This window comes from Pezoporus occidentalis, unplaced genomic scaffold (genome assembly GCF_034315485.1).
Source record: "Pezoporus occidentalis ecotype Australia unplaced genomic scaffold, CSIRO_AGI_Poc_V1 ctg367, whole genome shotgun sequence".
Taxonomy (NCBI): Eukaryota; Metazoa; Chordata; class Aves; order Psittaciformes; family Psittacidae; genus Pezoporus; species Pezoporus occidentalis.
The window spans coordinates 1-71,827 of record NW_026915669.1 but is presented as its reverse complement, the minus strand read 5'-3'; the positions used below and the strand labels follow the sequence as shown (position 1 = coordinate 71,827).

Here is a 71,827-nt window from a genome sequence, read left to right as displayed (position 1 = left end):
ACATGGAATGACTTTCTTGATTCAGGTGCTCAGGCAGAGGTTCCACGTGCCAAGCACAGCCCCTCCATCCCTTCAAAAACACCCCGTGGGGTAGTGTCAGCTGCTGGAAAACCTTATATGAAGATACCTTAAAAATAAACCTTGTAAGAGAAAGCATCCAGGGGATTCTCTTCTCCCTCTGCTCTGCTGCCCCATTTTGATGCCAAATCGAGCTTTGACCGGATCAGAAATGGTAGCACTGGCTAAGAGATAGATCAGGACTAATTATGAAGTTTCAGCAACCAAACTGAGGCCAGCTGTGCTCAGACTGTGACACTGTTAGTTTTTTTCCCTTCCTACACCACTGGAAAAGGATTCTCTGCTGACAAAAGGTTTGACCCTGTGCTTTGACAGGAGGTAGAAGAAAGGCAGCAATGTGCTCAGCAAATTACGCTCCACTGCGTAACAGCCACCAGTTTGCCAAGATAAAGAATACCCATGGTATTTGGCCCAAACTTTGCAATTATCACAAGGCAGGGTGTGTTTTGGGTGCTTGGTAGATAAGGTAATCACCAGGTTAAAACTTGTTTCCATTAAAGAAGAGTTAATCAGAACTAAGACACTGGAAGTCTCCATTCTGCAAAGGAGAGCCAGTGCTGCTAGCTGTAGCACGCTCACCAGGAAGCTGCTATTTCTGGAGCAAAAGCCAAGGCTGCACCTTTGCTTTTCACTGGTTATACTTACAAATGAGTTGGACAACCCATTCGGGCTTGTTTTGCCACCAGACCCCGAAGAAGTAAACAGGGATCCCACTGAAGATGATCGCAAAGCCAATGGCGCATTCCTTCGGTGTCATCCAGAAGGAAACAGCAATGAGAAACAAGCAGGCCAGGATGAAGAAAATGGGCAGGCAGATATTCACCTGAACAGGGACCCAAAGAACAGATTAGAAGCTGTATCAGGGGAACAGTGTGTGCTTTCCAGTCAAGTTTATCTAACTGTACAGCCCAGGGAGGGAAGGAGCTCATGTTCTCCTATGGATGCCTACATGGACAGTGCTCCTGTCTGCCTCGGTGCTCTGAATAAGAGGACCATGGCCTTGAACTGCCACAGGGAAGGTATTGGTTTATGCAGTGTTCTTCCTCAGTCCTGGAGAAAACAGATGTAGGCTAACACCTACCACGTACATCTAAAACCAGCAAAACAAAGCATGCACATGTGGCTTGCCAAGAGCCTTTCTCAGCACCCTTTTTTTGACCCCAATTCCATATTTAGATGATTCCTTATAAAAAACACTTGTACCAACAGCATCAAATTCAGCAGCAACCACAGAACGAGCAGTGCTGCTTCTTCACAGCAGTTCTTAGGTTCTGAGCAGGGCACCCCCCGAGAGCAGCGTGGCTTTTAGAATCAAAGCCCAAACCCAAACGAAACACCCTGCAAGTTACTTTGGGAGGGCGCTGGTACAGGTCCGTGGGTTTTGCTTCTCTCTGGCTGCCTGTGGCCTGGCAGAGACCTGCTGGGGGATGAGTGAGAAACATGCCTTTAAGGAAGGCAGACATGCTTGTGGCTGACACAATCTTGGGCTCGTCCCAGATGGGATACGGCACTGCCAAGCTGGCCAAGGACAAAGAGAACAAAGTTCTCCTCTCTGCAGGCGTGGGTTTGCCTGCTTTATTAAAAAAGCTATTTTAATTGAATTCCACGATGTCGCAGAGCGTTTCACTGTGTGCCACAGCCTGGGATTTGCCCTGGGGAATACGTCAGTCACTGAGAGCTTCCCATTGGGCTGTGCCATCAGAGCACCCCGCATCTCTGACACCCAGAACCTCTTGCTCTCTGATGTCCCCCTGGTAGCTCCTTGTCCTCGTGCACTGATTTGCATCCAGCAGATTCCCATGCAGCAGGTTGCTTACAACACAACACTTCCTCCTCACACTCACAATCCCAGTTCGTCTTCCATAGAGGATAACCAACTTGTACTTGCTAACCTTCCGTGGTGCCCAGAAGGGACTCGGGAGGAACCACCACGCAGCTACCACACTGCTCTCACCTTGATGGGCCTTTCTAGCTCTGGTTTCTTGTAACGCAGCCACATCATGCCGATGATGGCCAGAGCCACGCAGAGCCAGTTGAAGAAGCTGAAGAAGTTGATGACTGAGAAAATGTTGTTGGAAAAGGCATACAGCAAGGTCATGATGCACTGCATCCAGAACATAAAAAGCCATTAGCAAAGGGAGTAGGCAAACCCAAGTGTGTTACAGCACTAAATACAGGTTTTTCAGAACTATCTGCTAGGGAAAGAATCATGTTGATTATTTTTTACTTCTTTTAGGTTATTTGCAATTGGTGCCTGCAGTGATTTCAAAACAGAAGTGGAGTATAAGGATACGATGAGAGGGAGGTCTATCCTCCCCTGTCGGTGCATCCAGGAATGGCTCTGTCTGGAGGTGGTGCCCGAGTAGCCCCATCCATCCACTCTGATGTGATCCTACCCTAACCCATTCCTCAGTACCACATTGATCCTCATCACCAGAGAGCCAGGTGCTTACCGTAAAGACGAGGGATGGCACAGGAGTGAGGAGCCTGGGGTGAATCATAGACAGGATTGAAGGCAAATGTCCTTCTCGGGATCCCACAAAGAACAGCCTGAGATGGGGGAGACGGAGCAGTTATCACCTCTGCAACCTTCAGTCCTGGGCTGGGGTTTGTCTTCATCACAGAACAAATGGGGACAGCTCAAGCTCAGCCTAGATTTGTGCTGAGGCAGCAAGACTGAAAGGCCCAGGCTACATGCAGGTTTTCTACCTTAGCAGTGCTTTGCATAGTGCAAGAGTAGCACCCTTTTGCTAATAAGGCAAAAGGAGTGAGGCCCTCCAGGATCAGACCCCAGCACGGGTGTTCTACACACACACAGAGTGGAAAGCCCCTCTCTTAGGGAAAGAAGGCTGGAGACAGCCAAGGAATGCAGGAAAGGATGTGTTTATAGCCTCCTTTCCAGAGGGAGCAATTAAGTGGCTTTCCTAAGACAACCTGGGAGATGTGTGTCAGAGCTGGAACCGTCTCAGTCCCTATCCTGCCCTGTTCTTTCTCGAGGTATTCTCAGCCCTTAAGTTTCATAAGTTTCTGCTTTTCATTAAAGCCACTTTCTCAGGCAACAGCACTGAGCCTCAAGCATGTGTTTGCTTATGTTCTAATAACTTCAATGGGATTTTGCCTGAGAAACAGAAGACCAAGATCACTCAAAAGTCTTCCTTTAAACTGGATATGGTTTTGAAGTCTTACTTGGTTTTCCCTTCATTCCCCACATGGCCTCCAGACCCTTCAGACTTTGTGCCTAAGCACAGCCACTCTTTGGAGGACAATGCCAAGCAAAGAGGGTTGAGCACAGCTTGTAAATAAACCCACAGAATTAAGCAAGAAACCTACCGGGAAGAAGTGAAGAGAGATCCATTAACGGATCCAAAGCAGGATAAGCCAACAAAGACGGGTATGATCCAGGACATGACACCAAGGTGATAGTTCCCAAAATCCTAAATGGGGGGCAACAATACAGATATTTCAAACCCAGAATGCCCAGAAGAAATCACAGCTGCCTACAAAGACTTAATATTTATAGAAATCTGAGCAAGTGGCATGGCTTGGTGCCAAAGCTGTTATGGGATTTTACATATTGCCATTTGTTGCTCCTCCTTCCCCACAAAGCACATTGTGGAACTGCAAAAAAACATCAGCAATAAGCCCTTCCTTCAGAGTCAGGACACAATATTTATCACAATAGTTATCCAAAGGTTCAAGACCAAAGGGAAGCTGCGAGGAGATTCAGACATGCAGCTATTGCCAGTTGCTGAGTAAGGACCTGGGATGCATCCCCTTGCAAAGGCAGTGACCTGGAGTTGTATTTTCATATCACAAACTGACCCCATGCTGCTTCCTTGCAGTTTTACACCAATGCTATTAACGCACTGATTTCAAGACTTGCAAAGGCAAGCAAGACAACCAGACAGACAGCTAGCAGAATAACTCAGTGCTGAATAGGTGCAGGCTGGAGCAGGGTCTTGCTACTAACCCAAAGGATGGAGCACATCATCAGAACGGCCCAGACCAGCTCATCCCTCATCCTGGGACTGGGAAATTCCCTTTAAAGCACTGAACAAACCTGGTCACACTCAGTTTGCAAGATCACACTGTGCTGCTTACTTCCAAAGCAGTCAGGATTTCTGACCTCCGTGGCATTTTAATTAATACAAGTATTGTTTTCCTTTCTTAATTAAAACAAAGAAGATACAGAAAGAGAACAACCTAGTTCAGTATTGAATGCATGACCTTTTCACACAAGTATCATGTGCTGGTAACTGATGGGAAGTCATGGGGCCAGCAGCAACCTTGCATATTGACCAAATCAAGAGCAGTGGTAAGTGACTGCCCACCCTTACTATTGTCTGTGATTAATCCCACTTGGTATCACACTGTTCTTCCCTGCTCCCGTCACAGTTGCTCTTTATCTCCTGTCAAACATCAGCTCTTTTGTATGCAGCCATGATCAGCCTGGAAGGAACTATGAGATGTATGGAGAGATTGTACATCTGATTTAACCAGCCCTAGAAGACAGATGAGTCACATCAGAAATGCACCTAGCTTACCACAGCCACAGCTTCGGATGTCAGCATCTGCTCTGTTGACAGGGTGGTGAAGTAAGCCAAGTTTGTCAGCACATAAACCAAAGTGACTACAGGTAGTGAGATGATGATAGCCAGAGGCAGGTTTCTAGGAAGAAAACATAGACTGCAATGGAGTGCTGCTGTTCAGAGAAGAGGGTTGTTGATGTCTTCATGCCACAGCCCTCCAGTGCGCGCTTGAAGTTTGCTTGAGCCATTCTGCCCTTTGGCTCTTTAGCATGTCCCGTTTCCCAGCCACACACTGCTCCCCTAGGAAACGAGACAATGCCCACATGGGAACAGGCTGGAGCCTGACATATGTAGAGTGAAGGATTATGGCAGAAGGAACTTTATGCATGGAGAGACTCTGACTGTCTGGGCAAGCAGTAGTCCAAGGTCACTGCAAAGGCCATTAGTTAAAAATAACCTCCAATGCCAGTGGCATTAGTACATTTATTCTCTTCTGGGCAGAGAACCATTCCTGCCAGTGGGTTTCTTGTGGGAGATGGAAAGATCAGCGATTTAGTGGGCAAATTTTAGGCTCTAACTGTGGAGCTCGCTGGACTGATGAAACTCAACGAAAACAAGTTCAGGCACAGTTGGAGTCGGTCTGTAATGATGAGGCTGTGTTGGTACAGATTTGCCTTTCCAAACAGTCTAACTTCATTTGCAAACGGAAACTGAAAAAGGAAACCCTGCTTGATACCATGTATAATTGGTCAAGTGGAGCTCAAAGCCACAGGAGGAAACAGTCAAATACTGTGACTGCATTCAGGAAGAGATTAAAATAATTGCAAAATGGCAAAAAAAACCACTTTCTATAACTGTGTTTGTGAAGGAAAGGTCGTATCAAACCTTATGCTTCCCAGCAGGCACTAATCACTGCCAGGGTCAGCCAGGAATGGGTTCTTGCACAAGCAACCCACGACAACAGTGCCTCATCGTTACCTCGTCTGTGAGCAACAGTGATTTATCAGTGACGTCCTGGCTTTGGTGTTGCCCACCCTTACCTCAGCCCTGAAAGGCATGAGCAGTGCAGAAAGTGGCTATGGCTCAAGAGAAGAGGAAGAGCACACGACAAGCGTATGTCCACACAAGTACTCTTGTGGGAGTTTATACAAGATGGCAATAGAGCCACGAGTGTTTCTTCCTCACGTGTAATTCAGAGAGGTGCTGTGCCAAGGAAGCAGGACTTCCCAACAGCACTGGTAATCTAAGCAGTACAGGAAAGCAGTGTAAGCAACAGCTCCTCTCAAAAGGAGATTATGATTCCCCCTTCCCCTACTTGAGGGAGGAACAACGCCATTAATTTAACTTGTTTTCTACTTCCCCTTCTGGGCTGATCAGCAACCCCTGTTACACAGACGAGGAAAAGGCTTCCTGAGAACAGGTTCTCCCCCCAGGGGAAGCCACCACAGGACACACACCTACCTGTAGGGATTTATCATCTCTTCTGTAACAAAATTCAAGTAATTCCTGTAATTTAAAAGGAACAGTGGTTATTTATGGTTAGCCCATGGAATAAATGAAGCCCTTCATCCTATACTCATCTGCAAGGGAATTTAAAGAGGGGTAGAGAGATTGGCACCTGCAGTAAAAGTTACGATGGCTAATGCCTAGTCCAGGAGCTGCAGCAAAGGACAAGCCCTGGATGGTGGTGGATATAATAGACCAGCTTTTGTGCAAGAGGAGGGGTGATTGCTGGTGAAGATCTGGACCCAGGACTGACAGGGCCACCCCTCCAGGCAATAAGGGTGGCTGCAACTAGCCTGTTTTTACAGCAAACTGAGCAGGCTCCTTGTGCTTGCAAGTGCTCAAAGGGATTGACGAAGAAGCCCTCCAGGAGCTTCAGTTTGGTGCTCAAAGCAATCTGCTGGCATTTAGCATATCTCTCTTCTAGCTAACCCCATCCTACTGCTGTCCCTTAACACACACAGAAGCTGTACCCAGCATCACGGTGCATCATCACCCATCATCTGCTGCCTCTTCTAAATGCCATGATCACCTCTACTTCTTTGTGCTCTGATGTCCTGGCTGGAAACAGGGTGTGAAGTATGACTACCAATGTCAATAGCCAAACCCAAACCAACTGGTTACAAGAAAGATGGGAAGTCTTCCATCATACTCTTCCTTCAAACATAATCTGAGGACAAAAGGAATGGACTACAGCATTTAGCACTGAAAGAAAGATAGAGGGCTGAATCTTACCATCCTCCATAGGCAAAGAGACCACTGTACAGAGCTAGCACGATGTTCCCCACATCTCCTTTCGTGCCTTCAAAGGAATGCTCAGGAGTCAGGTTTGTCACGTCACCTGCAGAAAACAAAACCAAGGCAGATGGATTGTGACCCTTTGTGGGGCTTGAAACAGAGAAACATGGAGGCAAAAGCTGCTCTTAGTATTCTTAATTATCATGATGATGCATTTTGGGTTATGCTACAGAGCATGTGCACGTATTGGGCTGATTCCTCCAGCTTTACAGTACTTAACTCATCTGGAATCGTGCACCAAGTAATCAGCACCAAATACACTTGTCTCAAGCAAATGGCCATTACTCAAAACTTTCTCACACTACAATGTGCCATCACTAAGGTAACCTCTCAGATACCTCCTCTCTGCAAAGAAAACACTCTGGGGACCTTCCTGCTGGAAGATGCTATGCAAACAGATATTGTCACATTGTCCTCCCAACTGAAAGCTGCTTTCGTTTGATAAAAACCCAGGATTTCCTTCACTTCCACCAGCCAGCCAATAAAGCAGAAACCCAGGATTTCCTCTAGTCCCACCAGCCACCTGATAAAGCAGAGGGTTAAGGCGATGCCTTTGATTGTGGGAAGTCAGGTTCTGTAGGGCTTGAATATCAAAAGTTTCTGTTATGTTATTTACTTTTAAAATAAAAAGCCATAAATAGAGTCGTTTGTACCTTTGGTAAGAACTCACCCACACCAAAGGGCTTATTTATTTTGCTTTAAAATGCTCTGCAGTTGTTTTGTTCCCTGCCTTTTGATGTGGAGCCTGGCTGTGGGATGGCAAAGCCATGCTCCCCTCCCTGCATCCAGCGCTCCTCTTGGGAGAGGACAGAAGCAAGGAACGAGGCAGGACTCAGCAGGGCAGGTTTGCATCCAGGGAGCCCTGTCGAAGCCCATGTGATTCCTCTTAGGGCACAGATCTTTACTAATCACCCCAGCAACTATATCACATGGCAGTCAGCAGGGCCTGGAGCTTAACCCTTCATCTCTTAGCACAAGGTACCTACGATGCGCTTCTGGGGATGGGAAAGGGATGCTGACAAGCCAAGCATTTCTGGATGTCCCCTCTTCTCATCTCACACTGTAAACTTGCACTCCCTTATGTCACCAAAGACCTCTTTTGCAGGGTCTGGGTAACAAATGCATTAACCTTTTAACACCTCACACTCATCTTTATGGTGGTGGAAAGGGGGGCTTTTCCTAACAGCACTGTTGTTCTGCTGCTGCATCCTTCACTCATGGGGCTTCACAAGGAACTGCTCCAAACCAGTGCCAGTGACACAGAACTGCCCTGGGTGCATGGAAGAGTTTTTCTTGTCTTTCCCCTTCTCTACCTGACCCTGCAGCTTTATCCCCACCCTCTCCATCCTGGACATTGCTCCTTTTACCTCCTTTCTCCCTCCTGCTCCAGCTGAATCTTAACCATGGCAAAAAGATATTCCTTAACGCAGCATGCAAAATGCTGTCTGCTCACAAAGTACCCAGGAAACCAGCATCCCTCTGCCTTCTTTTCTGGCTAGTTGCTATCCCATTTGAGAGGGGATGCTGCAGATATGAGCTGCAAAGAGCCAGGACCATAGCAGCAGCTCATGCACTGGGCAGTCATGTCCAGGGAGCCCCATGCACTTACGTCTAACAGGTCTGCAAGGCTCTACTTGTCCACATTCCACTGCAGATTACAGTTCTGTACTGGTGTTGCCTTGTTTCTATCTCCAAGCACCTCCTTGCACTAGGAAGCTCTCTTCTGAATGTATCCTGGTTGTATTTAATCCCCCTTCAGCCAGTGAATCTCCTTTGCAAGATGCACCAATCAGTTTTAAAGTGAGGGTAGAAAACATACATCAAAACGTAATAGGAAAGCCAGGCAATTCAAAGACACCGATACAATGCTGTGAGTTTAACCTTAATTCCTTGGCTTATCGGTTCAGTCATATAATCTTAATTTAGCATTAATGCCCTGGCCTGGCTGTGAATAAAAAGGCTGATCCGGAGGTGGGTGTGCACAGTATCACATTCTGCTGCATCCCTCGGGCTCAGCTTTCCTGAGTTAATTTTCTGCCCCTCCTAGATAATTACCAGTCTAGTGCTTTCCAGGTCTTTTGTTATGGGAATAAGATACAGTTTTTGTTAACAGTGACTGTAATTAGCTACTAGAACTGCACACCGATGGACAAGGAGAGCTCTCTCAGCATTGCAAACACCCCTCGGGAAGTCTCTTTAAGGTCTGCTCATCAGTAGCTCCCACCTGGACCACCTCTTTACCATGTCAAGAGGATGCACCCCCATTTCTTGTCCGCAGCTAGACACCATCTTCCACCAGCAGCCTCTTTCTGCCCATCACAGGCAAAAGCTCTCAGTCCCAACGTTCCTTTTTCTGAGGCATCTGCAGGTTTCACTCTGTGCCCTCTAAAAACCTCACACAGAAACCATGCTGAGGAAGGGCTGAGCTGCTGCCCTCACCCCGCTGGCCAGGATGAGAGACCACCAGTAGTCTCCAGCCCCAAACCACACGCCTGGATTCAGGATGTTCCATCCCCTTGGGGACCATGAGCATCTTTAGCCTCTGGGCAAGGATGGGTCCAAGCCCAATTTGGTGTCCTGCTGGGCTGTACAGACACTTTGGCTGTGTGTCAGGACTGCCTGCCCTCCAGGATACATGGACAAAGAGGGAAAGGCAGCAAAGGGAGTAGCACTGATGCAAAGAACAAAGCCTTGGCATTTCATTATGCTGCGGGTGAGGGTGATGGATGGGTGGAACGTAACTGATTACTCACACACCTTTTCCTTGCACCCGCTGCGGCATGCACCTAACTCATCCCTTTGAAGCATCAGCACCAAAATGCAGCTGCTGGCAAAGGAGTGGCAAGTTAGGTCAGTGTGGAGGCAGCCAGGAGAGACTATGAAGGAAGGAAAGGGCTTTTTGTTCCTCCTCAGCACCTGGGGAGCTAACACCTCACTGTGACACCTCATCTATTGAGCTGTACCTCTCAAACGCTTGCAGTGAGTTGCTAAACTTCACATCTCTGTGCAGCCTGCCAGAACGCAATGAAATAACCAGAGGAGCCAAGATCTATCTCTTCCTACTGCAAGGGGACAAGCTCATGTTGTTAGGTGTCCACACGATGCTCTTTAGCTTCTTTCATAGAGGGACTCTTCGCTGGGGACTGCAGTGACGGGACAAAGGGTCAAGGGTTCAGACTTAAACAGACTAGGTTAGATACAAGGCAGAAGCTCTTCCCTGTGAGGGTGCTGAGGCGCTGGCACAGGGTGCCCAGAGAAGCTGTGGCTGCCCCATCCCTGGCAGTGTTCAAGGCCAGGTTGGACACAGGGGCTTGGAGCAAGCTGCTCTAGTGGAAGGGGTCCCTGCCCATGGCAGGGGTTGGAGCTGGATGAGCTCTGAGGTCCCGTCCCACACAAACCAGTCTGGGATTCTATGATTTACAGCTACTTGTTTGCATGAGAGGAACCTGGGCTCCTTAACAAGCATGCCCCAAGTATCAAATCCCATCCTCTCCTGCCGTGGTCACCTAGCTCTGCCCCACACTGCCAGCCAGCAGATCAGCAGAAAGGCAACAATCTGTGCCCACCAGTAATGCCTGTAGACGTAACTGGCATCAAAGTGATGCCAGAAGTATCCCAGATGCAGCAGGTGAGCTCTGACTGTACCCAGCATGCCCTGATCTCGTTAGCAGCCCCACACACAAAGGAGGTCCTTAGATCCCTGGAACAGAAATGCATCACACAAAGATGCACAGAGGTGGTGCAGAAGTCCCACAGGTGCACTGGAGGATGTGAAAGTGTCCAGGAAGCACCACGTGCCCCTCTTGCTCTTACACTTATCCACAGACGCTTTACTGGTCCCAGTTGGAGACTGGGGATAGAAACATAGAATAGTCTGGGTTGGAAGGGAACTCCAAAGCTCATCTAATCCAACCCACCTGCAATGAGCAGGGACATCTTCAACTTGATGGGCACAGGTTGCCCAGAACCACATCCAGCCTGGCCTTGAATGTTTCCAGGGATGTTGCATCTGGGCAACCCATGCTGGTGTTTTACCACCCTCGTTGTAATGAATTTTTAACTCGTGTCCAGTCTGAATCTCTTTTAGTTTCAAACCATCATCTCTCACCCTATCGTAACAGGCGCTGCTACGAAGTCTCTCCCCATCTTTCTTATGCTGGGTAGATGGTCCAGCACGGTCATTCTCACCTCCCTCCTCTAACACAAATTCTCACTAGGACCTGCTGTTCAAACGAGGTGTGAACCTCAGCTCTGGACACTGCATCTGTTGAGCCTCAGCGTGCAATTCAAGCCTCCAGCCTTAAACTGCTGACTCTGGATCAAATCAAGGGTTACAAATGCGCAGTGAGGCTGCCAAGCACGGCCCAACTGCTCCCATTGAGAGAGGGGTCTGTATGTGAGAGCATCCCAAAACCATGCTATGCGCACCCTCCGGATCCTTCATCCTCCCCAGCCCATGCAGACACGGCCGCTCTCAAGGCAATGCCCTGCCCGTGCCCGGCACCCTGGAGATCTGGAACCTGGTTTGAACTGGCTGTTCAGCCGCACTCTGCTCTACAATTAACCAAATTAAGGTAACAAGCTCTGACATAAACCCCATTTGCTGATCTTGCCAGCTGCCAAGACTCGGGTAATTGCACCGGCAAGCGATGGGTCACCCGGGGCCTTTCGGCAGGAGGGACCTATTTCAGGTCTATGCACGCTGCATGTTCAGACCCCTTCTTTGAAAAACATCCATTTGCTCCCCGGTCATGTCCGTTCCGGTTCTAACAGCACAGCAATCTTCTCTTGCAGAAGGCGTTTAATGATAATTAAGTACTTCTAACTTGCCTAAACAGCGAGCAGAGGGAACAGAGCCATGCAGACAGCTCAGCAAGAGAAGGGGGGGCCTCCAGCACGTCTCGCTCATGGAGGAGACGGAGCCAGGGAGAAATGTGCTGTACACACAACCCCCCCCCGAGGAGGAGATGCACTCAGCTGTTGAGCCATTTCCCAAGCACAGCAGCAAGAGTTCAATCGACTGAGTCAGAAAAACAAGAGGGCAAGAAGCAAACAGGGGTCAGGGTTCGGGGAGCATCTCTTGGGCAGCTTGGAGCAACCCAGGAAACGCAGGCTCGGAAGCCACATAAGCGGTTTGCTCCTCTCTGCTCTGCTGCCACTGTGCAGACAGCTTTGCATTAAGCAGTTTTGAGCAGCAGCTGTTAAACCTGGGTCCCGTAGCAGATGGGTTTATGGGTTTGGGAGACCCCATGGGGGCATGCAAGGAGGAGGCAGAGCTCTTGGGTTACATCCTGATTCTCACCAGCTGCAGAGAGGCGATGACACTTCCCCTTATTTCAACTACTTCCTTCTGTTTTATACAGAAGTTCCTTTCCTCCCAGTACTGGGAAGCTCTGTCGATACTGTTTACAGAGAGCTAACATTTCTCTTTTAGGGTGAAACCAAGGATCTGGGCTCGTGAACTCGCTCCACCCCACACAAAGACTCAAGCGTTACAGCTCCCCCTTTTGCAATGGTCCACCAAGACACAATTTGGGACAGACAGCATTTTGCTGCCCTTTCCACCTCCTCTGCATCCTGCTGATACCACCAAAACACCTTTTCTCCTCCTCCTCCTAAGCAACCACCTCTTGATTTTCACAACCTCCGTGTCTGATGGCATAACATTTGCTGATAAGAAATAAAGAAGCAGACCTGGAAACATCATGTCTGGGAGCCAGAAAGCAGAGACCCTGGATGAAGAGGGTCCCTTTGATCCTTAGCACGGCACAGGAAGATGTTCCACCCAACAGATTTCCAGCCACTTCCATAGCTTCTTTCTTCTTTTCATAGCTGCACAACAAGTTCCATTCACATCCACAGAAGCTTGTGATTGAGAATGACAAACAAGCCAACTGACAAGGCTCTGGGGGGACTAACGGAGCCAACCAGCTTGACATGCAAAAGAACATCTGGGGAGGGCAGATCCTAATACCTGTCAGCCACACTCCCAAGGACATCAATTTCAGCCCTGCATTTGAAGGCTGTGGAAAAGGATAAGTTTATAAAGCAAGCAAAAGCACGTGTGAACACACGCACACACAGAGCTATGGACTGCACAGACACACATCAGGCATGAGCGACTGCAACCGAATACTTTAAAGACAGTGGACTTGGCAGTGCTGGGTTAACAGTTAGACTTGATGATCTTAAGGGTGTTTTCCAGTCTGAACAATTCTACGTCAGAGAGACAGGATCCAAACAGAGATGCAAAGCAGTAAATACCAAAGCCTTAGCTGCTCTCTAGTTAGGTATGTCTGCATTGCTGGGTTAGCCACGCTTGGAAAAATAAGAAGCCAACAGAGTTTCTCATGTCAGCTGCCTTAAAACCACAGAGCCCACAACAGTGGTGAGCAGTGTTCCCTATGGCATGCTCAAGGTGCATTCCACAGCCTCCAGTGCAACGCACCTACCTTGACCCAGCTTCGCATTTGGCAGTTCACTCACAATACTGAAAATGAGCAGCATGCTACAACCCACAACTCCTTGGATAAAGCTTTTCAGATGTCAAGGCACATTTCCACCCCAGCCACGAGCCTCCATCCTCGGTGTTAAACAAACAGCTCTCATCACCCTTAAAGGTCTGCGTACAGAGCCACTGCAACTCACAGTGACCATAACAAGAAGCACAGGGTCACCAACAGACCACTTCTGTACGTTGTTGTTATTAAATACACTTTATTTACTTCTGCACAGGCAACCCTGCACTTGCAAAATGCAAGAGGCTCAGGAGGCTGAACTCTATCCTGGAGTCTGTAATTGCCAAAAGCTTTCTGGGCAGAGAGGGCAAGAAAAGAGTTGTCTCAGCAGAAATGAACCACTGCTGACTCCAAACCAGAGCAGGCAAGCTGCATAGCACACTAATCTGCCATGCCCACCTGGCCTCAGCATCTGCATCCACCTTTGGCTGGAACAGAAATCAAAGATTAGAGAGTGAGAGGCCCATAAAACATGATTGTGTGGTATCAACCCTCCAGCATTAAGATGCCTGATTAATCTCCAGCATGTGGTTGATGTGATTTAGAGGTGCAGGATGCTGGCAGCTTTCCCAGCTTCTTTGTTCATGCTCTCCTTTGGTACAGTCTTCCACTCTCCATGTGCTCCCTGAAGAAGAGGGTGAGTAAGTGAAGCACAATAACTTTCCTTTGCAGTTTACTGCTGGAAAAACACTTTATAGTGGCATTTCTGAATGCCAGCGTAACAAGAAACAGCATGGGCAGCCGGAGGGCACGCTTTCCTTGCAATCCTTTGTGCACAAGCTTCAGCCCCAACTTGCAGGGACGCACTCAAAAGCTTGAGGGACATTTACTACCCATAGGCTTCGTCCCCTGTCTGCCAAAGGGGATTTACAGTGCGAGTTAGTCATGGGCTATGGCTGGGTGAACACCCTTCTGGTTTGGCTTTGGGCTCCAAACTGTTCTCAGACACCTACAATTCCACCTCCAGTTGATTCTTGTGCCCCATGTTGCATTCTAGAGCCAGTCCCCTGGGTGAGCTGGCTCCTCCAAGCACAGACACCATTGCAATGGCTACTCAGCTGCACAAACCCGCACAGGGTGTGCAATGGCATTGCTGTATCTACCTTAGCAAAGCAGCAGATCACTGACACGGCAGGAAATAAAAAACCCCCAAATCAACTGAAAGCAAACTGCTGAACATCGACCTGTTGATCAGGTTCCCTCCGGGGTGAGATTACACCAGGTCAAAGAAGAACTTGTGGCAGATTTCTTCAGCTATGCCAAATCCTCATTCATCTCAGGATGGCCAAGCAGGATTAAATGTAGGTAGGAGAGAATTCAGACAATGACCACTCCTGTTTTCTCTCAGTATCTGTGTGCCATTGTGCTTTCAGACCTGAGGGAGCCTGATACTTGTGAAATCAAGCTTTCCTGCCCGTCCAGGGCAGCCCTGCCCTCCCCACACTGACAGCTCTATCCTGCCTTTGCTGCTTGCAGAGCTCATCCGCTCAGCCCCTGGGTCTTGCTTCAGATCTGGCTCAAGGGGGGGTTTTGGGGCATCTAACTGGCAGCAGAGATGAGAATCTGGGAGGAAAGGAAGAGCGAGTGAACTCCCCCTCCCTCAGGTCTTTCTTAACCACAGGATTTTTCACCAAAAAAAGGCAGAAAAATGGCACAGGAAACAAGCAAAACAAACCAAAGCCTCACAGAGACAGAGTCCAAACGGGTGTTTTCTAGCAGAAAGCAGAGATGCAATAAACTGAAGCAGCACCCAGATGTGCACAGAGCCCCATGGCGGAGATGCTGCCTCCCACCTGGAGAACTTAAATGCTATTTGTAGGAGGGTTCACAGACATGCCAATGACTAAAGGTTTGAATCCTCATTTTGGTACTTTCAGAAACCCTCCTGTGTAGAGCTCCTAACTTCCCAGCCACAAGTACACCTCTAAATACCCTTTCACAAAGAGCAAACGATGCTGCGATGGGGGTGTCAGGGCTGGCTGAGATTGCACACATCTACTGAAGACAAATGAAACAAAACCATGACTAAACCAAAACCTCCTTGCCTTGCCTAAGCTCTCCACGGTAAATGTCTGGAGTTAAAACTGCCCAGTGTGTCCTTAGTTCACCCCATGCTCATTCAGCAGATGCTGGTCCCTGACAAGCCCAATGAAAGGAGTTAAGAGAGAATAATGCTGCTGCCACCAAACAGGCACCCGAGGTGCCACAGATGAGAAATGTAAGATCAGAAACTGGGCGTTAAGAGGGAAAAGGGACAATAAGTTCCATAAAAATAATTTGATAAAACAAGTGTTAAATTCTATTTCCCCAAGTCCCAAATGCCCAATTCTTATTATTTTTTTAAGCAGAACTGCTGGTGAGGAATCACAGCACTGCAGCACTCTCCAAACAGAGCAGCCAGGAACAGCACCTCGCTGCTTATGCTGCCCAAGGGCACATGAACGTTTAAGAAACCCTAGGACAGCAACCACAGAAGAGAATACAGCTGAAACACACCTGTGATATGGATTTTCTTAGGTTTTTTTTGACATCAAACCTTTCCTGAACTCCCTCACATGTAAAATGCATGAGCGTGTCCTTAAAGATTAGCATCTTTTTTAGCCACTTCACACCTAGGTTAGTTTTGAAGACATTAGGAGGTGCAGGGTGATGGGGTATGAAAAGCACAGATGCAGATCTAATCACAGTCCTCTTCTATCACACCCAGCACAGAAAACACCCCTTAAACCTGCACAGTCACTATCCAAGCCACTCTGATCCCAGTTATCCCACTCACCAGGTCAAGAATACGGCCAAAAAATACCCAGAGGTGACAGCAATTTGAACCAAATTAGAATTAGAACCAATTCAAATTAGAATTTGAACCAAGTAGAACTAAAAATAAGCTTAGTTTTTACAACACTGGAGCAAAGTAATCCTGATCCTGGCTATGCTGTAAGTTGTTTATTCTATTTAAGTGCTACAGCCTGTGAGCTGTCCAGTTGGGGGTCCACCTATAAGGTTTTACACACCAATAAACCAAGCCCAGACACAACTTTTAAAGCAAGCCCCACAACAGCTTTTAGAAGTGTTAACTTTTCATTGGTAAAATAACTGCATGAGCTCTACTGAGTCAACTTTCAAACAGTTGAAACGCTGTCTAAGTAAGAAACCAACTTCATCCCTCCTTTTGAAGTAGCACGAAAGGAGTGATGTGAAACAGCTGTCCACAGAAAGATCACAAGGACACCCTATTTTCTGTGTGGTCATGTTGCCACATATTTCTTTGTCTTGAGATGTTACTGCTTTTCTGAAAATAATGAAAATATTCAGTGAAAGCATAAAAAGGGGAAGAAAAAAAGCCAGAAGCTGAAGGCAGGAGGTCAGCACAGAGGAGGTCATACTTCTGTGAAGTCTCAAAAGCTTCCACATCTGAGCAAGAAACTTGGTGTTGCTCCTCTCTTTATGGAGACTGCAAACATAAACCAGCAATGGGACAGTAACCAGTAGAGCAAGTTAACCAGCGCTGCTCAGGCACTATTTGGAGCCTCACAGGAAAACACAACCCCATCACCACTGAAACTGCAGTCCCAGACAATAAACTTGGATGGTATTTCACACCAGTAATAGCTGCTGGCTTGCAATGAATGGTGGTAAGAGCCTTCAGTGGTATAACAGAAAACAAGGGCACAGAGAGGAGTGGCAAAGGCATGGCACTTTGTATGGACTCGGGCTCACCCATATCCTCAGAGGTTAAACAGGCTTTTAAAAGCAAGTTACCCATCTAAAAACCTCAGTACTTTTAACAGACTTACAGTATTTCACCTGGAGAAGATGCAGCAACTCTGTACTGTGCTACTAATGCACAGCACAGCCTCAGAGAGCATGGACAGAGTGGCATCCAGATGCTCCAGATTTATTCCCTGCTCCAGGGCAGGTTTGACTCACTTAAACACTTCCCGAGAGAAGTTATTAACCTGTTCTTGTGAATCTCCACTGAGACGGCCTCTCTGCACCATCCACCTGAGCCCTGCATTACAGTTAGAAGTGTTTTTTCTAATGACTAATCTAAATTTCCCTTGTCTCACAGCTTGCACCCATCATTTCTTGTCTCAACACAGATGGAGAACAGTGCAGCGCTTTCCCATTTTCAGTATGTTTTAATGAATGCTAGTGTGCTTTCCTTGAAGAAAAAAAGACAGTCTCTTGATGTATTCCTGCTGCATAAGCTATGAGTTACCTGGCATGATTTAAACAAAAATTGAGGAAGTTGCAAAATGTAGGTGGAAACTAAAGAAGGGTGTATGGAAGGAGCTTGCATGTTCTTAAGGACTTATGAGAGAGCTTGCAACTTCCATAAGGAGGTTAATAAAACCCATGTTGGACCACCAGCAGGTAGTGTGCTGTAAAACAGGAACTCAGACAAGCAGTAGCGTGCCACCTAGGACAAGGTGTAAACATGGGCTTTGAGAGGAGCATCCTCTGTAGATCCCAAGGTTCCCACTCTGATCCAGTTTGCTTTGTACTGTGTCTTGTGTGCATGGACAAGAAGTAGAGGTCTTTACCTTTAAATGTTACCATTTAACTATTGCTTTTGATCCTATTACCTTTCACTCTGTTTGAAGTGGCCGGGTAGTTTAACAGGAAACTAAATGTCACATGAAATTACAGATGGGCACATTTGTACCTCTCCACACCTACAAAAACCTGATGCTGTAACAGGCTTCATAGGAGGTAAAAAGCTTCTGAGATAAAGAGTGTAGGATGGGTATTTTTGAACACAAAGATAGAAATCTCTGACTGGTTACAGATATAAGTCAGTGGAAATACCTCGTATTTTACACCTGGGCAGAAAGTGATTCACCCTCCACAAAAGGGCAAAAGAACAGTACAGAGGGAGGGAAGGTGATTCTGAAGATGCAAATTAAGGTTATCATCTGCAAACAAAAAGTAATTGTAAAAACACTTACGAGAAGATGTTAAAGAACTAACAGAGATTTATATTTATTCTTTTCCTTCTAAGGGAGAAAGAAAAAGTTCAGCAAGCCAGCCTGGGGAGCTGCAAAGAGGAAGGAGGTATATTTTGTGATAAGGCTCAAACAATGTTCCTGTTGAGCACGGGCACTGAGCTGGAAGAAAATAAAACCTCTGATAAAGCAAGAAATTCTGCAAAGACAGCACTGGCTCCCATAGCTGACACAGGAATGAAAAAGACCCACATGCACACACAAACATACACACACACACTTGCCAGTACAGAGAGACAGGACTATCTGCAGGCTTTTATGCACGTTTAACAATTAGGGCCTGTAGTGCTCCCCCAGAAGAGTTTATTTTCACAAAAGTTGTACAAAAAAAAGCACAGTTAAATGCTTATTTGTGAGGATTAGTTAATCAGATGGGTTTGGAACAGATGGGAATCAGATGGGTTTGAGAGAATTTTAAGTGTGCACAAAGAAAACAAGCACCAAAAATTTGCTTTATCTCCCCACTTTTATCTTCTTTTTTAGATGCTACTTGACAGATACGTGCGCTGGTGGCAGCTGAGGGCCCTAACATCACTGTTCACCACGCAGTTTCTGCAGCCTTGCCTGATCCTTGTGTAACCCTATGGACTCAAACAAGTTATTCCATACATGAGCAAGAGAAACATGCAGGGATATTTTGTGAAACTAATTAAAACTACTGGGGGTTGGTTTGCACATGCAGATAATTTTCTACTTGGAAAATGCTCTACTGACCATGGCACCATGGCACTGGTTACAGGTAAGATTTCCCAGAGCAAGTGCCACCATTTTCATTCCCTGTAGACTTGGCAGCTCTGGCATCTCAAAGGGAGAGGCCACACAGTGACTGCAGTTAAGTGGAAAGGACCTTGGGTTGTATCTGTTGGGTGCCTGCAGCGTGAAACCAAGCATAACTTCAGTAAGGTAGATATGAAATTTCACAAATAAAGTGTATGAAAGCACTTAGCCATTTGCAAAGCACGAGCTGGAAATATCACCCCAGCATGAAAGAGGACAAAAGACATTTGTAAAGCACGTCTGCTAGCTCTGAAATGCTTGGGTTAGGACTCTGGGGCTTTATCCCTAATTCCCAGGTTCTTCTTTAACTGCATACCACCTTCAAGAGGAAAAGGGAACCACATACTTACCCTTTGCAAGCTGCACGAAGCCAAGAATGATGATGAGAGCCAGCGCCAGCAGCTTTGCCGCAGCAAAGGCATCCTGAACACGAGTGGCAGCTTTTACGCTGTAACAGTTCACTGCTGTGAGGAGCACTGAGGGAAGCAGGCAAGAAAAGACAGGTCAGTTTTCAGTGAAACACTTAAAACACAAAACAAATCATCACAGACTCACAGAAAACCAGGTTGGAAAGGACCTCAAGGACCAAACCTTTCTACACAAAACTAGATCTAGCCTAGACTACATCCAGTACCACGTCCGGCTGAATCTTTGAAGTGCCCAGAGTTGATGAATCCACCACTTCCCTGGGCATTTAAGTTTTGCTAAAGCTTAAGCAAACACAAAAAGTCTCTTCCTAAAATAGAAACTTTTAAAGGCAAGGTTCTGCAGCCACACACTTCCCTATTCTGTCTCCTGTTTTGACAGCAGCTGGTTTGAACAGTATCCTTGGGACAAGGAGCTGCCCTGCTGCACTGGGAAGAACACTTCTGAGGGCATGTAAATACAAGTGCCTGCTGCAACCATTATCACTGGCTGCAGTCCCTGTTAAATCGACCCAGTTTAATGCTGCTATTGTGTGGAAACACCATAGTGTCAGGACAAGCTTCCAGAACTGGTATATAGTTATTTGTGTAACAATAGCACCTAAAAGGCTATTGAAGGTGTAAACATAAAGGAGGAGATGTCCCTGTCCTGACCCATTCTGCAAGCTGCGGGACATGGGTCAGTGGCACAGACTGAAAGAGAAGCCGGACCTAAGGCAACCCTCATCCTTTGGTTGACTTGCTGGACCAGTGGGGCCCAGGATGGTTGCGCAGGATTTCAGGGATGCTCACCAGGGCTGCACACCACAGCGATGGAAGAGAGGGCTGCACAGAGCAGAACAGTGCCATGGTTCACGTCTGCTCCGACTGCTCTCCTACACGATCATGCTACCTTCCCACGCACTGCCAAGCAGCTCCTGCTACCTACACATTACTCTGTGGTTAATGCACTCAATGAAGCCTTATTTCCTACCTTTTTTGGCCTTGTTCCCCCATCACCCTCCTCTGTTATCACCCGCTCCTGCCACTATTCAGTGTGACAGTCCTACCAGGACAGGGCTTGTCTAAAGCCATGAAGCTGCTGACTGGCCAAGTTTCACCTGCTTCAGAGGAAATAGTGGCTAAACCCTTAATGCTCTTCCAAATCACTTACTATTTTCATGCCCTGCTCTCTCCCTGCTTCCCAGAGACTGTTGCTTGTTATAGAGACAAGCAAATGTCACAGCGAGAATGACAGTGCCCCACGTGCTGGATGCCTTCCCCTCCTCTCCGTCTCCCTTGCACCCCTCGCTGCCTCCACGCCAGCTTGCACAGCCCCTGGAGCTGCTCGGGGAGGAGCTGATCTCAACCCTTCTTCTGGAGCTGGAGGCTTTTCCCTGTGGGATCGTCTCCAAGCTGGCCTCTGCCCTTGTGCAAAGGCTGCTTCCCACATCCTGCAGCGTATTTTCACAGGACCCAGCTGCCTCAACCAGAGCCAAACGACTGCTCCCCAAAATACTCAGTCTGGATGCAGATCACACTCTCCTGAGGCTACAGGCTATATCTGCACTCACAGCTTAAAGCCCAGAGAATGTGATGTAGATATCTCAGCCCTAACAGAACTCCCAGAGATATGACTGGGCTCAAGCAGCGCCTTTGTCAGGTCACCACTCTCTTCCTCCAGGGGATTGCTGGTGGACACTCTGGCCTGTTCCTGTGGAGCTGAGGTGCACGGGGTGCTCAGAACAGAGTGGGAAGGTGATGGGTAAAGGTGGGAGGCAGAAATACCTGCAGTCATATGGCCTGATTACTGCCCAGCAAGACACCCGGGGCTTTAAGACCCTCAATACATGCTGAGCATCACAGGGGAAACCACAATACATCCCTACTCAGAAGCAAGGTTACCTCCAACTACACACCCGAATCCAGCTATCACACACATTCACATGAAGGATGCAGGCACCAGCACACCATGCATTCACCACCTCCCCTCTGACATGAGATGGTTGCATGGGATCAGCAGTGGCTTTGCTCTCCAGCTTCCATGAGGACCATGCACCACAGCTGCTCACATCCCATCAGCCTGGAGCAAAGCTGCGTTCCCACAGCCTCACACTCTGCCTCCCAGCAAGGGCACAATAAACTGCAGACTGGGAAATAAAACCATGGGAGGAGGAAGCAGTATTGGGCTTTTAAGAGGGTCTTACTGGCTCACTGCCACCCCGCATCCTGCCCTGCCCGTGGAAGCAATTGCATCGGTAAGAGCTCAGGGAAACACAGCACACATCCCACGCCAGAGCTGGGAATAGCATTCCTGAGACATATGAGCACAGGCAGGCTCAGACGCACCCATAGGCAGGCTTCAGAGAACTCGGTCTTCAGGGACCACAGTATCTGGGTCCGATCACAATGATCAGACTTCCTGTTTTTGCTGGGTGACAGGACTTGCCGGTGATGCAAAGCAGGAGTCACCAGGAAGCAGTGACACACAGGCAAGAAGAGAGATGAGTTGCATCATTCATTCAGAGGGATGTGAAAACCTGCTACAGCCACAGCAGGACAGCAGTACCCATCACGCTGAGAGGATTTAAATGTCCATCTAAAGATCAGCTAAAGGCTGCCTGTGGGGAATCTTCAGGCAGAGAAGAGCAAAGCCAGTCCCAGTGCAGCAGACTGCACATCTCAGAATGCAGCCCCTACTTTCAGGATCATTGGCTACATGGCCCCCCCTTTACCCCTGGGATCTGGTGTCATCTCAATACAAGAGCATTTAAAGTTCTGAGAATGAAAGAGAAGTCTTTGCAAAGAAAAGCATGCGATCCAATACATCCCACAAGAATGAAAGCCACAAGTAAATAAGAAACTTCAGATTCACCTTTTTTAATATATCATGCCTTTCAAGCTACTTTGGGAGTGTCTGGGTATTTGAAGCAGGTGAAACCGAAATGACCAAGAGCTGTTTCTAATGGGAAGCATACCCCTGTACCACATGTGCTCCTGCACAGGTCATCATGGCCTTTAGGTGACCTGCTTCAGCACCCAGCCAAAAGCAAACAGTGAAGACCCGTGCCAACAAACCCGCCACACCACCACCCCCAGACGTAAAGCCATGTCCCTGGGTCCCCCCACGCTGTGCTGCTTGTGGGAGATACGGTGCATCTCCTTAGAAAGATGTAACATGCCCAGGCTTGGAAGCTCTTCAGCATCAAGCAGGCCAGCACTATCTGCGGTTTGCAGGGTCACAGCTCCGACACCTGGCAGCAAGATTGTGATATATCTGCCTCCAACCAGCATGCTAAAAGGAACACTGTCCAGACACACACTGGAGGAGAAAACAGAAATTAGCAAGGTCAACTTACAGCATGTCTGTGCCACAGGGGAGGAGGTGAAGGGGAGAGAAGAAAACACAGTTAAATACCACTAAAGCACAGATCACAATTCATCTACTAAAAGCATCTCTATAATGAATCCTAATGGGGAGGACAGGGAGGGAACAGAGGAGCCAGGATTCACTTCAACCAGTGATTATGCTAAAAATAAAACTCTCCTTGTTTACAGAGGGATATTTAAAGGATGAGCTAACGTATCTAAAAGCACACTTCTCCCATTAGTGAAGACAGCCCTTAGAGGTGTGACAGTGACATTCCCTTCCCCATTTAGGCATTCTGTTTCTTTGACAATAGCTGCTTCAGCCTCCACTTTAAATACTGACATTCTCGGGGCTGTTTTTCATGTTCTGGTTCTGTACAGAGTCTGCTGGACGGGCCATAGGAAGGCAGTGCTGCACATAAAAGGCAAAAGCTTTCCACTCAGCCCTAGACTGAAAAGCAATGACAGCGTCTGTATTCAGCCCTTAAAAATACATTGGTGCCACATAAATGGGCTTTGTAAATACATAAAATAACTTAGGGACAGAGACTGAACAGGGCTGAGCACTTCTTCCACGTCAGTCGTAATTCAGATCCCTCCAAGTGACAATCTCAGCTTTGCTTTTCCTACCACGTAATAATATTTGTCTTTCCTAAAGGAGCATGGTGGAGTTACTACACTTAAATGTTTTTTCCTACAGACACCAAGATGAAAAAACACACCGAGTACTTTTTCAATAAAATTCCAAGACAAATTCCAGTGGCTGCTTCCCAGGAGACCAGAGGGCTTGGGTTTCGTAAAGCAGAGTTTTATTCCTTTGATCCGAGATGCTATCCCATGAAGCAGGGGCTGTGGGAGTCCTCCTGGCACGGCTCCCTTTACCTCAGATGAACTGCTCCACATGAACAACAGGGGAAAGCTGGATAGCCACAGTTTTGCTATGAATCAGGGCCATGATACAAAGCAGGGAAATATCAGCACTGCCCTAATTTCTGCAGCACCTTTTGTAAAGCTACAGCCAGTAGCCATAGTCAGAAGCCAGCTATGCAGCAAATCAGACCTCTAGCATGACCTGTTGGGGCCATTCTTGGGAATCATTCTAGGAACAAGGACTTCAGCATGACCTGATGTGACACTGCCTGTCTGATCCAGCAGCCCCTCTGCAAAGGCTTTGTATAATTGGGGTAACAGGAGCTACAAAGCAGCAGTGACTGCAGATGTACAAAGGGGTACACCCGTTTATTTACTTCTTCCAGAAGCAGGGAGGATGCTGGGTTTTGACTGCTGAAGAGAGAACATGCTCACAGAGTGCTGTTAACTCTTTCATTTCCTCTGGTGACTGCTCTAGCCAACTGAGGGTGAGCATCATTTCAAGATACTCAAGCCACAGGGGAAGCCACAGGCTTTCAAAGAGAATTTTTGGCTTTCCAAAGACAACAACAAGTCCAGCTTCAATTATTTACTATGTCCTCGTAGTTCCAGCTGGCTTCAGGCATGTCACATAACCTGTTCCCCTGGCATTCACCTGCACAGTCCGATAATTTCCCCGTTACTGATAGGAACCAAGGATAAACAGACTAACACAATATAGAACCTTGCCCTGCCACAATTCACATTTTATGGGCACATTCCTTTGAACTCAAGTTCCAAGACCCCTCCCAAACATGGTTTCTAAATGACAAGAGGAGTAAATCCCTACAAAGCACAGAAAGGGATCATAACAGTCCCTACACAGAACAAGTCCATCATAAACACACTCTGTCTACAAAGGAAAGGCAGGATACAGTAAACTTGCCCTGTGGGCATGTCGTTCTGCCCAAAGCAAATAGTACGCGAATGGAGCCCTAATACAAGTAAACTGGGGTTTGGCATTTATGATGCAAGAGTCTTGGCAATGATCCTACAGAAAAAGGCAGGGCTGCAGCTTTCCTGGAGTAATGGAATGTGGCCATGGATCAGAGATGGAGTAAAGACAGTGCTCAGGGAGGCTTTGTTTGGAAAAGGAAAAACACAAACAAGCAGGCAATCCACATAGCTCTGCATAGTCATCCTGATTCAGAGGGGAAGACAGGATCCAAGCCCAACACCACATGTAACTTGCTGATGGAGTGATGGGAGTTTGCTCAATCAGAAATCTTTAGCAGTTTTTCAGGTGAAACATTTCTGAAATGAGGGTAGGAATTCTTGAACTACTGGCACAGCTGCATTCATGCTGAGTGTGAGGTTACATACATTGAGAGCCTTGTGCAATGACACTTCTGTCCTTTAGTCTATCTCCTGTAGGTTTCCATGGTCTTGAGCAGTAGTGCTTCCTACATAGTTCAGTATACACCTCTACAACAAGGATAAATGTGTGTAAGTACTGTACTTTAAAGAAGTAAGCTTAAATTGGTGCAAGGTAGCCATGGATCCCTATTTGTTGTATTACAGACCAGAATGAAAATGCATTGTAGCATAGGGAATTTGTGGAAAAAAAGGGGAAGAATAAAACGAAATCCTCCACCTCAGCTTCCCGACAAGAAAACAGAGACTGTGACACTGCCCAAACACAGATAGAGGATATATCATTAAATGATTCCTATTTCTAGGTCATGCATTTCCAAAGCACTTAGCCCTCTCAATTGCAAGACGATGCTTCCATTTACCATCTGCCACTGGATGATGCTGCTCTCCTTTTCACTATTACTCACAGAACAGCTCTCAGTTCCTTTCAATTTCCCAATCCTACAGCAAAGGCTGCTCCTTTCACTCTTTATAAAGTACGGATGATAGATAGGAGTTTTCTCTTGATGGTACAAGCAGGTTTCACAGAGAGGCAAGCTGAATCCATGGGCACCAAGAAACAAACCGCAGAGATGGTTGATATGCTTTACAGGGAACTGCTGCCTAAGCTCAAAAGAGGCTAGACTAAACTAAAAAGGTTACACTGAAAATAGTTACTCCACATAGCACAAACAAGGAATTACGATTTACTGACTACAGCGATTTAAACCAATGGGAAAATCAATGCCTTAACTATCCACTAAGGCAAAAAACCCCACTTTATATTCAGGTGGCTGTGATGCTACAGTGTCTTTCAATAGTCTCAGATGTCTGTTTCTAATTGCACAGCCTAGCATGAGACATACAGAGAAGGACGCAGAAGAAAAAGGCTGGGGAAATTTCAGCCTCACAGGAATTGAGTGAAGACTCATGCCCTGAAAGGTCGTACACAGAAAAAACAGAGGGAAACACTCTGCAGCTATTTTTTCAAGGACAATTCCCTGGAGAAACTTAACAGACAAGGCAATGAGTCTGTAGAAGGGAAACACTCAGTGGCACATGAAGCTGTTGGGAAGGAGCACTTGACCCCAGAGCAAATGCATCTATATTATAAATCAACTTATAATAACAAATATACCTGGCAACAGGTTACAGTTTCCTTTTTATTCTTCTTTTGCAGACAACAGTGCTGAGGAATTGGTGAATGAGAACATCAACAAACAACAGGTAAAAGGAGAAGGCAAAGGGTTGCCCTACCACTAGAGCTTAAGACCCACACCCTAACTGAGACCAGGGGCTCTGGGTGCCTCCAACACACGGCTGCAGACACCCTGAGTGGGTCACAGCTCCATCTCTTTGTTGGCTCGCTGTTCCAGGAAGCCCCTGGTGCTGAAATCAGCTCGGAGCTGGGAGCCAGAGGAGTCAGTGACTGCAAAGTGGAACGACGGTGATATTTCCCCATGTACCACTGCTCTCAGAAGCATCCACACCCTTGCGTTTACAGAATTCTGCAAGAATAAATTAACAAGCACTTACTTGCCACCTCTCTCTCCAGAGCTGTGCCAACCACTGCAGCACAAGTTGGGGCCAAAAGGCAAAACAAGGACTGCCCAGAGGAAGAGCTCATTAAAGAATTTCACTGCCTGCAGATATTGCAGAGCCTGGATCTCAAGCCTACATAAATGCACCCATCACTTTGGTACCTAGGTTCTGTAGTAACAGTGACACAGTTTACACTAGTCAAACTGTGTGATATGTGAACCTATTAGCAAAAAGAATTTATTTTACTACTATGAAGAATTATCAGTGTTAGAGGAGCTAACTCCCAGGTAGTGGGTAGGAGTTACTGATCTGTCGCCTTAGAAAGAAGCTTGTGTTTTCACTGTCAATGTTTCTAGATTACATGACGCAGCAATTCTGCAAGACAAGTCATTCTGCCATAAGAAGACAAAGTAAATATAGACTGCAATAGAAGAAAGAGATCTCTTTCTTCAGCTCCCAGCAAATTTAAAGGACCCCATGACTATCACAAGCTAAACATCTTTCCCACCATGTCCCCTTATATGAAATTCCAGACAGTTTTAGTCTGAATCACGCCACCTCTGCCATGCAGAGGGTCAGAATTCAGCTCTGCTTGTTCGTCGGCATGAAGCTGATTTCTCATCCACTACATTTGATCTCTTGGCCACATTCGACACTGGGACTATGAGACTACTTGAATACTTGAAATACCTAGTGATGCTGGGTTGAATTAAACTGACCATGGAGAGCTTCTTTGAAAAAGCCTTCCCAATTTGCTCATGTCAGAAGAGAAAGACTCTGAAAGATCTCAGTGGTAATTTAGTCATTCAAATACAATGAAATTTAATGAGACATTTGTTGTGAGAGCCAAGAGAAGGGTGCCAAGAAATGCAGTACTTGCTTGTGGTTCAAATGTCCTCCAAATCTTTATCCATTTCAGAGGAGTCCTGCTAGTGTCAGAGCTGTTTTCATTAATGCTACTCTAATTAAATGCGGATTTAAAACAACAACTTCAGTCTTTCAACATTAGCCATACAGCAGGGATTCTACAAAGACCCCTTCTTTCCACTCTGATTCAGCTTAATCACTTAATCCACCTTTCTGGAGGAGAAAAAAACAAAAAACCCAGACATCATCAAAGCTTCACACCTTGCTTGCCCTGGCAGATTAATTCCAAATCGCAACGCTGCAGAATAAACCCATCTTAAACAGACAAGAATAAGATGTATTTTGTGTTGGCCTTGCTTACCATCTAATGCCTGATGAGTTGAAAATCTACCTGTAGCTTCACCTAAAACAGCTGGTCAAACAGCCAAACTTGTCATATTTAAAGCAAAACCCTAATACCAAATAAAGATGTTCCTACTTTCAACATAGACAATTTACAGCTGAAACGCTGACACCAAATATTCACTTATGGGCTACAGCTATGATCTGACAAGCATTCCAGGCATCTGCTTGTACACTTTTGCCAATCCCTGGATTGAATACCATTCTCCTCCTTGAACTCACAATTTCCTCAGGGGGGTGTCAGGCACTTACACATCTCTATGACATGGACAGCTATTAAATATGACTCAACTCTACACTGACTGCTACTAATTCTTCCACTATTAGTCTGTTCATAGCAAAAGAGACAAATGAGAAATATGTGCTTGTTTTACTGCAACTTTATGCTTGCAGCAGGAGTGCCCAAAATACTTCAGAAGCAGCAAAGGAAGTCTAAAGACATATTAAAGAAGATTAAAATACTGCTGCTTTGGAAGTAGCAGATATTGCTGCAGCAATATTGGGGTTATTAGTGCCAGATTAGCATATATAATTAACAACTGAGAAAAGGCTTCAGAAGCTAACAGTCAAATCACTGATATGACATTGAAGATCAAAAGTAAAAATATATGCAAGTGGCAGGGTTTTATGGTGCAGATAATATTGTCAAGAAATAAGTAAATTATAATCTGTTAGGTAGCACACAGGGGGTGTGTCGCAGGCTGTGTGTAAGGATGTGCGTAGAAGAACAGTTCAGGCACTTGTAAAACACTGAGCAAGAACCTCCTCATGTCTGGAAGCAGCATTACCCCCCTTCCATCTCCCTTATCTACAGAAAATTTATTGTACCACAATTCAGAGATGTTTAACATGTAGGAAATCTGCAAATTAACAGCTGGTTATAAGGAACAGGCATGTTACCTTTTAATGGGCAATTTGAAATTTTCCTTCCTTCTCTAGAACATACACTCTGTATTAGGCTGTGCTCTGGAATTTTTTTATGATTTTTTCTTAAGATTTATCAGTTTGAATTAAAAAAACATTAACACACAAGTGGCAGCCAGCTGTGAAAGAGAATCTGACCCACTTGCACTGTAAGACATCAGGGATGCACTCTCAACTGGCTGTTGTTCCTCATCACTGCTCAGGCCACTACCTGGACACTGTCTCTTCAATGGGAAAAAAAAAAGACTACAGGGTTAAACAGTTTTACACGATGCTTCTGCTATCTGAAGATGGTCCTGCATATCAACAAGTTCTTCCAAAACTACACTTGCCACCTAAATATCCTGATAAAGTATGTATTTTTTAATTCAAAGGCAAAATAAACTGTAGAAAACTGCAGAAAAAAGATACAAGTAAGCTGGAAGTGCAGTGAGTGTACTTTTCACTGTGATGCTTTCTCAAGACGAAAAAAGGGGAGACAGGTGGATTCTTATTTATCTACGTAGCCTTGAATGTGCACCTGAGACACTGAGTACAGAATCCTTAGTAGTTTAATTCTTTGCCATGTGCAAAGAACTACTGATATGGTAATGCAGACATCATCAAAAATGCTATGTCAGGACCAAGTAACCGTTCCTCCACCACCTACTGAATTTACAAAACTGGTTTAGATTAAATCATATTTCAGGGAATTCAAATTATTGTTCTGTTTTCATGCATACAGAAGAATACTCAGTTTCACAAACTAATTTTTTTCTGTTCAAAAATGCTTGGATACCAGGTGCACTTTGTGTTTGCTTTTGCGTTTATGATTTTTCAGTTTTGAAAGTATCAGCCCTCCAATCTCACAGCTAAAATAACACGCTCAAATTTATGAGTTACCCAAGTAACCCAGAGCCTGAAAAGTATTAAGGCAGATTACCTGTGAATTCTTACAGCTAGGGAGCACTGGCTGTTCTGTGGTGAACAACAACAAGCAACTTGACCAATCTTGCTGCAGTAAGACTTCCCTGTAGAGAATTCCCATGCGTGTATTTGGCAACCATAATATGCATTCATGTTGTCTTATGGAAGGAGTAGTCTTGCATACCAACTGTCTGTAGATTACAATCTTGATTTCAGAAAATACCGATTTGTAGTTAAAGTCTACTTACCACCCACGCTGTTTTCCTCAGCACCTTAAGGGGAACAAAATTCCTTACGCCAACTATTTCTTCTTTCTTTCAAGACTGTGATTTATTTAGATTATCTTAATGTCTAGGAATTCCATTTCTATACTTCATGGTGGCAAATACTGAACAACATATTATTTATTGATCTGTTCGACACCAGTAACACTGGAAATGGAAACAAGTAACTTTTGTCATTTCTCTTACTAGAAACCACACAGCCAATTGCATTTTACATGGAAATACAAACTGAGGAGAATATAGCTGGTACTGTTCTAGATGACTGGGTTTTGGCTGTAGGTCAACTGTATTCCAGCCCAGAGCCCCAGATTCCCCTGTTGCTTCCTGAACTGTTCTTGGCTTTGAGATAACTTATTAATGGATGATCTAGAGCATATGCACAAATAGGTCATTTTCCCTACCCTAGAGCTCTAGAAAAACTGTAACTATCTCACTGGATAGGAGTGTGTTTGCAACAACCATGTAACAAAGCTGCTTGTTAGCCCATTGAAGTTTCGTGTGACTCGCTAAGTCCTTGGACCAGCTTTACTTCATTTATTGTTCCTAGTTCATGATGTGGTTTTGGCACCAGACAGTTGAAAAGCTAAATCCAGAAATCAAAGTTACAGAAAACTAACTTGCTGAAGGCAAGGCCTGATGAACCAAACTTTTGTAGCAAAGCGCACAAACAAGAACTTAACCCAAAGCATAAACAAAATAGCAGCCAGCGGTGCAGGGGAGAGTAAAGTTTAAAGAAGAAACACATGGAAATGAAGCAGATTTCCAAAACTGGCAATTCTTTCTTTGGGTTTTCAAGATAAATGTTCAAGAACAAATCCCACTTCAGGAAGCCTACTAATTGCAAGCAAAAGAAAGTTGGAGACGCATTACTTATTGGAGTGGGAATGAGCCGTGGCATCAAGAAATCTCATGCTGCAATCTGCCCTGCCAGTGAACACATCCCGCCACAGGCAAGTCTGTTTTACCCCTGTATTTGTTTTCTGAGCAGCAAAATGAGAACAGGGAGACCTCATCCTACCTATTTTGGGAAAGATCCAGCAGATGAAAAGTACCTTAATATTACAAATGTGTTCTCAAAGGCTTTGTCAACTACAGTACGTTCAGCAAAACTTTGATCTAAAGCAGTGACAAAGTCCATCTAATCAATGCTCTAATTCCATTAGCTTCTCAGCAAAAAATGTGAATGCCACGTGCATGGATGCCCCTTTTCTCCATGCCACTGAGGAAACCATATTGCAGACTGGCAGGAAAGCTCTAAAACCAGATTTTTCATAAGTTGTTGCCTGAGGCAAGAAACCAATCAGCAGAACTGTAGTTGGATGACTGTGTTTCCTTAATAAACTTTGATTAAAACTTGCCTGGAAAGTCCACATGCCTGTCCACTTGCCCTAACCTTCCTGAAAATTGATTTAGGGAATAGGGAAGTTTTCATCTTGCCCAAAGAAAGTAAAATTTGCTGCCATACCTTTTATTATCTTACTCTGTCTACTAGCTGGACATATAATGTATCTACCAAAGACTCAGGGGGGTTGTGTATGAAGACATTTACAGACAATCTATCTTCACATAACGACCATGTGCTGCAGCTTTTGAATGCCTGTGATCCTCAGAGGATGAAGGAATCTAACACAATCTCTCCTTGGACAGCACGAACAAACAAACTTCCCACACTACCTCAAAAAACCTGAAAGATTACCAGACTGTAACTTCATACACCAAATATATGTTGTATAAAACCCTCACAAAAAAACTACATCTTTTCCCAATATACATCTTTCCAATGGCACAAAGAACTAACTAGTGGAGTACAACATGGACTGGATAGGAAATGAGGGAAGAAAGGCAGAAAATGGTCTTGCATATAAAGGATGAAGAATTTGGGTGGGGTAACACTGCAATAATGGAAGGAACAGAAAATGAGGCTTCAGTGACAAAACTGCAGACCTCAAAATACCAGAAATACGATAAAAACTGCAGCAGGCGAGATTATCTGTGCGTCACGGCAGATACCAGTGGTCCTAAACGCATCACAGCATGACTGAACTTCTCCACAAGGCAAATTCTCATGAGATAAAACACTTGCTAGCAAAAAAACACCACCAACAAACCAGGTTTTAAGCATGGTATCAGTGCACATACAGCCGAGAATCATCTAATCTCACAACTGGTGCTGAAAACAGCCCGGCACAGCAGCACAGGCCACGTTCAGCACCAGTTGCTCAAGACAGATAATTTCCCAACTGCACGTTATCCTCACCTACCTCTGCATATAAATGCCCATCCTGGTTTCCGCAGCACCTCAGCACTGTGGTGATGAAAGGGGATTTATTTTACCCCGCCTCAACACATTCCCAAGGGACAGCATGAGAAATCCCGTGCCAGAACACAGTCAAAATGCATGCTGCATTTATCACATACTGCTCAGTGCATTCAGAGGGATCAGATTGGTTTGCCAGCCTGTAACTGGTATTTTGGACATTTTTTACTTAATTTATTTGGGATGGGAACGTATTTCCTACTCATGCTGTTCCAAAACCGCCCCCCCCCCCCAAAAAAAAAAAAAAAAGAAAAACAGCAGGAAGCCAGTGTAGTGCAGAAGAGATTGTTCATCTCCTACAAAGTGATGTGCTTAAAGGCAGCTGGCTGTTCCGGCAGACTTATGGGGGAAGGCAATGGTGAGCAGAGATCCACGTGGGGCAGGCAGGACAGCAGAGGGTCTGCGGGTACTTACAGACACAGAGACAGGCCACCAACTTGGCAGCCTCGTCGGGCACAGGGCAGGTGGGGAAGACGGGCTTGAGTAGGTAGGTGGCGAAGACCAGAGCCACGATGTACTGCGATGAGGGCCGGATGATGAGCAGCTCTATCCAGAGCTTGAGGAAAGCGGGCAGGGAGCCGTACACCTCCAGCATGTAGGCATAGTCCCCGCCGGACTTGGTGATGGTGGTGCCTAGCTCAGCATAGCAGAGGGCACCCACGATGGAGAAGGCCCCGCAGACGGCCCACACCACCAGCGACAGCCCCGGCGAGCCGGCCTCCCGCAGCACGCCGGTGGGGGTGACGAAGATGCCGGAGCCGATGATGGTGCCTACGATGATGGCCACGCCGTTGAGCAGCGTGATGGAGCGCTGCAGGGTCACCCCCTCGCCCTCAGCCGAAGCGCATGGCGAGGGCGAGCGGGCGCAGCCGTTCTCTTGCGCCCCGCCGTCCGCCGCCTCCAGCATCTTCTCCATCACTTGCTTCTCCTCCTGCTGCGCCAGCGAGGAGGCCGAGCCCGCCGGGCTCCTCTTCTTCACCGCGCTGTTGCTGCTGCTGCCGCCGCTGCCCGACATGGCGGCACGGCGCAGAACGCGGACCGGAGACGGGCGGCAGAGCGAGACGCGGAGCGGGTCGCGGAGCGGCGCGGCGCTCCGCCGGCACCATGCAGCCGCCCCTTTTGTTCCGGTGGCGGTGGGCGGCGTGCGCTGTGAACCTCCCGCCTAGGCGGGGAGCGGGGACCGGCCGCCTTTCCGGGAGGAGGAGAAGGAGGAGAGGGAGGAGAAAGGGAGGTGTTGCAGCTTGCGCGGGCAGCCGCGGGGTTCGTTCTCCCCAAGTGACCAAAGAAGCGTGGCGGGGCCAAAGCGCTTCTCCCTCTTTCCTCATCCCCCAGCGCTGCGGTTCCTCGCTATCAGAAGGAGGTTTGTGAGCGCTCCTTCTCCTGCCCAGACTGGGCTGTGTGCTCCTATGAAGGAGAACGGTCTGTGCATGTGTAAACCTAAAATACAGCAAAATCCATGTTTCCCCATTACCACGCTGTCAGCCCCACCTGATTTCAGTGCACTTGCTGTACTCCCTCCTCTTGTACACAATCACAGGCCAAGGCACTGTCACTGCATCATCTGCATTTCTGCAGACACTGCAGAAATCTGCCTGTCATTTTGGACACCGAGGTCACAAAGGAGATAAATACAAATAAATAAATTCACCAATCTGCCAAGCAGGCAAAAGAACTTATATTGCACTACCTCAAGTGAAGGCAGAGGGTTTGCATCCAAGGAGACTTAACTGGATGCTTCACAGTAGTGCCTAAGGAGCCAATCCCTTAGCAAATTTACTCCTTGTCCTTGTGGGATTCAGGGGCTAAAGGCTGGAAGCCCTGATTCTCAGTGATTGTTCCCAGTGAGAGGTAGAAGTGGTACCTTGGAGGAGGTGTGTCTCAGCAAGTGGTTAGTTGGTGTCCCACAAGTTGCGCCCAAGCTCTGGAGCCCAAGGCTGGTGTGTCCATCCTCCCTGGACCATCCTCCTCCCTGCAAGCCTCAGACATGCTTCAGTACCGACAGCACGGTGTGTTTCCTGCAAGATACCTTGGAGAAATGCACGATATACATTCTGGGGAAAGACTGAGCATTTTAGCAACATTTTCAGGTACCTGGCCCTGGTAATTGGCATCAAGACCACTGCCAACCACGACAGGGACCTCTGAAGCGCTGATCAGAACCTGACACCTGGTGGCTGGTAGCCCCAACAGCCCAGAGGCCCGAAGCTGCTCTCTGCTTCTCTGGTTATATCAGCATCCATACTGTGGAAGAAAGCTTAAGACAAAAATTACCTTTGCATAGAGCACATTTTTTTCCGATTTTTAGGGAGATAAATGGGATTCTGAAGAGATTACAAAGACTATGGCAATAAATTAAAAAAAAAAAAAAAAAGGAAAAACTCTTCATCACGCCATTTTCCCAAAGTCTTCTTTTAGCTTGCAAGCTTAACATTAGCCTTAACACAGAGGCAGTACAGCTGTAACCTAACCCGATTATTTCTCAATGTAAGATTTACCAACATTTACTTGTTACTGTATTTCATACCTTATCCTAGGGAAAAGGTTCATAGGACCATGAAAACTGGACAAAAAAAAAAAAAAAAACAACAAAAAAAAACCCACCCCAAAAACCGCAACCCCAGGTACCTACCCATATCCAGGATACAGACAGGCTTGGAATGAAAATATGATGTATGCTTCAGAGATTTTAGGATGAATGCTCAAACTTTTATAGTTGGGTGAATAAAATTGTTCATCAATGGATTTACCTCACTAGCCCTCTACACGAAGTTCTTCCCATAAGGCAAATTAACTGTTTGAGGATTGGCATTTTACACCTCATAGTAACCTGATTTACGGAGCTTTGCATTAACTTTCCCAAGAATGGGACCAAGTGACCTTTTTCTTCCTGCATCCAATTCCTCTGAAAGGGAGTTTCTTAACAGACTGACAATTAAGAATTTGCAGGCTTCAGTCTCAGTTTTGCCACCATTTCCACCTGGAAATTCTGAGGTAAGTAGCAGTGGAGCAGCAGCCACTGAACTTCCATATTTGAAGTCAACCACATACTTGACTGTCTTGCAAATTAATCCATCGGCGTTAATTCTGCAACCGCTTCTTCATTTGTACTACTAAGGAAATACAGCCACGGTGTTAGGGTGTGTTCACATAGTGCTTTGTATCTTCAAAGCACTTCACAAATGCTAAGTATTATTATTTGTTCTAACCATGAACATTAACTCTCTTCAGGCCCCCAAGTTATTCTGCAGCATCTTTGAAGACTATTGGATTATACAATCAGTTCTCCATATGCTAATACTCAGGCACTTCAAGTTTGTCACATCAAAAAGAAAGCAGGAAAGAATTATTTGTCAGAAAGACAAATAATTGCCAGTGTCAGAAGTAAATTGGCCATTTGTTAGAAGTAATGTGAATGTTCTTAACCATTTATCAGAAAGCTGCCTTAATCAAAATTAAGACAGCCTGCTGGAACCAAATAACCCATTTCTTTACCAAACATCTCAGCTATACTAATACTAGCACTTACAAGGTTTTTTGTCGAGTGCATGGGAAGAGAAGGAAGCTTTTAGAATCCTTAAATAGCAATAAAAGTGGAGAAAGCCTCACTATTAATCTGTGCCACTCTTTTTTTGATACTGAAATGGCTTTGCCTATCACAAAATGTTCCAAACAGCACGGTTTGGGAGGCCATATATAATAGTATTGTCTACAATTATTTCAGGAGGGAATTTCCTAACCAGGAATGTAATCTACTTTTCCCATCAAAATAAGTGAAAACATATTTGAATGAATTCAGCTAAACATTTCCATAGGATAACTAGACTTCAAGCATGGCTGAGCAGCGGGACAGACCACACTCATTTCACCTGATTAGCCAATCCTTATCACTGAAAGTAACTTATTTTACTCAAAGGTTTTGGGGGGGGTTATTTGCCAAAATGCTTGTAGCCACAATCACTAAAAATGAAACTACACACATCAAATCAATGCTTAGTTTTATCAAGACTGATTAGACAACAGAAAAAGGAGCTTAGTTGACAGTCGGGTTTAATGATCAGTGGCAAATGAGTGAGTTCAGCAAATATCCTCAAAATCCGGAATGCCATTTTAGATGGCATGCTGCATCTGGCTGAATGTAAGAAATAATTAAATATGCTCCCATCAGTACAGCGGCAACAGAGGGGTCATTGTTCTTTCATTCCAATTATAATACAGTTCAGCAGAGTCTTTCAGAGCTTTTAAGTATCACAGTGTCTGACATCTGATTAGACTCCACTCCTAATGAACCGGTTCATTCTCAGGGGGAATTGTATTATTTTCTTGACAGAAAATCTACTTTTTAATTTGGAGATCTTAATTACACAACGAGATGCAGGCACAGGTTTCTCTTGTGTTTTTTATTGCACAGTTGCACACTAATGTAACAGTTCAAAATCCAGCAGCTACAAGTTTCTTTACATCAGGTAAAAACTGAGGGAAAAGACCTGTATCCTAAGAGATCAAAAAGCATTCCTTACATATGTCATCTGCAAAGGCAATTATTTTAGTAAATTATGATTAGTCAGGTAACATACATTACAATACACAATGTAATAACTGCCACGAAAACAAGGTGCATAAAGAAAAAAGCAAAGATGTACCAAGAAATACAAGTTAAAACATTCAAAATTAAGGTATGCACATTTCAAAACAAATACTATTAACTATGAAGTTGAGCAGAAAAAGGGACTCTTCCTCAAAAGTAAGCCATGTGGAATTCCAGTGCTGTAAACCCCAGTATATTTTCATGAGATCAAAGCAATCTCTGTTTCTACAGCTTCCAGAGCCAGAAGACAACTCTCCTGTCAGACTTGCAGTAAAAATACCAAAGCAAGCCATTCATAACAAAAAAAGCCTGGTCAGGTATACCTGGTGGTATAACTGTGTTTCACTGTGTGAAAATTCCAGAATATTAAATGGATTAAACATTCAGTGTGAAAATTCTGGAATGGAGGAACATGGATTAAATATTCAAATGTTTAATCAGAAGTCACTAAGAATGAGACTTCTGATAAGAATGACATTGAACAGAAAGGCAGCTGGAAATCAGGCCAACAGAGAGGCATATCTGCACTGAAAAACCTTCTACTGCCTTTTCAGTAAGCTGTCCTCAAAACTCCCTGTTATATTCCTTAATTCCTAGCACTTCTTGCCACAGGAATGCCTCTCAGACAGTACTGAGTAACTATGAAGTGACTACTATGCAAGGACAAGTACATATATGTGCTTTGACCCTTTCGTATTGTACCATCTAAAAGAGCTGGGAGATGCCTATGCAGACACCTTTCAGAGATTAACTTAATTTTGCAAAATCATTACAAATATTAGCTCCAGTCCAACAACCAAATCAGTATCCCTTCCAGGCAACTGAGAGAGTAAGTCGAAAGAACGCTATACCATCTCATGTGCAGGCACATATAATTCTTGCAGTTAATTTGCTGGGCAAATACAATCATTGTATAAATGAACATAAAAGCTAAAAAAAAAAAACAAAAAGCAAAACCAAACCAAACCAACAACAAAAAAAAGACTCTAAACACAGCAAAATAATTGTAACAGAAAATCCCTGTAAAGCTTATTTTTGTAGTACAGTAAATCTTTTTTCTAGGTTGTCCCTGTATTCAGGTATTTGTGTTGAAACTGAAATTGATTTATGTCAGTATACTCAGATGTGATTTTCTCTAACTATGTATGGAGAACAGCTTATCAACTGCATGACTGGATAATGCACCTATTCTCAAAAAAAAAAAAAAAATCCACAATAGTTTAAAAGCAAATCTCTATGAGAATTTTAAACAGATCACTGAAAACAGACTGTTCGACATCATCTCTGATGGATGCATGGTGGTGAGGATGTTAAAAAGATTTACACACCTAGGAAAACAATTTAATTCAGTGGAACAAACCTAACTATTGAGAACTCAGTTGGGTATGAGCAAACCACAGCATTAACAAGCATTAAACATTCACACTGTAGCAGTTCCCCAAGAACAAAGTATGTATTTTGTATCTGCATAAGTTAAGAAAGTGATACTAACCACTGAAACAAGCTCAGCGGATAAAAGGTACAGAAAAACTTTGGAAATTACCAAGGAAACTAAAAACTTTTGAGCAATTGCATGAAGTTTTTTAAGACCCATTCATGTATGACAGGGATATTGATGCAGGCTACCTACAGCTAGCTTAGGGCTGCTGAGTCACCTGCATTTTTAAATGTGAAAGCAACATTAAGATGTCTTTACATTACAGTTTTTCTAACTGCTAATAATGAGTAGCAAAAAATCTCACAGATAGACAAGATATATGCCAGCTCTGAATCACTGCCATATTTTTATAGGATCCTCCTCAGAAAAACATTTGCAAGAACAGTGATGAAAAAAACCTCAAGCTTAGCAATGTCTAGAATATGTATGTTCAGGAAGAAAGTAAAAGAATTCTTTCCATACTGGCAGAGCTGTAAATATCCCTTCCAAAATTATTTTGGAACCTATCATTCTCTGACAAAACCATCACTGATGTGATTCATCAGACAAGGAACATAGTAAAAAGTCTGATGATGCCAAAGACTGTATAGTTCAACCATTTGGTACAGATGGTGTAGTTTGACAAGAGTTAAGACAAGATGGTAAGGTTCAACTAAGAGTAAGGGCTTGCAAGGGGTAATGAAACTGAAGGTACACTGCACAGTAAATACAAATTGGAATAGAAGGGAGATTTTCTTACATTTGCCATGTAGAGTCACTCTAAAGATAAGTGGACACATTTCAAATTGCCAAGAAGAAAGGCACAACTGTTGCAACATTAACAACAGCCTGAGGTAGAGCTATTAAAGCAGCAAAGGTAGGAACTGATCACTTAACTAGTTAAACAAGAATATTCAAAATACTTAAAATCATTAGGGTCACACCAAAAAGTATTAAAGTGCTTTTAAACTGAACACATGGACTTAGAAAAGTATTGATTCTGAATTTCTTAATTTAGCAGTGACAAGCTAGTGCCCTGGCTTTACTTCTGCTGAATCACAGAAGCAAGCAGTGACTTTGCTTACTGGCAGAAGCAGACCAGTAAGACCTGTTCTCCAAGAAGATTCCTCAAATACAATCAATCAGGATCACATCATAAGGTTACAGACAGATTTGCTCCTCATCAGAAAATCTGACCATACATTTAGGACATGAACTTCATGCACAGGCACACTGTTAAATACAGCAAAGCATTAAATGCCAGTGAGAAAGGTGGTCTAGAGAAAATTATGGCTAGTAGTAGTAGTAAGCTTCAGAGGTAGGTGACACTTGTAGCAACTGGACTGTAACTCAATAAGGCTGCGCAGCTGGCAGCTTATACAACAATTTTATATGATCCCCAAATAAATTTCAACCACCACTTAACTTCATTACTGTAAGGTGCCATAAATGCAATCTGATCCCCAGTTGTCCTGAAGCTAAGTAGCATTTTTTATAAAAGTACATCAAGACAAAACACCGAAGAGTGCGCTGGTGCTCTATGAGTTACTGAAAATAAATCTTTCAAGTATCTAAATGCTGCAATTTGCCCATGCTCTCCTAGCACTGGGTTAGGTTTCAGAAATTGTTGCAAGTTTTTTTGTTTTTTTCCCACAAATCCCATTGGAAAGGTCAGCTGGGGCATATTTAATTTCGCTTTCCTTTGATGTTACTAGTTTCCTGGGATCAATTGGACATTTTTGCCATTCTTGAGATACTGGTGAAATTCTCTTATACTCTGGTACATTAGTAATACAGAAAAGTAAAAGCTGCCAAAGCTAAAAGCTTTGACATTTGTTACAGGGTTTTAGAAAAATAGTCTTCTAGCTTATGATGTAAATAGAATGGACATTCTGTGGCAACCATATCAAACACCGATCATAGGGTCAATAGAATGGAAAGAGAGATTCTGCAAGGCATTTTTTCTCTTCTCCTCTTGCCATCCTAAGCACAAAGCAAAAAGGAAGAACATAAAATGTCTCTGTACATATAACTAGAGAAGCTGGTTCTCTTCCCAAACCTCAAACAATTCCACAAAAGGCCCTGATCAGTATTAATCACACAGCATAGTTAAGGTTGGAAGGGACCACTGGAGGTCATCCTGTCCAACCTCCCTGTTCAAGCAGAGTCACCCAGAGCACATTGCTCACATTCTGTCCAGATGGCTCTTGAATTATCTCCAGGGAAGGAGACTCCACAACCTCTCCAGGCAACCTGTTCCAGTGCTCAGTCACCCTCACAGTAAAGAAGCTCCTCCTCATGCTCAGGTGGAACTTCTTGTGGTTTAGTTTGTCAGTTGCCTCTCATCCTATTACCTGACACCACCAAGAAGCATCCTGACACCCTGCCCTCAGATACTTATATACATTCATCAGATCCCCCTGAGCCTTCTCTTCTCCAGGCTGAACAGACCCAGCACCTTTAGCTTTTCCTCACAGCAGAGATGCTCCAGGCCCTTCATCATCTTAGTGACCCTTCCCTGGACTTGCTCCAGGGGCCCAAACTGGACACAGTACTCCACGTGAGGCCTTACGAAGGCTGAGAAGAAAGAGAAGATTACTTCCCTCAACCTGCTGGTAATGCTCTTCCTCGTGCAGCCCAGGACACCATCTGCGTCCTTGGCCACAAGGGCACATTGCTGCTGGCTCATGGATAACTCATTGTCCATGAGGACCCCCAGATCTCTCTCCTCAGAGTTGCTTTCCAGCAGATCAGCCCCCAGCCTATGCTGGTTCATGGAGTTATTCCTCCCCAGCTGCAGGGCTCTGCACTTGCTGAGTTTCAAAAGGTTCCTCTCTCCATCCTGACTAGATCCTCCTGAAGGACAGCACAGCACTCAAGGGTATCAGCCACTCCTCCCCATGGCAGGCACTCTATCCCTCCATCCAAATGACTGATGAGCAAGTTGAACGATACTGGGCCCAGTACTGACCCTTGGGGGACACCGCTAGTTATAGGTCTCCAATTAGACTTCGTGCCACTGACCACAAACCTAATACTTTTCACTTCTTCACACTTCCTGCTTGACAACATTTTTAGTTGGGATTACTGATTTGTGCAAGTCACTTGAAAGAGCACTTAAAGAAAGAGCAATTCAGAGAAGAGGCAGAACAATTCAGAAAAGATTTCCTGCCCTTATTCTTCCTTTAGCTGTCAATACTTTCTTTACCAATTCCTGTTTTAAAGCAAGTCAATTTGTTACAGGTTAATATTATTTACTTCTTAAAAAAAAAAAAAAGGAAAACTAAAAAACTCCACAGCTTCTCTACTGAAAGTCAAATGGCACTTAGCAGAACTGAAGCTGGGTGGCTGTGGAAATGTTGTGACATATACTGAAGAAAAAGGAAAAATAATTGAAAAAATAAGTCTGTTATAGCCAGGTACTGCAGTCTGGACTGACATTTCATGGGCCATCTATGGCCTCATCTGCTCAGCATGGTCCTTGGGCTGCTCTTCAGCATTCAAGAGATGCCTGCTTTGGAAGGATGAACGGACGGTTCGGTTCATTAATGGCTGAAGAGGGCGAAAGTTGTCTACCATTCTCTTTTCTTCTTCACCGTCTGAAGTAAAGAGCAGCATCCGAAACGCCTCCAGCTGAGAATGAGAAATGTCCAGTTTTGTGACTTTACTAACTGGAGAATTATTGAAGTTCACGACAAAACACAGTCATTCATGCTTGGGTAACAAAATCAAACGTATTATTACATTTGCATTCTGGGAAGTTTTAGCACAGACCTGTGGCACTTCTTTGTCACCTGCTGGTAAAGATATACCATCAGCTATATCAGTGCAGAAGATGAACTGTCAGTCATCTGCCATATTTAGGCAAATTAAATCTGAAATGTGGCACATCTGAGATGAAACTGACTTCCAGAGATGGAACATATGCTGTCTTTAAATAAACCTCTCCAACCTTCTTAATTTACACCTTTTCTGGAGTTCTTTTAGCTTATACTGACGTGCATATGCTGGCACCCAGAAAAGACGGAAGCTCAACAAGCAACAATCTACATAGCTGTTATACTCAGTGGTTTCTAACTGGGGACTAAAATGAAGTATGCAGCAGGTCAGGCTTTAAATGCTCACAAGGGCATTACAATGTCAAGTAAACTATAAGCCTTTCTATGCCATAAAAGAACGAGACTGAAAAAGAACCATGGCAAAAAAGACAAAAAGAAAAAAGAACAGAAAAGAAATGAAAAAAGTTTCAATTGAAAATAAGAATGTTCCATTACGCATTCAGTTCTTTCTGCTCTGTTAACAGTCCTCAGTTTGTCCTGTCCTATTCCTTTATGTAAACTAAAATATTAAGATCACATACATGACTATTCTTCAGAGTTTTAGCTTGGAGTATGACTTTCCAGATCATTACTCTCCATAAAAAACTGTATCACCCCACCTCCTCCCCCCAGTAAATTCACAATTTGCCTCATGTCATTGCACTCGCAATTACTAACCAAAGCCTCAAAAATTAGAGACAATCATAGAATAGTTAGGGCTGGAAAGGACGCCAAGATCACCCAGTTCCAACACCACCACGCCCCACCGCCATGACCAGGGACACCTCACACTAAGCCATGTCACCCAAGGCTCTGTCCAACCCCGCCTTTAACACCACCAGGGATGGAGCATCCACAATTTTACTGGGCAACCCATTCCAGTGCCTCACCACCCTCACAGTAAAGAACTCCTTCCTTATATCCAATCTAACCTTCCCCTGCTTAAGTTTTAACCCATTACCCCATGTCCTATCACTACAGTCCCTAATGAAGAGTTCCTCCCCAGCATCCTTATAGGCCCCCTTCAGATACTGGAAAGCTGCTCCAAGGTCTCCACGCAGCCTTCCCTTCTCCAGGCTGAACAGCCCCAACTTTCTCAGCCTGTCTTCATATGGGAGGAGTTCCAGCCCCTGATTATTCTCATGGCCCTGCTCTGGACTTCCTCCAACAGTTCCATGTCCTTTTTATGTTGAGGACAACAGAACTGCACACAATGCTCCAAGTGGGGTCTCACAGGAGCAGAGTAGAGGGGCAGGATCACCTCCTTTGACCTGCTGGTCACACTCCTTTTGATGCAGCCCAGGATATGGTTGCTTTCTGGGCTGCGAGCGCACACTGAAGCCGGCTCATGTTCATTTTCTCATCAACCAACACCCCCAAGTCCTTCTCCGCAGGGCTGCTCTGAATCCCTTCTCTGCCCAACCTGTAGCTGTGCCTGGGATTGCACTTGGCATGGTTAAACTTTATGAGGTTGGCATCATCAGCCCACCTCACAAGCGTGTCAAGGTCCCTCTGGATGGCATTCCCTCCCTCCAGCGTATCAACCGAACCACACAGCTTGGTGTCATCGGCAAACTTGCTGAGGATGCACTTAATCCTGTGAGATTGCACAGATAATTCTCAGTGCCTCTTAAACCATTAAATAACAGTAGATTTTGGGGGGGTTGTTAAATTTTACTTGCTTCACAACAATCTCCAAGACTTGTTCTATGCTGTAATGTTCTATGCTGTAATTACTTCACAACTCTGAACAGACAAAAAAATACTGAAAACTTCCAACAAAAACTACAATAGTAGTACAATTCCAATGAGTCCTCCTGATCATTTTCTACATGTCCCTACATCTACTTCATACCAAGGAATACCATCACATTGAAACATGAAGTAGTAAAATTAAAAGCAACAGAAGGTCTATGGTGACAAGTTAGGGTTAGTCTCAGGACAGGCGACTGACCACAAACTTTTACACTTGAAATAACTTCTATAATACAAATGTTTGCTGAAAAATTTGTGTGCCCTTTTTAAAGGGGAATTGAAAAAAAAAAAAAGAATTCAAGGACAGTATAGCCAAATATATCAAAAACATGCCCACAAAGGCAAAACAGAAAACACAATGGAAACTCACTACGGCCATCAGAATGGCACGTGAGCCACCCACCATTGCTTCTGTATTTTCAGACATCACACAAGAGAAGAACAGCAGATTAGCTCTTGCAGTCTTGTCGTGGTTTAAACCCAGTCAGGCAGCTCGTTCATTCACTCCCCCCCCTTCTTTCCCTCCCCCTACTCCCGGAGGGACGGAGAGGAGAATCGAAAAGAATGCAACTCCCGTGGGTTGAGATAAGAACAGTTTAGTAACTAAGGTATAACACAAATCACTACTGCTACCACCAGTAATAATAATGATAAAGGAAATAACAAGGGAAGAGAATACATCATCTCACCACCAGCCGACCGATAACTCGCCCCCCCAGCCCGACCAAGCTCTGACCGATACCTCCTGCAACCCTGCAGACTACCAGCCCTTCCAGGTAACTCCCCATTACATCCTGGGCATGACGTGCTGTGGTATGGGATACCTCTTTGGCTAGCTTGGGTCAGGTGTCCTGTCTCTGCTTCCTCCCGGCTTCCCCTCCTCCCTGGCAGAGCATGAGGCTCACAAAGTCCTTGGCCAAACCAAAACATCATTGTTATCACCTCTGTTCCCAAGCCGAAAGCCAAAACACTGCACTGCACCAGCTACCAAGAAGGAGAAAAATGACTGCTACTGCTGAACCCAGGACAAGTCTTCACAAGATTCCTGTGCAATTGCACAACATGACTACCAAGAAAATGTACACAAGGTGAGATTTTGGAATTTCAGAAAACATGTCCGTCCTTCTCACTCCCTACCACAAGAAGAGCTGCAACCTGGTAAGGAGAGCAAACAGAGCTACAACAAATAACCTTCAAAGTTTTTAACAGGCAGCTTCTACCATAAGTCACTGCTTATCACTTATCAAGATAAAATTCTATTGGAAAGCTGGAGAAGTATCTTCAACTGCTTACTTTCCTTCAATATCAGCTGCTGTTTATGTCAGGATTCCTATCCAAATACCAGCTGTGAAGCAGCCACCAATCTCTGTATTCACAGAGAATTACTGGTACTGGTAAGCAGCTACTTCTGTGAATCTTGGCAGGGAGATAAAAAGGTATATGGTATGATTTGAAATGTAAGCATGAGATTTACCTGATTCTCATCAACCTCTATGGGCTGCTTCTTAATAATCCATGTGACTGATTCAGTAAGTGGGGGAGTAGTCAAAGAGCCCGCATAGGTCCAATAATCAGGGCATGAAGGTATCAAACAGGAGGGATCAAAGACATCAAACTCAATAACAGTGTCCTAATGCAAGAAAAAAAGAGTTTTAAAAATAGTATTTTGAGGCAAAAAAAAACCCTTAAAAATATTAAATGATTCAAAACAATATTAAATACTGTACATGTTATGTATGCATATGCAAAAATAGGTATTGTGACTATTAATAATGATCTAATAACATAATAATTTAAACCCCATGAACTTGTACAAAATTGGTAAGCTGGGTTTGAAGCACTAGAGGCAGCTACTGAGTAGACAAAATTTAAATATTTCTGTTGTCCCCACAAGCCATTAGGAATTCAGGGCAGAAGAACAAGGAGTGCAAAGGAGCAACCGACTGTGTCTTTGTGGGAGCTAGAAACAAAGAATAATAAAAGAATAAATGATGCAGTAAGTTCAGGTTGCTCTGCCAGATACACTTAATAGACTGCAAACAATAGTGCCTTTACTTTTCACCACATGATTTTAGGCAGCTGGGTAAAGGAGAATGACTAAAGTTTTATTTAAATCATATCAAGTATTCATGTCTCCACATTCATCTCCACGAGTGAGATACCAGACAGCAGGAGCTTCAGAGCCCATGATTTCCTACTTAAACGTTTTACTTCTGAGATACTTCCAGGATATACAGGCAATGCAGAAAAGGAAGACTGAGACAGGTTTTATCAGTTTCCCATTGAGAATGAAAAAATAATACAGTATAGGATTTTTCAACAATAGGGTGTTGGATAAGAGATTTTAGATGGGACCTTGCACCCTGCATGTGAGAGGAAGATGCAAATACATCAGAATGGGTATTATCTGACCTTCCTCCTGCTAATCTGGGTAATGTTCCTCATTGTTTGGTGCTTAAGGCGGTGATAACTAGGAAACAAAGGTTTTCATACATTTCAAACCAAGTGCTGATGTGTTGCAGGGTGACCTTTTAGAAATTGGAGCAGCCCACATGCGGCTTGAAGAGCCTTCTATTTCATACTGTATTTTTCTTTTAAAGACCTTGGCTTTAGTTTCTTTCAAACTCACATGCTGTACAATATTATATTCTCATCATGGGCTTAGGTCTTTAAGCACAGAACTGACTTGTTTGGCATTTATCTGGCAGAATTTTACATCACTGCCATAAATATTTGGTTTATTTGGATTTTAGAAAATCCTTCCTGCGATAAATAATGGCACAGCGACTTCAACTGGACGCACCTACAAGCCAGCAAAATGTGTATTTTCAACGTCTGCTTTCAAAAACGAACGGGCCCCTGGAGGAGCATGAGCTGCTACTGAGCACTTACAGAGACGCAGCACTCCCTCTCCTGGCAGAATCAGAAATCAGCTGTGAAGAAAGAGTGCCATTCCCCTCGAAAACTTAAGAGCGTTTAAAATAAGCAAACAATAATCTCCTCAAACGCCAGACAAAAATCAGAAAGCCTTAATTCCACAAGAAATAAACTATCGCTTTACACAGCACAGCGAATTCTTTCCAGTTAAATGACATATAAAAACTAATCCAATGGCACCTGCTTTCATGGAAGCGGAAGGGCAGGCGTCAGTGAAGTGTCAGTGAGGGCCAGCGTTAAACGTGTGCCTGCCATTCTAAGGAGATACAATCTGAAGAGCATAATTTCTTAAAACAAGAGTTTGGAAAGCTTAACGTGTACAATTCCTCCTTAAAAATTAGCTTTCCTCCCACTGTCAGGGCAGTCAACAATTTAACCAAGGTGACAATCAGGCCCCCTACTGATATTTAAGGAAGAAAGCCTTTACTACTGTTTTGCTCTTCTCAAGTATTCTTTACGTTTAATGACTGCATTAGCTATGCTGAGTGACAACTGGTGGGACACTTAAAAATACCTACTTTGTGTTTAACTGCTGGCAAGGCATCAACCAATGTCTGCAGCCCTTCATGACGTGCTCCTAGCTGCAGAAGACAGACAGGAGTTAGAAAATCATTAAGCTGACATTCTACATATCTACTTTAATCAGTATTTCTTGAAAACAACAACAATCTAGAAGTATTTTGTCCTAAATTGGTCTTAACAAAATAAAAAGGCATCGTTATAGCTTATTACACAAAGTGAAATTACCTTTAAAAACACTCCAATAACAGCCAAGCCGTTACCTTCCATTACAGCTTCTTCAAAGGTTGGGTACACAACGGCATTCCAGTGTACTAAATGCAACTGAAATATAAATGAATAAGAAATTAACACGTGCACAGAACACAGCAATGATTATCAAGAAGCTCGACTCTTGATCTTTGCTATGTTTGCTCCTTGGCAATTTGAGACACTGCAATGAGCTACCTCAGAACAAAAACATACAGCACAAAAACGAGAACCAAAGTGGTGTTGGGAAAGAATGTGATTTTTTCGTTTGGTTTTTTTTTTGTTTGGTTTGGTTTTTTTTTCTTTCTTTTTAAATAATAGCCAAAGACCCATAAACCACACTTCACAAATACGAAAGGGATTTTGTATGTGGGAGACTAATTACAGGAAGGCTAGTTAAAAGCACAAAAAAGGCTTAGTATACCTGGAACTGAAGGACACTCATTTCTTAACAGGAATGGTACAGAGAATGCTAGTCTGCTAAAGAACATTCTCATGCACATAATAAGCTTCCTCTGCATTGCTTACAGTCCAATACAAGCACTCCATTAAGGGGTTTTGTGTATTGGACAGATACCCAGCCCCAGCCCCAGAACCTGGGGACTGTAACTTGCTGGTAACACATACCTTGAAAAGCTAACAGGCATAATTCTGAACACGTTCACAGAAGAGAAACACCTTCTCGAAAATCACCATTTTTCAAAATTCTCCATCTTTGGAATATTACTGTGTTTATATCTGTCATATTTTCCTCTCTGAGCAACTTAATCTATATTCGTCCCCACTGGCTCCATCCTTTTTATTGACTCTCTTTCTGCCTCAGTAGTTACTCAGAAAAGTTTTGCTGCTCTAATGATTGCTTAGGAGTTGAAAACACAAAATAATCATGATAACTGCTATACTACCATAGAACTCTGCTGTATGTTATTCTAACACCTTAAAAAAACACATAAAAAACTGTTGATAACTGGAAATAACCTTTAACATTAGATGGGGCTCTGTCTACACAAGACAGGGAAAGCAGGATGAGGCCTTTTGATTTACAGGTATGGGTGTGACAAATAATCTTTCATTTTCTCTTTAAATATGTATTTTTAAAAGAGTATTCAGTATGTGCTTTGTATCTCTGGCAGCATTTAGTAATAGTTGTGATTTTAAAGCAGCAAGGATTGAAAATTTGAGGCCCACTACAGACAGCAGCTGAGTTGCAGGGCATTCACTGTACTCCCAAGAAAATATGAACTCACAGCTTATGGCAGAGCTCAGAGGTAAAGCAGCTACATTTTCTTATTAAGATCTGAGCTTGCACACTTACCTCAGTAATTGCTGCCCACCTGATCTGCATCACATTAGCTGGGACCTGGGAATTCATTAAGACCCAATTGCATCCTCAGTCTGCTTTCCGTTTCATCCTTTTCCCCTTTAAAGAGGGGAAGGACAAGCAGAGCTGTGCCACTCCATCCCTACAGAGCTGGAATATCAATGATAATTCACTGCCTGCCATTGGCTTGTCCGGCAGCTACCCCCAGGGCCATTCAGGGAGAAGAAAACATTAACTGAAACTTTGAGTAATGAGGCCAATGTTCAATTTTAAGACTGTGTTCTCCAGAAAACAGAGTGAATGTGAACTTACTAATAAAATGGTGGATGAGCTCTGGCACCTATCAGTTCTGATCTTTAACAGTAAGCTTTAATGCTTAAAACTCAGAATTTTTTAGCATGCGGTACAGTCACAGACAGCCTGACACCCAGCCTCCAGTCCCCACAAGCATTTGCATTGTTCAGCATTTTATCTCATACCTCTGCTGGGTAAAATTTACAGTCAACTGTGTGCTCCGAACCCCAGTCATTTATAGCTCCCCAATGGAAGTGGAACTGCTTTAGCCTGTATTGGTTTTCCAAGGGACCTCCATCAATTACTAAAAAACCAAAACAAGACACACATATTAATAAACATGATTTAGAATTATCCAGACAACTAACACAGCAAGATCTTCCTTGAAATAAACTTGACCAGTAAAAAGATCAGGTGGAGCAATGTGCCTTAACTGGAACAGTCCCCCTAATGCTTGGCTACTTGTACACTTTCCTTTGATACAACAAAATTGTTCAAGCAAACACACCACTGTTTCCCCCTGCAGTATGAATCAATCACATCAAGCTGAAGATAAGCCAAATAGTCTCCTCATCCAACTCCCCTCAAGGGAATTTTCTCCCCAGTTCACATCCAGTTTGGCAGAGTGGTGATTACATGATATGATCTATCCTCTTCTCTTTGAGCAGGCATATTAGAACTGCCTTATCCCAAAGAAACATGTGTAATGACAAAGTAATTAATACATCTACTAAATGACATCCCAGCAAAGCCTCAGCATCTATGAAAAACATTGACATTTCCCATGACAAGCCTTCAAAAGTCCAATTTTGCCAGAAAAAAAAATCAGTACACTGTGTCAAACATTCAATTCTGCTGTTCTTCAAGTTACAAAAGTCCAAACATACTATTTCGCTTCAATACAACTTTCAGACTTCATAACCAATGTTAAAGGTTTTCTGCACAGCCAGAAATGTATTAATATTGTGCCTACTGTGAACTGTTCAAGCTACACTCCATAAAGTATCTATGCACAAGATTCTGAGTTTCTGGAAGCTTTAATGCACTTTTTAGCCATGAGGTAAGCATTGAGTCTGCTCTCCTGATTTCAGAAAGCCTCTCATCATTTTGCAAATACACGAATGAAATACTCTAGGCATAGTTTTTCTATGTTCTATTGGGTTTTACTCATTTTTTCCTAATCAAGCCAGGAACATGCTGCAAAGCCTTCTTCCTAGTTACTACAAGACAGCACCTGGTAAATGAGAGACCATAATTACTTCCAAAGGGCTAAACAAATATGCAGCTGTAAAGTCCTGTTTGCTGATTTTTACTTAACTGTATGTCATGGTTAAATTTTATAGCAAACCACTGTATAAAGTACATAATCCCACACTATTTGAAGTTAATCACTTTAAAGCTAAGGAGAAAATAATGAAAGGTATTAAGAACTTTTCTTGGTTTTGTTTTTTTTGTTGGGGGGGGGGGTGTTTTGTTTGTCTTTTGGTTTTGGTTTTTTTATTTTATGAAAACCAACCATTAGTTTTGAAATTCTAACTAGGCAGGTCTGATTGCGATAAAAGAGTATGCTAATGTCAATTAGTTGACATTTGTTTCATCTGCTGCTGCTGAGCTTTAGCAGAAGTGCAATACTGACCATCCCTGAAAAATCACGATGCAGAAAGGTAACTTAAAAGGATAGGATGAAGATGTGGCCCACTGCAAAGTCCTTCAGAATTAAGTCTCTGTGCTTTAAGACTACCCATTCCTGATTTTGTGATGATGCAAACCCACAAGCAGCTACATTCATGTTAATAATCACATTTACTTGAATGTTTGCCTCATGAGTAAAGTTAGGCACAGGGGACACATGTAGAAAATCAGGTTCCTGTAGTGGACACCCAAAAGTGACAGGAAACAAACAGGAATTTACAGTCCCTTTACAAACATTTTTCCCATTTCATTTCCTCTCAATTCACCAGTCTTGAAAATTTCAAAACAAAACAGAAGTCTAAAGGAACTCAAACAACAATCACCAGAAATAATCACATCAGCTTTTTGCTGTAACCCTGGATCTGTTTGTCTCATTTCCTTGCAGCAGATGGCATTCGTGCACACAGACAGGACCACACTCAGTACATACCTTCCCCAAACCCTCTTTTCTTCTTCATCTTCCTGATCTGCTCATAAGCAAACACCCCATGGCAGCACTACCTTCATTTTTTGCCCAAGTCTTGATTTGCCTCATCTCAGGAGTTGGGCATTTTTGTCTATCCTGGGTGCATACTTCATTTTGTATTTTTCATCTTCTGTTTCAATTTTGTTGCTTTTCTTTATTCCTACGCTTCCTTCTCTGGATTTCTATTATTGTTAGACAGAAGCTGGCAGAAAGAAAAATCAGAAATAGCAAGTAAAGACAGAAAAGACAGAGGAGAGAGGTAGGCACTTGAAAACCTGGTCATTTATACAGCAACATCTGCTCTTTCTCTGTCATTTTGGAGTCCTGTCACCTGTCACTGATCATTTCATGTCATCCTCCACTAGCCATCATCACCCTTCACTGACTTCAGTTCGAAGGAGATGATGATGATAAGCCAGCCATTCAGAAAGAGGCAGCAAGAATGTTTACACTTAAATCTTTACCTCAAGTGTTCAGTCTTACAGATGAAGTGGGTAAGATTTTTCAGAGCTGTAATGCGCTCTGATTAGCCAGGCTCTGGAAGGCCAGCACCCCTCTGACTGACAGTCCTGATGCTTGCGTCTATGTCAAAAAACACTGTTCCTGTGCATTTAAATGCTGTGTGTTTGTTAACCTCTGCAGGCAATTCCCCTCCACTACATCAATCCTGGCAGGGAAAACAAAGAAATAAACAAAACAAAAAAACTTTGTTATCCATCAAACTGCAAACCATTACACTTCGAGAATGCATCCTCAACAGATACTGGGATATGGCTAGATCAAGTAAAAGAATGTTAAATTTAAAAAGATTGTTAGGTTAAAGAAAACCAATCTAAAGTTAGTTAGTTAAAATCACTGATGAGCTACAAGTGATGTCTCCATCTTAGTCTCTCCTCTGACCTACCTCACTTAATGCAGTAGCAGTTTGTACTGTAAAAAAACACAAGAGCAATACTTGGTTTCTTCATACATACAACAGCACTCAAATGAACAAGGACAAGAATATTCTCTGGTTGGAAACAAATATTCTGGGTGAACAGCCATAAACAAGAAAACAAAAAAAAACCCAAATGTCACACAAGCCTCAAAGCTCCATGCATTCCACCACTATCATTTTTGCTGTATTGTTTCACCAGCCTCTTTCAAAACATCAACCAAAAATACTGGTATTGTGAAATCTTCCCTCCCAAGAGCATTACTAAATCTCTTACGAAGTTCCAGCATCTCTCATGGCAAGCAGCCACCTTATAAATAGTTCTAATCAAACAGGTTCAAACTTCCCCCAAGTCCCTCAATTTTTCCATCCAGGACAAGTGATCAATATGAATCGTGTGTTTCACAATATCCCTGACCAGTTCACCTACTTTTACTTCTTTATACGCACCAGCAGTACCTTTTGGTAAAGTCAACTTTTAAAAGGAACAATGGACAAAAACATCTGGAATTTGGTAGCAATATCTTCATTTTAAGTCACTCCACTACACTGAGCATTTAAAAAAGATATAGCTGCTCAGGTCAGAATCCTTATTCACAGTAAATTACTGGAATGTATAATTTGATTCTGCATGCATGAACTCCTGCTTATGCTAAAATTAACAGGAACACATGCACCTTCTGTTCCCTATGGTAGCAATTTAGTATTAATTCGATTTTCCAAGAGCTTATTGAGATAAGTGTGTATGCTTTCGAAACTTAAGTCATTTTGTTACCGGTTATTTCAAATGCATTAAATATATCTGTTAACACTGCAGAAGAGATAAGTGGCAGATTACTATTTAATATCTTATACACTTCACTATTTAATAGTGTAATATGGAATCTCATTTAAAATTAAGTAGATACATACAACCGAAGCTTGACTCATGTAGCAAAGCTGTGATATTACGAGACCTAATAAAAAAGGCAGGGGATTAAGGCTTGTGCAATATGAGTAAGTCTTTACCTGCAACACAGGGTTTGTGCAGTGTCCATGGTAGTAAATACTTAGAGTAAGGCCTGCATAGAACTTTTGCATTACAGTTCCCACCACTGTAAATGCTAAAACATTCTTTTACTATACATTCATTTCCAACACTTCTCCTGAGGTTTTACAGCTAGCAAGTATTTCTCCTCTCTATGCATTAATAAAGACATTAAACAGATTTTTCTGAGTTTTTCTTACTTGATCTATCAGTAGAATCATCAAACTCAACCAGGAATGAATAGCCGTTGTTCCAGATGTGAAGACACGTTGTTGGGTCATAGCTGATTTTCAGAGGCTTCAGGAAGGGGTCATAAACACTGTCTCTCCACTGGATATTGATAGGAGACTGTCGGGTGCCTCCAGGAATTGTAAGCGGACTCTGCCAGAGTGGATGCACTGGAAGATGATGAAGAGAGTCAGGCTCTAATGCACGATACAGAACTTCCAACTGAATACCTCAGAACTTTTTGGCAAGAGAAGGCGCTTTGGCATATTGGCTCCAAAAGCTAATTCAAGTCAGCTGATGCACAGAAAAGTAAAAAAAATAATAACAACACATTCCAGTTGCATGACTCAAAGCCACATAGGGAAGTGCAGTAATCTGACATACAACTGCGTTGACGATACCTTACTGCATTTGCAAAGTGCTCTTCAAAGAAATTCTGTTCCTTATTTCCTAGAAAACTCTCTTTTACAGATGATTGATTTTAAAGTGGCTTCTGCTTTATAACTTTGCCTGACTCTCAGCACACCACTTCAGCTTTCCTCATACACCAGTACCATCAACTGACATCAGCCTGCGCCAGACGCAGGACAACTCTGATGAGAAAGCAAAAATAACCCCTTGAAGGTGCTAATCTTTCGCCTACATGTGCTTACAGGTTACACCACTGCTGAGGGTGTAGTGCCCTGAAGCAGCCGTGCCCATATTGACCAAGACTCCTTTATACAATCAGGACCTACAGCTGATCCCAAACCTGTAAAACCCCAAACTACACATTTTGGGGGCTGCTTGGATACAGCTGCATGAATACAGCTTCTGCAGGATTTTATTCTACTTCAAAGCAGAATCAAGATCTGTGTGGATGGGGAGCACTTGTTCACCTGCTGTCCCACACCACCGATGAAACACCAGTAAAGGGTTTTTGTCCTCGGCCCATTCACTGAACCCAAACTGGAGAGGCTCTCAGGCACTGCATTACTGCCTACTTCATTATGTACAACTGCTTGAGGTCTTTTGCAAGTGGAAAATAAAAGCAAGTTAAATCTTTTAACAAACCTCTCACGTAAGGGGTGGCTAAACAACCTTCCCCTTCAGTTTCCTCAGCGAGGACCAAACTCTATCGGCCCGCACAAGGTCACCACACACAGGTAAGGCAAACAAAATACTCCCCAGAAGTCCTCAAATCCCCGTTACTGTTACTGCCATTTCCTGACGTTCAGCGGAGGACCGGACGCCGACAAAGCCAAGCTGAAGTTGGTGTCTCCGCCTTAGCCAAACTTTGGAGGCACCGGCAGCCCTTTCAGGACCACGAAGGGACGGAGGAACATGGGCGCTGCCCATGCCCGAGCCCTGGGCAACCCGAAGGGGCGCAGCGCGGTGGGCAGGAGGCGATGAACCGGGCGGGGAGAGCAAGGGGAGCGGGGGGGACATCGAGCTCCCCTCAGCAGGCGGGAGCTGCTCCGCTCGAGGGGCGAGGGCAGCGCGGGCCTGAAGGAGCCCGTGGGCAGGCGGCCCCCCCCTGAGGGAAGGGTCTCGGCAGGGCCGCAGCACTCACGGACGTCTCGCAAGCGGTAGGAGCAGCAGGCGCCCAGGCTGCATCGTCGCGTCCCCCGCCGTGAGGCAGCGGCCACCCAAGCGCGGAGAAGCAGCGGCAGCATCGCTGAAGAGACCGCGGAACCGCCGGGTGCCACCGCCCAGCACAGCCCGGCCCAGAGCGGCGCAGCCCCTTCCGGGCCGGCCCTCGACCGCTGCGATCCCCTCAGGGGAGCGGGCGGTGTCGCTGATAGAGGCGGGAGGGTGAGGGCGGCGGGCACCCGGCGGCTGCTTCTCCCTCAGGGGCGGAGGCTGGTTTCCACCGGCATTTTATCCAGTGATAACGCTGCGGAGGAGACAGTACATCTCTGTGCGAGCGTGCTCGCCATTTCCCGTGGTCATGCTGATCCCTGTGCCTGACTCACATCAAAAACGTGTTTGCCCTGAGGGTGACAGCGTCACAGGGGGGTTAGCTGTTATTCTTGTCTAGTCGGTTTTACTCAAGCAGGAGGTTTAGGTTGCACGGGTGTCCCTGTCCCAAACTGCACACGGGAAAGCTGGGAGAAGTTAACATGACGGCCGTTTTACCCCACTGCATCTGCCCCAAAGGCTGGAGGCAGAAACAGGACCACCCCAGGATGGTAAAAAGGGGCCGATTCAACTGGGATTATGTGTGAGACTGCTTGAGGCAGGTGGATGAAACGGGTTAAAACCTTGGTTACTCCTTGCCCCTTTTTCTCTGTTACAGTTCCCAGTGAGGAACACAAAGGAAGCTCCGTAGAAAGCGGACTGAGTGAACGTGCAGAGATGAAGTAAGAGTCCTCAGTTTTGCTGTGTCTGTTGAGCAGCCAGGAGCAAACACCACACCTCAGCTCCCGGCCTTCATCTGGCCACCTCCTGTGAATCCTGTTTCTTGGTTACTCCCTTAAAATCGCTTTGCACATTTGCATTTACCCTTGGGGGGTGTTTTAGAGTGAGTACTTCTGAATTTTCATGAGGAACCTGATGTAGCATTGAGAATGTTCTGTTGGAGACAAGACTAAATAGAGCCAACAAAGAAGTGTTTGCTCTAGTTTACAACGTTGTGTAACAAGTTTCCATTGCATTCACAGTACAATGTATTTAGAGTACTCCTGAGTTGAGTAAGAGGTTGCAATCTGGCAAGTGATTTGCAATTAGTGGCTATGTGATGAGGAAACAGATCATTAGATGTACAAACAGCTTGTGATCTTAGGATGTTTTACAGAATCATAGAATAGTTAGGGTTGGAAAGGACCTCAAGACTATCGAGTTCCAACCCTCCTGCGCTGGGCAGGGACACCTCACACTAAACCATATCACCCAAGGCTTCGTCCAGCCTGGCCTTGAACACTGTCAGGGATGGAGCATTCACAACTTCCTTGGGCAACCCATTCCAGTGCCTCACCTCCCTTACAGTAAAGAACTTCTTCCTTATATCCAATCTAAACTTCCCCTGTTTAAGTTTTAACCCATTACCCCTTGTTCTGTCACTACAGTCCCTAATGAAGAGTCCCTCCCCACCATCCCTACAGGCCCCCTTCAGATACTGGAAGGCTGCCATGAGGTCTCCACACAGCCTTCTCTTCTCCAGGCTGAACAGCCCCAACTTTCTCAGCCTATCTTCATACGGGTTTGAATTTAATTTACTTCCTACTTGCCAAGATAGACCTTCTTTAAAGCACAGCCCTTTTTTGTATAGCAAGATTCAACTGCAAACACCATGAACTGTGGTTTGAGTCCCAATGTTTTTCAGGATGGTTAATGTATTATCTTCAACATACAGTTCCTGTAACTTGAAGAGAAAGGTACTTGATGAAACTGAAAACAGTTGCCGCCCATAAATGCAGTTTTGCATTCAGGGTTAATTACAGTTTAATAGCCAATTGATCATGGTTGGGCAAGTGTATTTAGTACAGGTCAGACCTGTCCCTGAAGCTACTTATGAGCAACAGGTAGCTCCTGGTCATGAGGGCAGCTCATAATGAGCTTCATGCTTAATTGCAGCAGGGAGCTCAAATGTAGCTTCAGGTATTGTAATATTCAGTATAAAGAGATACTGGGTTTTATTCTTATCTACCAAGGCAATAATGACATTCCTTCACATTCCATTCTCCCATGATGTGTCCTCTAAATACAACTAATAATTTCGGGCAGTTTAGAAATCACATCTACTAAATTAACTGATGTATGTATGCATGCCCTATATCATAGTATAGGTGCTTACTGTTGCAGAGCATAACCTGGCTTCTGCACAACTATCACTTTTCTGTGTGTTAAAAGCAGCTGACAAAAAAAAAAGCCTCAAAATCCACTACTTTACACTGTGGCATTAAGATAGACAAACTTTGTAAAGCTTTTACGCATTAGATCCTGCAAGCTTTTGAAAATGTGAAGTTTCTTATAGAGCTACAAAACTGAGCAGAATGAGTCATTTCTTGTGTGTTGAACAGCACAACCACAGGAAAGTTCTTCAGCTTGCGGAAACAATGGGCTGTTCTGGTGCAGAACTAAAAGAAAAATAACTTTGACCTGAACATTTTTGTTTCCCTTCTGAATCATTCATGGAATCCCCATCCAGTTTTTACATGTACACACTATTTAAGTAACACTTCAGCATTTGATGAAGAAAACCTTTTCTTCCCTACTGGGTTAAAGAAACCTCTTCAAAATACGAGCTGAGTGGCATTGGGATGGTTTGTTTTGGAAACTGCAGGCAGAAAGGCAAAAACTACCTCTGCAAAAGGAAACCAAAGCTCTAAACCTTCTGCACAGCACTCAACTAGCATGGCCAAAATCTATTCTTGACCACTGCGGATACACAGTGTCTCCTTGGCCATGTCCCAGCTAGAGGTGGTTTATGAAAGCAAGAGACATGGCTCTCAAGCAGCAAGCTGGGGAGAACAATGGCAGCCAGAATTACAGTATCTCTGTTGTTCTCATGTTTTTCCAAAATTGCTGCATTTCTGGACCATTTGGGAAGTTTTAGCTACATTCTCTCTTGTTCCTAAATGAGAGAGTCTTGTGTGTATAGGGAACACCAGAACCAGAAATTTGGCAATTGGCCTTCTGGATGAGTGATGCAGAATCTGAGTGGAAAGAGAAACAGAAACTTCATCTATTAGGTCTGTTTTCAAATGTGCAAAGTTTAAATAAAAACGAAAAAAAAAGCTGAGAATTAATCAGTGTGCATTTTGCACCCTTTGCTTTACGCACACCTCATTTGCTTTCAGCTCACTGAGGAAAGTTCTAGTTATCATTTGCCTTTTTACATGCCATATCCATGGCATTGTCTGAACAGTTCAGTAAATACTGTAGTATAACAAGCGTGAGCAAAATGTGAGTCACTCATGAAGAGAGATCTGCCACAAACAGGCCTAATCTGTGCTTGATTTATTTTACTTATTTAAAATCTTCCAGACAGATACAGTGATGCTCCATTTAATTTTATAGTGTTTGGAGGCTTCTTACACTTGCACTGTGTGTTTTTCTCCTTACCACTCCCAGCTGAAGTAGATGTACAGAGCCATCCAAATAGTCCAAATCTTTATAATTATTTTGTATAATTAATTGCAGCTGTGGTGTGTTTGGCATAATTGTTAAAAAAGTTCATTTAGCACTGATACAAGTCTCAAAAGGTTTGGAGTGGGAATCAAGATCCAGATGAAAATGTGGGTTGTGTATAATATTACTGGATTAACATTAATTTATAATACGATCTCAAAGAAAATATTTTGAAGGCCGCAGTTTGATGGTAAAAATCCAAAATAAATTGAGTTAAATGAAAGGTTTTACTTCCAGTTTGCACTGTTGTAAACTTGATTTAAAGAGACAAAATATTTTTCAATGTTTCATTTTTAATTTACCTTTAGGTATCCTGGGGAGGAGAGAGTTCTCATGTATAGGTTACAGAATTAGAAGAAAGAGTATGAAAATTGGTGGTTATCAAGTAAGAATGAGGGGTAAAATGACTCAGCTTCAGGGGATTCCAGTCTTTATGGGTTTAATCTTTAAAAAGGAAAAAAATCCAACCTGCTGAATGAAGCACTTTGGTTTGTTTACACGGGGACCTTCAAACAAGCTTCACCCAGCTCTGAAGTAAAAGAGGGAGGACAGCATGGTGGACAGTGTTCCTACTTGAAGGAAGTGCATTTTTGTCCTAAGTTGACCAGGGGCCCTTTCCATAGCAACACATTCTGAATTTGAAAAATAAACCCAAACATATAACTGAAACTCAACAGAGAACCATTTTAAACTTTAGAAGACCGTGGCTCTGCTTTAGTCACTTGGATCGAGTATTACAGAGGAAATCCAAAATAGGTTGATTTCTTTGAAGCTTTTTAGTGTGAATCAAGATTTTGGAGGGTAACAGTGATGGCTGGCTGAGGTCCATTGTGACAAGGTGTTGAAAGTTCTGCTGAATTGATGTCAGATTTGGACTGTGATTTAGGCCAGCTTATTGATAAACAGTCCAGTGCTTTTTATCAAATGGATGTAACTGACAGAGTACTCTAAGCTCTACAGAAAAGCAGCAGCAGATTGTGAAATGCTGAGCTTTTCTCTGCTTCCAGAATGTTTGGCAGAGATAGGAGGCTGGATGAGAAGGCAGTGGCTGAGGCTAAGTCCAGATAAGGAGGAGGTGATTCCAGTTGGCAAGGTAAAGCAAACAGAGGCTTTATCTTTTCTGTATAAAAACGTTTGCCGAAATTATGCATGCAGACTTAGTAGCTCAGCATGGAAAGGGCTTACAAGATCTCTCATGGACAATTTGTGTAGTTTCTGCAATTGTATGTGCAGTCCTGGAGATGGCACACCTGGATTGTGTCATTTCTGTACTTCTACAATTATTAAAAACCAAAACCTGAAGGATTCTGCTTTTCTTTTAACTTCTAAAAGGCTAAGAAAAGGAAAAGAGAAAAATACATTGAGATCTGTTTTGGCAACAACTGCTTGGGTGCTCCATAATCTTAAAATCCCTATGAAGAGCATTTCCAGCAGCTCTCTATTGTATTAAAAGGTGCCTGAAACCACTGCCTCCATGGTACAACATACTACAGAGCTTAGTACAGACATCCTCTGTGGTAGTCTATGTCACTAGAAATTCATAAATATATGCCATGTTTCTCAGCAATGTTTTCACAGTTCTTTGTTAGTGAAGTGCAGAAATATGCTTTTGTCATTGTGAGGAGATGAGGAATCCAGAAAAGGCACTAGAAAGTGTCAGTCTTTGAATTGTTTAACTTATATCCTCAAAGCAAACATCTGAGTTAACTGCTGAGTGAAAGCATCACCACACAGATCGGCGAGAGACTGCTTCTGTGTGTGGGAAGGGTGAAGGGAGAAAGATAGGAGATGAAGTTTGGGAAAATGGTGAACTTCATATTGCAGACATTACCCAAGAAATCTACAGTCCAATTTTACCATTTCTTTGATCAAGTTTTTGTCACCAAAAGGGTTTTTTGTGAATAGCTGAATTTAATTGAATGTGCTTTTTGCTCTGAATGGATGTTGTGCACAGGGTCTAGCCAGCAGATGGAGGAACTTACAGGCTGGCTTATTCAGAGCTGGTGCCTGTTCACTGGCAGCTGAAACCAGCCATTCCAAAGATAGCATTTTCCTGAATCAGTTTGTTTTGGCATTTCCTGCATGAATGTCATGGAATAAAGAAAGATTTAAGTAATAAATAGCATCTGTCTTAAATTGAAAAGAGGAAAAATTAAATTGAAAAGAGTAAAAAAAGATGGAGAGCAATTGCAGTTAATTTAAACAGCAGTGGTCCTATAATGGAACAGCCTTGTATGATCTCTTCCTGGAAATCTTGTTACCGTGAAGTGAGTTTCAGTTTCTCAGTACAGTTACCCTGGAACAAGTGTCCATAGCAAAAAATACATCATTAACCCCTTACTGGAAACCAATGGGCCATGGGTAACCATAAAATAATTACTTTCTCCATCCTGTGTGGAGTTCTATGGATCGTGGTTATTTCTCCAGTTTACCTTCTTACTCCACTGAACATTTCAAATAATTTTCCTAGATCAGTAATTTCACTGATGAAACAGGAATGTTACACTTAACTGTAATACATTCCATTTCTCGAGTTTTTAATTCTATAGGCTATAAAGCTTAGTAGCATGTTAAAACTGAGCAAGGAGCAGAATTAGGAACTGTCTAGAGGGATCCTGTGCTGCTGATTCATGATTTCAGTACTTTTTTTTATGAAAGATGTTTATATTTTCTTGTGTGGCTTCTGAAATTGGAAATTGTTGGACTCACAATGAATACTCACTTGCAATCTTCATGTCTTCAAGTATAAAAACACTGAATAAATAATGAATAAAAATACAGAGTCATGACAGAACTTTTTAACCACAATTACAGTGGATTATCTGGATTTCCCCTCTGAAGCAGTAATTCATATCCCTGCACATGATGAGCAGTACTGTATGAGCCCCAACACTATACTCACTGGCACAGCTTTTGGTTTTAGCTGTTGAATTTCCAGAGCTGAAGAAGTCTGCTGATAAATTGCAGCTAAAGGAGTGATAGATTGCTTCTGACTGTTAGAATATGTTCTCTCATATGCACATGTTCTTATGTGGAGGGGATGCAGAGCTGTAGAGACTAATTAACACAATTAATATGAATTTGTTAGGAAAGCTGCTATTTTGTAAGGCTGAATCATAGTTTTCCTAAACATTACTGTAATGCTTTTCTTTGAATAGATGAACAATGTCTTTTTCCTTGTCTTAATGGGAAAAAATGAAGTTTGGCAGTGTTCAAGGCCAGGCTGGACAGAGCCTTGGGTGACATGGTTTAGTGTGAGGTGTCCCTGCCCATGGCAGGGAGTTGGAACTGGATGATCTTAAGGTCCTTTCCAACCCTAACTATTCTATGATTCTAATTTTCTGAGCATGCTTATAAAGAAAAAATTAGTAGGAAAGGAAGTACAAGTTTAAGATACTTTTCAGCTGTACTACGAAAGCACAGAAAAGGGGAAAATGTGGTCAGGGATGCACGTGTGATCATTTAAATACTGCATTAGGAATTAAGCTCTTTCTTGTGGTTGCTTCTTTAATAAAACAACTGAGCGCTAATCTTGCTTCTAGAATTAATCATCTTCTAGATATCTAGAAGGCATCTTTTAAAAATGAAGGTATAAAAAAAATAAGGAACTGCTATATTAACAAATATTAGTAGATGGAAGTACCCATTCTGGTTTAAGGTTTCAGGATACAATTTGCATTTTCTATTCTAAGTAACAAGAAAGGAAAAAGAATATTTAGTCTAAGAACTCTGAAAAACTTTGCAAACACTGTATCTTTATAAGACCTGTTCTGACTTATTTCTGATGTGCTAAGTGGCAGGGAAGCTTGCATGCTGTGTATTACATAAAGCTTCCATGTCTAGGAGTATCTAAAACACTGTGCACACTGAACTTGCCAGCCAATCTACCAGGTTTCTTGAAATGCTAGTCACTCAGCGGCAGAAAGAATTCGGCATAGTCTTCAAATTGGATTTCCAAGTGTAAAGCTATTAAACACAGAAAGCTTCTGAGTATTTCTTCTAGCTTTCAATATAAACAAAGCCTTGTGCTTGTCTCCATTCTGCTTTGCTTTATATCTGCCAGAAAACCATCTGTTTTCTCCTCAGTTAATACAAAATTTGTTGTTTGATAGTTTAAATAGAAGGAAATCACATCTCAGTATTCAAGGAAGGATCTGGCTGTTCTTTGGGAAAAGCAACTATGCTGAATACATTGACGGGGGAAAAAATAGCAAACAAAAGGATTCCTAGATGTAAAAAACTACTCTTTACTATTGCTCCAGCTGACATTATCTACACATGAGCAAGTAGACACACGATCTCTAGCTGGCACCATCTTATCTTTAAATAAATTAATCAGTGTTTTAATAACTAAATCTTTGACATCTTCTAGTAGTATCCTGCATCTCAGGAAGCGATTCATTGCAGTTATCCTGTACACCACATTTGGAGAGTTTTGTGGCTTACACTTCTCAAAATTAAAGACTGCAGTGTCTATTAAATTCAGAATCCCTCAGAATCAATTTGCTGTAGGTAGCCAGCACTATTTCAATAAAACGAAGCACACTTACATGCACCATTCCTGTTTTTATGAGTGGAGGTGGCCAGGCTGCAGAGTCCTGCTGGCACTGCTGCTGGACTACAGATAGTTTTCAGCTGCTTGTAGAAACGCACCAGGGTATTTGCCTTCAAACTATTCATTGCTATCACTTTGGCACTTCAAATCTTCTGTTCGTCAAACAGCCAGAGGAGCTTTTCAGAGTCCAGCGACCTATCAACACAAAGCAGAGGGAAAAAATCCTGCAGATACACAGCTTCAAGATAACTGGAGGGTCTCCAGACTGATTTATAACAAATTCTGTGAGCACCCTTTCCTGGTTGGAGACGTGGAACTGACAAGTAGTTAATTTTCAACTTGTCCCTAGACTGCCTTCTTCATTGGCTCTATATTTTGTTGGAGGACTAGCTAGTTGATGATTATTCTACATGTGCTCTCCAGCTTTTTTCTTATCTGGCTCGATGAGCAACTAAAGTGTTACAGAAACCACTCTTTTGTATGCAAGGAGAGGTTTCTTATCATGTCTTGCTGCATACATGCTTTGAATTTGAATAGCTGTGTATTTGAATAGAGATAGCTAAGAACTGTCATTAACAGCTATAATTCAGAGGACTGGTGACTGCCCAGACTGAGGAATTCACAGAAATCTAGTAGATCTATAAGGCTTGCCCACAGAGTAGGAAGAGCAGCCTCCTGCAGAGGAGTATTTTAGTTCTAAGCACGTGACACAGCATCACTGCAGCCTCAAGGTGAGGAATTCGTTCCTCTGAACTATCCCATGTCCCATAAGAGGGATATTTTTGTATAGACTACAAATAGGAACAGGCATAAGGAACCCTAATTACTCTTCCTACTCACACACCCCTTTGACCCAGCTGAAGTACTCTTTTTCCCAGCGGGGAGAGCAGATTGAGATGTTTTCATGACCTATGTTTTTCTTAGGGATGAAAGCATGAAGAATGTTACTCTCTTACTATTCCCACATGCAATTCCAATAACATTGTTATCTTATGTGAAAGATCCATATTAAAATCCCATTCTTCAATATTCTTTGGGATGTTTGTTCTGCCTCCCATAGCTGCAATCCACATCAATGGCACAGACACAAGTAATTTCTGAGTTAGTGTTATAGTTTCTCAGTGTAACAGACAAGCAACTAAAGGGTCCAGAGTCCTTCCTTGAGACAGGTCCAAAGCCAAACCTGAAGACAAGTGCCCTAACATCAGAGTTCAGCAGCCCAGGCAGGCAGGGCTGTGGGTAGAGTCTGCACCTGAGCCTTGCCAGGACCAGTAAGACTTGTTAGTGGCTTCAAGGTCATGTGGGGCCTTTAGTAACTCTCATGTCAGTATTTACAAAATCCATGTGATTATTTTCCTCCATTAAGTACATAGGAAGGCATATTTTGAAAGCAACAGTCTTAACCAATGACAGAGCAGGCAAAAGTGAGAAGACTATTAACATTCTGCTATTAAAAATTTGCCATCAAACCCCACTCCTTTCTTAATCCATAAAATTACCTGTGAAATATTTGTCACTTTGTTTTGTTGGTTGTTTTTTGGGTTTGTTTTTGGCTTTTTTTGCTTAATAAATTGTGTTGTTTTGAATTAGAAACTCATTTGCTTGGCAATATTTTCATTAAACACAGATGTGTTTCTCATCTCTTATCACACAGGGTGTAAGTGCAAGGCTCAGGGAATCTACTTTAGTAGCCTGAAGTGGCAAGCTTATCTGTGCAATTTGCTATTCCAAAACTTAATATTTAGAAGAGTCTTTCTTAATGCTTGTCATTTATTATCTCAGCTGCCTGTTTCAAAATATCTAAAAGCAAGCCATTATCAGTTGAGAGTTCTGCCTGAAGAACTGCAACATCAAACTTCTATGGTTGCTCATGACTGTGGGTAATTACAACTGTGGAGTATTCCTGTATACGATGGAATGGTGCTTATTTTGTCTTCACAGAAACTAGAGAAGTGAAATTTCTTGCTGTCACAACCCATCTGACTTGCTCCAGACTGGACAGGGAGGACCAATATTTCTTTTTTTTCCTGATGCTTACTAGAGGGTTGCCAGTACTTGCATACATTCTGGTTAACTTCAAATGAATGCTGTTACTTGGAAAGAGAAAATTACCTTCTGGATTTAGTGTTTCAGGAAATCTGATTCTTCTGGCATTGTGCTTGTAAGGGTCCTAAAATTGTTTCAGTTGCAACATTGCCAAGTCAAAACTAGTAATTCAGGACAAAATAGTTTTACTATAATTAGAAAAATACAATGAAAGTGATTTCATAATCACCATTTTCCTCACCTGGTTACTGTTGTGTAACAGTGGACAGGACAATCAGTCAAGTATGAGGAAGTGGTCTGGGGTGGCATTGCTGCTGAGGAATCCATGTGAAACCTCTATGGACTAGCTACAAATACCACCTAGGGCAGCCTTCACAAAGAGTCAGGTTGTTATGGGGTAGGCTTTAACTCTCATTTCCCTGTGGCTTGGCTCATGCTTCCCAAGTTAATATTGCTGCAGCCTAAGGGAACCTTTTCTTTGATGTCGAGATTTTGCTAGGACACTTAATAATGTGCTGAGCCTCAGCAGCCTTCCAACCACCTTTCTCCCTCCAGTTTTTCATTCTCTCTCTCGCACCAGGAGTCCCCAGACAGGACGATGTCCTGGGTTCAGCAGTAGCAGTCATTTTTTGCCTTAGTGGCTGGTGCAGTGCTGTGTTTTTGACTTTCAGCCTAGGAACAACGCTGATAACACTGATGTTTTTAGTTGTTGCTCAGTAATGTTTACTCTGACCAAGGACTTTCTGAGTCTCATGCTCTGCCAGGGAGGAGGGGAAGCCAGGAGGAAGCAGAGACAGGACATCTGACCCAAACTAGCCAAAGAGGTATTCCATACGACAGCATGTCATGCCCTTTATAGAAACTGGGGGGAGTTACCTGGAAGGCCCACATTGCTTCTTGGGTCGGGCTGGGTATCGGTCGGTGCGTGGTGGGCGGTTGATGTGCTGGCCATGCTCTTTCTAATGCAGCCTGCTGTTACTCTGGCCACTGTTGAAGATTTTCACTTAGTTTATTTTACCTCTCACACCTGAAAAAAATTGGGTTACGTTGCAAATAATTTTGAACACGTGTCTAAACTGATGCAGGCCCAAAACCGAGAGACAGCTAAATTCTGCTTAGAATAGAAGTGTTAATGAAGTTGTCAAAAGAAGCATGACCAGCAGGACAAAGGAGGTGATCCTGCCCCTCTACTCTGCTCTCATGAGACCTCACTTGAAGTACTGTTTACAGTTCTGGTGTCCTCAACATCAGAAGGACATGGAGCTGTTAGAGTAAGTCCAAAGCAGGCCACGAGGATGATCAGGGGGCTGGAGCGCCTCCTGTATGAGAAAGTTGGGGCTGTTCAGCCTGGAGAAGGCTGCATGGAGACCTCAGAGCTATGAATGAGCTATAATTAATAGTCCCTCCCCAGCATCCTTATAGGCCCCCTTCAGATACTGGAAGGTTGCTATGAGGTCTCCACGCAGCCTTCTCTTCTCCAGGCTGAACAGCCCCAACTTTCTCAGTCTGCCTTCATATGGGAGGTGCTCCAGTCCCCTGATCATCATCATGGCCCTCCTCTGGACTTGTTCCAACAGTTCCATGTCCTTCTTGTGTAGAGGACACCAAATGCTATGTTACATTTTATATCTAGATTTCTGAAATAAATAAAATAAATACAAAGTTGGGTACTACATACTGAATAAAAAAACAGTTCTCAGGCAGCCCTCAGTCTGAAGTAAAGGATAAAATCCTCTAAAGTCAGTAAGCTCTTTCAGGCTTTTGATAATCCCAGTGGATTAAAAAAGACTGATGATGATGATAATGATACCTGACAAAGCAAACATGGTCTAGGACAAACCTGAACAAAGCTGGGTAAAACTAGCAAATACTGGGCAACTGTATCAGCTGTGTAACAGAGGTAAAAGGGCAGCAGATACAGCTGTGAGCATGATCCTGGGAATATCACTGTCGGGCAAAGTACAAATATAGAGCTTGTCAGAATGGAAGATTTCTGAGAAGGGGAACAGCCTCCTATCTTTATCTCTCTTTTTTCCATGAGGTATACAGGGAGATGGAATAGTATGTAAACAGATGACAGAACACTGAGATCAAGGCTGACTCTCCTCACCTTATTTCTCACAGGGGCAAAAATGACCTTACAAGACCATAAACTTTGACCAGCTAGATGACCAAATATGTTACGATGTTTTTCTCTCTACTGTGGGAATTCAAGGCCTTTTCTTCCATCCTCACCATTGAAAACTAGAAGTATCTAAAATTGAATGTAATTGAGTTTACTCACTGTAAACCAGAAGTGAGATCAGAGTCAGAAAATGCCTTCCTGTGATTTTCCAAAGTCATACAGCTAGCAGAAGTAGGCTCAGGAGCAAAACCCACTTGATCCTGAGCTGTTTTCTGTAATAAAATCAAAGACCATTTCTGAGGGAACTGAAAATGGACATGGTGTCTAAAAAGTAAGCAATGAGGAAGTGTGTACTTGGAGGAGAAAAAGTAAAATCAGGTCTGAACAGAAGTGAAGTTTTCTATTGATAAGAGAAGAAATGCTACAGCAAGTTTACAAAGAGCATTAGGATTACCTCTGTTTAAAAAATGTATGTAACTTTTCATCAAGCATCCCTAGGTCACAAAATGGTTCATGCTATATTCGCAAGGATGTGGTTGTGTCCCTCTCTGGTTCTGAGAGTCTGTATATACAAAGTAAAATAAAGTACTCAAACAGAAACTGACTAAACAAGGGAACTTCAGGTACTCTGTGGTTTTAATAACACTGGATGTGACCAAGGGTCTTCTCCATATGAAAGAAAATGATTCCTACAGAGTTCTTATAGGAAACACTCCACAGGTACACCTATGCCCTGATTGTATCTTCTGTGTTCATGCCTTTGTTTCTATATTCTCATGCTCAGCAGTGAGTGCAATTATGAACGCATGTCACTTGTTTAAACAAATGCTTTGTTTGGCAACCTTTGTTTCCTGCTGCTGATGCAGCTGCAAAATTGTGTGCACAGTGTGTTAATTTTTTACCTTTGATACTATGGTAAGGGGTTTCTTTCCTAACAAAAAAAAAAAAGGAAACCAATGAACGAGACACCAATCTCTTCTGATCCACACAGAACATGAAGGCAGCACTTCCTTAGGAAACAACAACAGTAAATGAATGCTGATACAATGGTAAAATAAGCTAGATATTTCCTGGAACCACATGATTCTTCATAACATGACAGAGAAAAGTTAGCATATACATAAAATGTGAGAGAGAAAGAGACTAAAAAAAAAGAGGATGACAAAGGTGAGGCAATAAAACAACAAAGAATTATATTATTTGGGACAACAGGCTAACAGCATGACAGGATATATCTTCTTCTACAAAACTGAAGTTCTTGTTCATTCTTATAAGGGGGAAGGAAAGCGAGATTGATTTGACATAGGCACTTGAGCAAGTTACCATGGTTTAAATCAGGATATAACTTAGAGTATATCTACTTCTTCTCATTGCTTGCTCATGGACAGTTGCTTACCCCACGGTAAAGTGAAGCCTTCATTCACTGGAGGGAGACTTACACTGAATTTCATTACATTATTGCAGAAATATTCAGGTGAGCACACTTTTGAAAGTGCATAAAGCTTAGGAGATTGTGAAGCACAGGAGGCAATTATCCTTGGTTAGTCATTCATGTGTTGGTACTGTAAATTAAAGATTAAAACCAGATTTGGGCTTTCTGATTGAAGCACGAAGGAGGTCTCCTCTGTTAGGTTGTGAACAGGAAGATTTGTTTCTTCTGCTGTATACAAATGTTTTCTGTCATAGTTCATGCTGCGTGAAGAGTAGGTTGTATCTGGCTGTGTCAGTCTCAAGGGGAAGAAGGGACAGGCTGTGATAACAGTCTCTTCATGATTTATTGGTGTAGTTCAAAATTCTGAGCGACAATGCCTTCTGCTTTGGGAAAAATGATAGGGAAAAAAATCTTAAGTCTTATCTCTGGTAAGACAGAAAAAAATCCTTAAAACCAGTGAATTAATTACATATTCTGGATTGCTGTAATGATGAGAGCAGACAGACTCAGTAGCAGAAGGCAGTGCTGCAGCCCTTCTCGTTAAGAAATTGCTGTATTATTTTATTATGTTGCTATCTCTGATCATCAAAAATGCAGACATAGGTAGATCCTGCCAGCACTTCCTGCAGTTGATTTGACGACTATAGGTGAATAGTATAATTGGTTTATGACAGTGAAAGTCTTTTTGGTTTGTATTGTTTTAGGTGAGAAATGATTTAATGGCAGTACAGACAGAGGTGGGATCTCACATCCTCAGCAGAATGTGGGTTAATAATCTCAGAGAGGTAATGTACTGATGAGAAAACAAAACAGGTTTGACATCAGAGTTGGATTATGATGGCAAAGGCTTTTACTAGCAACTTTCCACAGCAGGTAATACAGTGGTATTTATATTGCTGGTTTTCTAGCTGGGACGTGGCAATTGCTTGAGTGCAGCAGAAACTGGCACATGTGTTGCAGAGCAAATCTGTGCAGCAAAGTGTGAAATAATCCTGTGTGAAAAGTCAGTTTATAAGTAGTTTAACCTTTGAACTTCCTAATCTGCTTGTGAAGGAAGAGAACACAGCAAATAAATCAACAGACTTGGCTGAACAGTTACAAATCTGGAAGCAAAAGCAAGGTTTTTTCCTAACACACTGGTTGTTAATTCTCAGGATCATGAGGACTCCTTAATACAGAAAACACCAGCTTGAGTAGTCCCTATAAGCACTTCTGAAGATGTGACTCATCAGTATAAATTTCCCTGCCTGAAACACAAACCCCCTCAAGTCCTGTCCTCTGACTCCGTAACTTCCAGACAGATGAGCAGGAGGAATTGCTGGTCCCCTGGGATCAGCACTTTGGAGTTTTTGTGACATGCACCATATCATTTCATACAGGTACAAAAGTCCTGCAGTGGACGCCTTTAGTTTGAACATGACAAAGGTACAGTGAGAACACCGTAACAAACCACTGGCCCGACAGCCAGGGCAACAGCACCAGTTAGCCAGAGGTTTGTAGGTGTCAGGGTGGCAAATTACAGCGGAACCAGATGGATTCAGTTGCGTGTTGTGATGTTGCAGAATGGGACTGAGCATCCCATTTAAAGAATACTTTTATGCACAAGTGTGAAAGTCATCTCTGGCTCTGCTGAAGCTGAAAAATGGAAGTATGGTGACGGTCTTGTTTGGGCAACACTGTGATATATAAGGATACAGTAAAATAATCTTATCTTTGTCATCTTTCAGAGCTAATTGTGTACTTCCTCCATGCTTCCATTTTGTGCTTTTGCATGTATTTATCATTCCCAGTAGGTTAACAGAAGGTTTTCCACCTTCGCCCAGTCATTCTGTTCTCACACCAAACGCAGGAACAAAGCAACAGAAAAATCAATCTGATGAGTTAATTTAGCAAATTCCCACTTGCTGCCTGTTCTTCAGCTGTGTTCGCATGCACAGTGACATTTTTCTCCTTAATGTGACAGCTTACATTCAGATCATCCCACCTCAGCGATGTGAGCCATTTGAGTGGGGAGAAATGTAATGGGAGGAGTAGGGAACATGCATGGAAGGGGAATGTATCAGTGAGCGGCTCAGCACAGGCAGCTGTCAAGGTACAGATACACCTTTGATCTGCTTGTTTGGACAAGCTCTGCTGGCCAGAGCCTGTGCCTACATTGCCTGGCAGGTCTGGAAACAGTAAAGAGGAGATGTAGCGCTGGAGTTCGCAATAGCCCTGAGACACCATCAGAGCAGGATGGCTAGGCTGTGGCCTGCAGGACACGGGCACTGAACGTTTTGCTTCCCTGGCCATATAGTTCATCTTCAGGAGAAGGGAAAGCTCAGGGGGAACCTTATTGCTTTCTGCAACTACCTAAAACAAGCTTGTAGTGAGGTGGGGATCAGCTTCTTCTCCCAAGTGCCAGGACAAGAGGAAACGGCCCCAAGCTGCGCCACGGGAGGGGCAGATGGAGATGAGGCGCAATTCCTGCCCCAGAGGGTGCTCAGGCACTGGAACAGGCTGCCCAGGACAGGGCTGCAGTCACCGTCCCTGCAGTGTTCACACAGCGTGGAGACGAGGCCTCAGTGCCGTGGGCTGGTGGCCTGGGGTAATGGACGGATCTTTTCCAAGCTCGTGGGTGCTATGATTCTATGATCACCAGCCGGGGAGCACTGAGGACCCTGCTGTGGAGCCAGCAGGGTTTTGTGGAGCCCTGGGAGCTGCGGCAGCGCTGTCTGAGCGCTGCCTTGGGGCTCTCTGTAGACCTGGGGGTCCCGAGCGTGCGGCGCGGCGGGACTACGACTCCCGGCATGCCCTGCTCCAACCGCGTGTACTACAGGTCCCGGCCTG

General features: G+C 43.7%; 2 protein-coding genes across 4 annotated transcripts in view; both read right to left on the bottom strand.

Annotated features, from left to right (window-relative positions):
* SLC7A5 (solute carrier family 7 member 5) overlaps nucleotides 1-33,868 on the bottom strand; it is a 36,912-nt gene extending 3,044 nt beyond the window's left edge. Inside the window, exons 1-9 of the mRNA XM_062631083.1 lie at nucleotides 32,901-33,868; nucleotides 19,560-19,685; nucleotides 6,846-6,951; nucleotides 6,069-6,113; nucleotides 4,623-4,746; nucleotides 3,409-3,512; nucleotides 2,532-2,628; nucleotides 2,033-2,182; nucleotides 724-901 (exon numbers count right to left, since the gene is read on the bottom strand). Of these exons, the coding sequence (XP_062487067.1) occupies nucleotides 724-901; nucleotides 2,033-2,182; nucleotides 2,532-2,628; nucleotides 3,409-3,512; nucleotides 4,623-4,746; nucleotides 6,069-6,113; nucleotides 6,846-6,951; nucleotides 19,560-19,685; nucleotides 32,901-33,501 (1,531 nt within the window). The 5' untranslated portion in view covers nucleotides 33,502-33,868. The remainder of the gene's footprint in view (nucleotides 1-723; nucleotides 902-2,032; nucleotides 2,183-2,531; nucleotides 2,629-3,408; nucleotides 3,513-4,622; nucleotides 4,747-6,068; nucleotides 6,114-6,845; nucleotides 6,952-19,559; nucleotides 19,686-32,900) is intronic.
* A 7,276-nt stretch (nucleotides 33,869-41,144) lies between these two features.
* Nucleotides 41,145-63,700, bottom strand: LOC134170041 (carbonic anhydrase 5B, mitochondrial-like). Of its 3 annotated transcripts, none has more exons than XM_062631084.1 (7): nucleotides 63,391-63,696; nucleotides 53,701-53,898; nucleotides 49,567-49,685; nucleotides 47,746-47,841; nucleotides 47,517-47,579; nucleotides 45,536-45,691; nucleotides 41,145-42,121 (listed from the first exon to the last, which is right to left on the bottom strand). In XM_062631084.1, the coding sequence occupies exons 1-7, from the start codon at nucleotides 63,518-63,520 to the stop codon at nucleotides 41,942-41,944; spliced, it is 942 nt and encodes a 313-aa protein (XP_062487068.1). In that variant the 5' UTR covers nucleotides 63,521-63,696; the 3' UTR covers nucleotides 41,145-41,941. The 3 variants fall into 3 exon arrangements, with proteins under 3 accessions (XP_062487068.1, XP_062487069.1, XP_062487070.1); XM_062631085.1 differs by lacking the exon at nucleotides 63,391-63,696 and adding an exon at nucleotides 55,281-55,509; XM_062631086.1 differs by lacking the exon at nucleotides 47,517-47,579 and having other exon boundaries at nucleotides 63,391-63,700.
* Between the last annotated feature and the right edge of the window lie 8,127 nt (nucleotides 63,701-71,827).

What these genes read in the sequence shown, in the direction of transcription:
- LOC134170041 (XM_062631084.1), bottom strand. Translation starts at nt 63,520, where the DNA reads ATGAATAGTTTGAAGGCAAATACCCTGGTGCGTTTCTACAAGCAGCTG. An exon ending in TAAAAACAGGAATGGTGCAT is followed by an intron (nt 53,899 to 63,390) that starts GTAAGTGTGCTT and finishes ATCATCTTCCAG; the next exon opens with TGCATCCACTCTGGCAGAGT. An exon ending in TAGAGGTTGATGAGAATCAG is followed by an intron (nt 42,122 to 45,535) that starts GTAAATCTCATG and finishes TCTCATTCTCAG; the next exon opens with CTGGAGGCGTTTCGGATGCT.